The sequence below is a fragment of the Panthera pardus genome, unplaced genomic scaffold (genome assembly GCF_024362965.1).
Source record: "Panthera pardus isolate Hobbes unplaced genomic scaffold, ASM2436296v1 HiC_scaffold_2, whole genome shotgun sequence".
Taxonomy (NCBI): Eukaryota; Metazoa; Chordata; class Mammalia; order Carnivora; family Felidae; genus Panthera; species Panthera pardus.
The window spans coordinates 1,447,394-1,518,467 of NW_026526765.1; positions in this window are offsets into that span (position 1 = coordinate 1,447,394).

A 71,074-nucleotide genomic window follows, 5' to 3' on the forward strand; every position below is an offset into this window, starting at 1 on the left:
CGCAGACTCTCATGGCTGGAGCAGAACCTGCCAGCGGGAACCTCCCCGGGGCTGGTGCAGGCGCACGAACGGGGGCTCCTCCTGGCCGGCCTGGGGCTAGAGCTGGGGCACCCACACCGGTGTGCGTCCTCCCTGCAGGGGCCCCGGCGCGTCTTCACGGCGATGCTCGGAGAAGTGGGCCTCGGGCTCCCGGGGCAGGACGGGAAAGGAGCCTTTCAGAAATCTGCAGGGGCTCTGTGTCCTTCACGAGGTCTGTCCCCGGGAAAGGGGACCGAACCGGGGTCTGACTGACCCGCGGGAAGGGAAACACCCAGTCCCCGGGCATCCTGTCCCGCTGAGGGGACCCCACGTGGTGAAGGCTGCAGCGGGGGCCTCAGGCTCCTGGGAACCGGGCATCCCACCCACCTGCCCCGCCTGCCGCCCCAGCAGGGCCCCCGCGAGCCCCCTGGCACAGCCCGGACCTCACTCAAGGGGGTGAGCATCCTCACCCCTTGCTGGTGTGGCGACGTTCCAAATATCCGACCTCGGGCTTTGCTTGTGAATTCGTTTCTCGCAAATAGTAGTATTTAGTAATTTAATCAGACGACTGTCGGAGGTGTTAACGTGTTTTCCACCTTACACGCCTTTCTCGCATTGAGCCCTGGATTAGATACAGTACAGGTTACTTCCGTTTCTGTAGGGACCGTCAGGAGCCGCTGCTGTAAAACTGCTGTTTGTACTTTACCCTCGTCCTGGGAAACGCGCTGCCCATTTCCCATAAATGGCTAAAATAGGTAAGACTGTTTACCTGCCTGCCGGAAGGAACACACAGTAACTACTCGGTGGTTGACAAGTCGCTTTAGCATCCCTTACGTGGTCGCTACGCGCGCACCACGTGATTTAACAGAGCTTGGGTATGTGAGCGCCACGTGTTCACGAGCGTAGGTACACGAGCACCACGTGACTTAACGGCGTTTAGGCGTGTGAGCGCCACGTGTTCAAGGATCGTGGGTGCGCGCGCGCCACGGGACTCAACGGCGGGTGAGCACACGTGCACCGCGTGTTCACCGAAGCCGCCCCCGCCCGGCCTGGGCTCCCCGGGGGCCCTGCCGACGGCGCTGCCCGCGCGCGGGGCTTCGGCTTTGCTTGGTGAGAGGCGCGTCCGGCCGGAAGTTGCAGGGGGCGGGTGACCGGGTGCGTCCCCAGCCCGGAATCCACCGTGGGAGGGCTTAGGGTGACGCGAGCCGACGGACACTCGAGCTGGGCCCACGAGTTACTCTACTTACTGATGTAAAGCAACAGACGGACCGGGGGCAGCGCGGGCGGGGGGCCGGACCTCTGGCCGTGGGCCTGGCGCCGGCCGAGCTCCGGCCAGTCTGGGGCCGGGCTCTGTCGGCTGACGGAGGACCCAGCTCCCACGTGGGGCCCGGGGCTTCCCCTCTCCGGGCGCCTGCGGTCTCGCCTTCCTGTTCCCGCGCCCGGACTTCCCCTCGGGGTTCTTACTGTCTTAAGCAGATTTGGGGCTCCAGATGGGCCACGTTTCCCAGGATGACGGCCAAGTACATTCAGTGACTCGTGTGGTCACTACAGTTTGAGGACAACATGTGCGAGAAGACCTTCCCTGGCCCCTGCCCAGGACTTCTTAATTCCGGCGTGCCCAGCTGCCAGGTGCGGCCACCCCCAGGCGCCTTCCCCGTGACCCGCGTCGGCCTCTGTCCCGGGCCCTGAGCAAGGGTGAGATTTCTTGAATCCCCTGCACGTGAAATCTCAAGTAGCCCCTTCTCACTTTTCTGCTTCCTGGATCTGTTACTGATGCGGGTGGTTGGTGTCTACACCTGAAATCCCAGACCGGTCTGCTCCTCCTCCTTCCGTCCCCCCCTCCATCCCATCCTTGGTCAAGGTGCCAACGTCAGCTGATGGGACACCATCCACCGGGTTGGTGGCTGTTTTGTATTCGTTGCCAGAGGCTCCTAGTTTGCCTTCTCTGGTTTTACTTGAGGATTTTATTCAATTCTGTCTTCCCTCTTGGTGTATTGATTAAACTCCCAACATGCAGAGGTTTCCCTAAAGTTGACAGTCGATGTCCAAGCCCACCTGCCATTACCACTGCCCCGTGGGTGGCAGTGCAGGGACCTGCCTCGGGGTGGAGAATGCCAGCTCTTTCTGCCTCCCCGTGACACTGCTGTCCCTCACGTCCCCTCTCCCTCTGTTGGAATCACCCAGCACACGTCCCCTTATTCCTGCTTGGACTCTGAACCCTTGTGCAGACCCTGACCTCTATCATTCCTTCTCCCTGAACAGCTTGTTTTGTTTCTTGAATTTCCTGGGAGCATCCTTCACAAATTCTCTCGTTGTTTGTTTGCCCGGGAAGGTCTTTCTTTTCCCTCCCTTTTGAAGGTGAGTATCACTGGTTATAGAAATCTGTGTTGGTGGGATTTTTTTTTTCTTCTAACAGGTTAACAATGTCATCCACTTAACATCTCTCTCCTGCTGCAGCGACTCCGGGTGAGATGTCTCCGTGACCCTCGTTCTTCTCTGGCTGTTTTCTTGTCCCCGTAAAGGCTCCTTTCAAGGTTTCCTCTGTGATTTTGTTTTTCTGCAGTTGGTGGGTGCTGTGCTCAGTGCGTCGTGGGCACTGAGCTTCTTGGATCTGGCTGTCATCACTCCATTACTCCAAATACTCACTGTGATCGCCACCCCCCCACCCCCCATCTTCTCTCTCTAGCAACTGCAGCTATAGATGTTACGCCCTTTGAGAATTTCCCTCCGTTCCGCTCCGCTCCTTCCCCCTTTCTTCTGTCGCTTTGCGTTCGTTCACCTTGGAACTTTCTGTTGCCCTGTCTTCAAGCTCACTGTGTTTTCAGACTGTGTTTTCTCCGGCCCTCTGGCATGTCTTGTAATCTTTTGCTTAAAGCCAGACCTGTCGTCTCCAGTCGGAGGGAAATAGGCCTTTGCCGGCGTGGCTGGGGGCTGGTCTCTGCCTAAGGTGTCTCTAGCCTTGTCCCTCCTGACGTGGCTTGGCTGAGGGCTCCTGCCAAAGAGAGCGTCTGGGTCTGCAGCATGTTCGGCTGTGAGCCACGCTTGTGGTCCCCCTGGAGCCGTGTTGGCTTGGGCTGAGGCGTGGGGGTGGGGCACGTCCTTCAGTGGTCGGGGCGTCAGGGATGTCACCTTCAGAGAAGTTTTCTCTCCTACAGCTTCTTCTCCACTGGCTGAGACCAGAAGACTCGAGGGGGCCAGAGTCCAGGAGCACCCTCCCCCGGGATCTGGGACGCTGCTCTTGGGAAAGGTGGATACGTGTCACGTTTCCCAAATGTGACAGATGTCTTCCCTTTGTCACAGAGAACTTTCTGGACATATTTCACAGCCCAGTTCTTCTCTCCCACTGCAGAGCCACAAGGGCATCTTCCTCAGACCTTTGTGAGGAGATCTCAGGGCTCCTGGAAATAAAGCCCCCCCTCCCCCAGCTCCCAGAAGCCCAGCGGGGCACCGCCCACCAGTTCCTGCCAGTTTACGGCTCCAGCGGCTTCTCCGGGCAGACCCACCCTGCCCACCCTGGCCTCCCAGACTTGCCGTCCCTCAAGATTTCAGGGTGCTGGCTCGCCCTGCATGCTGGGCTCCCGGGTGAGTCTGAGAAAAGCAGTTGTTTTCAAGTTGTCCCATTTTTTCTTGTTGTAAGGGCAGGAGTGGAGTCTGCCACACTCTTTAAATGTCAGCGCTAAGTCTGGAGTCCCCGCCACCGGGGGAGGGGCGGTGCTGTGCCATCCCAGATACGCTACTAAATATTCGTATAGAACTAATAAATATTCATGCCAGGACATAGAATAACGTTTTCTTTCACCAGGAAAGAAGGAGATTCCGCGTGTTGTGACTCATCACTCTTAAAAGTATCTCTGGTTAGTGTTTGATTCTGAGACCCATCTGGGAGGTGAGGCCAGCCTCCTTCGATGCCTCCCACCTCAGCCCATGGGACGGACTGGCCACAGGCCCCCCGAGGGCGGTCCTTGGAGCCGATCGCTGGCTGTAGATCCAGCCTCCAGCCGGTGGGGCTTGCTCCTGGCCCCAGAGCAGGCGCCGGCTTCCTGCGTCCTGAGGAGGTGACCCCGTGGGCCAAGTGCTGCCCAGCCAGCAGCTGGGCCAAGGGCACCCTCAACAGTTGCTGGAAAACGGCTCTGGTTTCCGACCGCCACCAGTGTCCAGATGGGCAGCAGCCAGGGGTCCCCACTGTGGCCTTGACTCCCCGGGTCTCCGTGGGGCGTTCAGAGTGGCCAGCCTGGGCAGAACTCCCCCACCCCCGCCCTGGACACGCCTGTGAACAACAGTTTCTGGAAAATTCTGGCTGCATTCAGACTCTGACTACCTGAGGGTGTCACCCCCACACCAGTTCTGGAGGTGTCTTTCTTGTTGAAATGAGATCACTTTACACACAGAGAGACTCGCATTTTCAGGGAATGCCTGAACCTAGCCTGCGTGACCGCAGCCAAGGCTTCCAGGCAGGAGGTCAAGCAAACAAAGTTTAGATGCCACTGAAAATATCCCCACGCTCTGTTTTCTAGAAACATGGCTCCAAGACAGCCACGGGGCATCCATGTATGTGTGTGAACTTACAGAAAAATGGTTGATTTCTCCTTAAATACTTAACAAACGCGTCATGATATACATGGAAGTAACTGAGGGGTCTCAAGGGTGCAACCAAGTTTCTAAGATGTTCTATTATCTAAGTTAATATTCTGAAAATCAAGTCTCTTGTTTTAGAAAAATGGAAGTAAATAATCAACAAAAGCAAAACATGCCCCTAACGGGTGCGGCCAACAGTGTGCGAAACTCGTGCTCAGGAAGATCTCGTTTGCCCAGCGCTCCGCCCACGGCAGCTGAGCCTTGAGCAGGGAGAAGCGGGCACGTGGGGCAGGGTCCCCGAGGGGGGGCTTGTGGAGTCCGTCAGCGTGGGGAATAAACCGGGCTGGGAGCAGCCCAGGAACTCAGCGTGGGGCCCGTCCCCTTGGGAGCCGGAAGCCGGGTCGGTGTCCCCTCTGGGCTTTGTCCTGCGTCTTCTCTCCCGACCCCGCACCTGCTGTCGCCACCACCCTGATGTCTGCCAAGCCTGGACTGGCATCTGCCTCTCTCCAAGGATGCCGTTCCGTGAATTGAGTTTCTGGGGCCACCGGTGCAGGCAGAGTCCCAGTCAGCGATGATGGCTCAGCCCTGGGTGTCGGGACGGGGGGCGTGAGGGGCCCGGGGCTGACAGAATCCCGCGTGCTCTCCTCTGGTTGCAGGAAACTAACTCTCGATGTCTGTGCCTTGCTTTCTTCTAAACTTAGAATTACTGTTGATGAACTCACTGTAAATAAACCTTGGCAATGTGTGCAATAATTAGTGAAAAATAAATGTGTACTTAAGTATTAATAAAATAAATATTTAGCAGGTTATTTGGGATCTTTGCTGTATCCTCAAACGTTTAATAAATAATGAGAGGTTTATTAAAACTTGCGACTATGACTCAGTGGAAGGATTTTCACAACGCAACTTGCTTCCTAAAATCAGAGAAGAAAGGATTTGTTTTCTGTCAAGGGGTGGGCCAAACAGCGGAACGGAAGCTGGGGACAGACGTCCTTGACACAGTCTGGGGCAGAATGACAAAGCCGCTAAGACCTCACTTCCAGGCCAGTCTTGCTGCCTGCTATCTGAAGGCTTTCTAGCTATTACTAGCTGAGGATTCAGAACAGGGAACTATGGCCCCGTAAGATCACTGGGTCAGATACGAGGACCTGACTCCAAGTGGACTTCTCTCCACTTCGAGAAGAATCTGCTCCCAGAACAACAACCCCCTCCTCCCCCCGCCCCCAGCCCAGGGAGCCGATGCTGCCGCAGAACAGGTGGGATCCAGGAGACCCGCGAGAAACCCCACAGAGGGGCCCTGGGATGCCATCTCTCTGCCTGCACATGGAAAACAGAAAATCAGTGTGATCGCGGCTCCCCATGCCCCCAGCCAGAGGGCCTCACCCCTCCTAGCCTCACCCCCTCCATGTCCGAGTCAGCCCTGGGCCCCGGCCCTGTGTGGACGCAGCCTGTCACAGAGTCTGGGAGAGGTCATTGTAGGGATCCGGACTCGACAGTTTGGGGAGTGTCCCCAAGGTCAATGCTAGATCCCCGGTCAGATGAGCCTCTGAGCATCACCACTAACAGTTTCGGCCGTTTTCCAGCGTGTGGTCCTTCTGGAAGCCACAGTCTTTACGGGACGGACCTGCCAGCCCCACCACCAAGCCCCGCCTTAGCCTGAGCCCCTGCACCTGCCTGTGGCTCTCCATCTGTACAGTGAGCCAGGGTAACCCCTTCTTTCCTTCCAGGACAGTGGAAAGAAGTAGGTGCTGGAAAGTGAGTCCCTCAAGCTCTGAGAGGCTAAAGGAGCCATGGCCACGCTCTTCTGCCCAGAAAGAGGTGTCCGTGTGAGCTCTGCCTCCTCCTCTGCCCCTTCGCAAACCCCAGACGCCAGGCACACAGGACACACGGGACATACACCTATTTTTTAAAAAAAAATTTAATGTTTATTTTTGAGAGAGACGTAGACAGAATGCAAGTAAGTTGGGGCAGAGAGAGAGGGAGGCACAGAATCTGAAGCAGGCTCCAGGCTCCGAGCTGTCAGCACAAAGCCCGACACGGGGCTCGAACTCACGAGCTGTGAGATCATGACCTGAGCCGAAGTTGGACGCTCAACCGACTGAGCCACCAGGCGCCCCAGGACACATGCTTATTTGAACACTGTGTAAGTCATAGTAATCAATCCCCAGATGCCACCATACTGGACAACGACATGCACCCCCACACACACGTCCCTCCCGGACACGCGTGCACACGTCCCTGCTAGAGTTCACTTATACAAGAGCAAATTCTGTTCTGTTGGTGTTTCTGCATCTGCATTCTTTTTGCCATGAAAGTTTCCTATCGATTTAAGACCCGATGAAGTGGGAGGAAAAAAGTCGGAAAGGGCTCATTGGGGCTCGCTGAGTGCAGTAGCTGTATTTGAGGAAAGCCTTCTGTGGCGTAGTTTCAAGTGTCATCAATCTCAAAACGTGGGTTCCACGGGCATATACAATTGTTATTTTTTATTTGGGGGGAATCTTCGAGGCAACACGTGTTAGCGGCACCCGTGTGAAAACCTTCAGACCGGACGTTGGCGAAGGAGACCCCCGCTTTCTTCTTTTTCTGTCTAAACGCAATAAGCAAGAAGACCGAGAGGGCACGAGGAGTGGCCTCCGCGGCCGTCACCTTCAGCGCCCCGCTCACCTAGAGAGCGCCTCTACCCATAATGCACTAAGTGGATGATTAAACAGGAATGGGGGCTTAACGGAGGGTAAGCGTGGGGTCCCCCGAGCCTGGCGGAGCACTGAACCGTGCATCTACAGCTGTCTCCACACAAGCCCGACATTCTTTATTTATTTGTTATGAAATATTTATGGGTGTTATGAAAGGTTTAAAATAATGAGTCTGTCCCTCTCTCCCCCTGTCTCTGCCTTTTGCTCAGCACACTGTTCTCCAATGCATAAATAATTCCGGGCCCCGGACAGTGGGCGGCACATTTTTGCGTTCTATCTGCTGTATCACATTTTTTCTGCCTGAGAGAAAATATCATTCCTAGTAATTTTCTACACTTATACAATCGGCGTTGACAGTAAATAATTGATGTATGAATTTAGGACTAAACTCCAACACAATATGACTTTATGTCAAGGGTTACTCCCAGCAGATTTTGAGCTAAATCATCTTGCAAAATGGGTTCTTTCAGTGGGAGAAAAAAAGCTTTTTGAAATTATTTTAATGGAAAACTGGGACCTTGGCGCGGCTCTCCTTTTGATGAGGTCTTGCTTTGCATGGTTGGTAATAAAACCAAGCAATCTACCCATTATGAGATTGGAAATGTTTCATCTGTGATCACAAATGGATTTTTTTTAAGACTGACACAAGCTGTTTTTATTCGGTTCATCCTTTTTTCTCTTTTTTTCTTCGTGTGTGTGTGTGTGTGTGTGTGTCTGCGTGTGATTGCATTTGCGTGTGGTAGGCTGCCCTCTGCTTTTCATCCCAGAATCTTCCATAGAAAGTACAATTACGATTTAAATTACAAGCTGGATATATTTGCAACTTAAAGATATATTACTAGCAGAAAGGCCTCAGATAAAGCACTACACATTCCCTCCCATCACTGCAATTAAAATCCTTTTCATCATGAAAAGAAAACAGTTACCCCAGACCAGGAGGGGGGAGAGCAGACACAGGAGAGAGAAACCTTTCATGAGATGGTCTGCGGAGAAACACGTTATATCTTTACAGCTTCGGTTGAAGGCCAGGAAGAAGATCAAAGAAAACAAAGAAGGTGAAAGACCCAGAGTGAAATTCGCTATTTGTTTCACTGCACTGGGGGGGGGGGGGGGGCGATCTGCAACCATCAAACATCTGTATGTAATTTCATTTTTGCGGAGGCAAAGATACAGACACTGGAGTTTAAAGCAAGGCCCTCTCGGCTTTGAGTAGCTCTGACCTTTGTAATTATTCTCTCTCGTAGTTGCAATTGTGGAAGATTTCGTTTATTTACTTTTGGATCCATTGTTCCTTTTCAGAAGTTCAGATCTTTCGTACGATAAATTTCACTAAATTTATAATATAAACTAAGAAATATGATAAAATCCAAAACTTCCTGGAAAAGAAATCCTATGTCACAGCAAGAGCAGCCTGAAACGTGAAAAGTTGAAATGCCCGCTTCGGTCCAGGCCACCCTTCTGTCCTCATCCACGTTTCCCCCCGCGATCCTCACTTCAGGGAAATCTACGGCTGTCGCTTCATTCCATAGGTGGCACTCACGTCTCTATGCACGAAGTAATGAAGAAATTCCAGGCCAAAACTTGGTTTGTGAAAGTCCTTGCTCTCACAGAAGGGTATTTATCTCAGAAGAACGTAACAGATTTCTTTAAAAATAAATTTTAGATAGATTTCTGAACTAGGTTTATTCGATGTCTACCCTTATTTGTATGTGGTGATGAGGAATTTCAGGAACACTAAGAAGCAGGCTTTATGAACACATGCTCTAGCCAAACTGTCAGGTGTACGTGTGCATGCACATGAGTGTGCCTGCTGGGTGTGTGGGTGCATGTGTGTATGTGTGTGCAGGTGTACATGTGCCTCTGCGTGCATGTTTGCATGTGTGTGTGTGTGCGCGCACAGGTCTGCATATATGTGTGTATGAGCATGTCCTGCTGTGGGCTTGTACACGTATGCGTATATACACATACGCGTGTGTGCCTGTGTGCATGCATGTGTACGTGTGTGCATGTGTTTGCACGTGTGTGTATGTGCACGTGTGCCTGTGTCGCGTGTTTGCACATACATGCATGTGTTGTGCGCCAGGTGTGCATGTTTGCACACGTATGTGTATATGTGCACACATATGCATGCGTTCCCATGTGCATGCATGCATGTTTGTGCGCGTGTGTGCACATGTGTGCCTCTGTGTGTTTGCACGCGTATGCACACGTGCGTGTGTGCACGTGTGTCGGTAAGGAATATTATTAGGGTTGTGAGTGCTGGAGTCCCTGGTTGTAAAGATGCTGGGGGTCGCAATTCCTGTAACGGTTTCCTTGTCAGCCTAGAAAACAGGATCTGAATCTTGGAACTCAGTAACCCTTAGAGACGATCTTGTCCAAAGGCTTCACTTCATACCTGGAGAAACCCATGGAGTTCAAGCCGCGGGCCCTTGATCACTGGCTGTGACACAGCAGGACACAGGTGACATCTGCGGTGTCGGAGTCCAGGTTGTGGCGTGAAGCCATCAGGGGTTCTTCCCAAAGAGTCCAGCTCAGGGATTTGTCCCAGGAAAGCCAGGGGTCAGGTGGAATCGTAGGCTCCAGCATTGGCCCACCTTGCTCCCGGGGCCCGAGCCGGGGCCGGAGCACTGACCCCTCCCTCCCCCCCAGAGGTCCGACTGTCCTTCCGAGGCCCCTCGGAGCAGGAGGGGGTCTCTGCAGACCCGGGGCCACAGCACCACACTGCTCACGTCAAAGCAACGGCAGAGGGACTGAAAGGCATTTTGCTTGACCCTGTGGGAAAGCCAGGGTGCCAGGCAGAAGGTGCCAGAAGCCACGCATCTGTCCCTGCCGCTGAGGTGAGCATCTCCTTGGGGAAAAGACTGTTTCCCGAGGTTTGGCCCCTGGTGCCACCAGTGAGGAGCTTCCATTCCAGGGCTAAAGGCCCCAGCCCCCCCGCCTCCCATGCTCTCCAGAGCTGGCAGACACCCTGTGACCCCAGCACGCCCTGACAAGTGACGCCTAAACACTCGGGAGTCACGGTGTTTGGAGGGGTGACGCTCGTGAGCTCGACAGAACAACATGGCAAGGGTCTCCCCAGAGAGCGGCAGGCATGATGAGACCCACGGCTGTCCAGGCCCCGAGCCCGTGTCCCCAACCCCGCCACGGGCTGGAGCCCGTGTCCCCACCCCCTGCTATGGGCTGGCTTGGCCTGAGTAGGAGGGTGGCACCTTCCTGGGCCCTGTTTTTGGGCTAAAAGTGATGGCTTCACTTTAGCAGGACAAACTCACACCCTCCTCTAGACGGCTCCGCTCCGAGCACAGAAGATATTAGCCAGCCTGGACGTGTCACCCGGACCTGCTGAACCCTCGAGGGCTCACTCCCAGCATCCTTTGCTCCAGTGCTCCTGGACGCCCCGGTGCCTTCCAGAAGCACGGCCTCAATGAAACGGAGAGAGCCAGGGGGTGGCTTTCCGGCCCGCTGGGTGCAGGGCAGGTACCAGGTGAGCCAACCTGTACACCCTTTTCCCTGGGCCCCGGCTGACCGCGGCCTCCTGGGAACCCTGGTCGCCCCTCCTCGAGCAGCAGCCTGGGGCTGTGCCGGGGCCCGAGTGCATTTCCTTCCCGTTTACCTGGGACACACACAGGGGCCACTGGACAAAGTGCTGGTGCTGCTGGTGTGCGTGGGCGTGTCTGTGAGTGTATGTGTGTGTGCGTGTGCGTCTGTGAGTGTACAGCTGTAGGCGTCTGTGTGCACGTGTGTGTATACACATGGGAGTGTACATGAGTATGTGTGTGTGTGTATACGTGATTGTGTATGTTTTGTGTGTGTGAGTACACGTGTGCAGGCCGTGTGTGACTGTGCATGTGCGTCTGTGTGCACGTGTGTATACACGTGGGAGTGTGCATGAGTAAGCGTGTGGGTGTGTGTGTATACGTGATTGTGTATGTTTTGTGTGTGTGAGCACACGTGTGCAGGCCGCGTGTGACTGTGCGTGTGTGTCTGTGTGCACGTGTGTGTATACACGTGGGAGTGTGCACGAGTAAGCGTGTGGGTGTGTGTGCACGGCTGCAGACGTGGGCCAGGAGGCTGCAGGGCTCGGGGCACCTCTCCGTCCCCCAAGTCCTCCGAGCGCCCCGTCCCCGGATGGACCCCTGCGGGGCGGAGGGCGTGGCCGGCCCCGTGCGTGCTCTCGGGGCTCCCGTCACCCTGATGAAGGCTGGAGAGAGCCGTTTGCTGAGGCCGCAGTCCCACAGCTATCTGTGTTTTGGTTTTCTCCGCGATCACCAGCAGAAAAGCCGCGTAGGGGGCACCCGGGTGCTGTCCCATCCGGGAGTCGGTTCCACCTTCGGGACACGCTGGGCCGGAGCCAGGCAGGCCGGCGGCCGAGGCCCACGGGTGGCCCACCTCCCAGTACTCTCAGCAAGGCAGCCCCCGCAGCCTGCCTGAGCCCGCACGCAAGGCCCGGTCTACACCTGCTTTTATCGTGTGCACCTGCTCGGGCCTCCACAGGGACCCCTCGCCCTCTCTGCTTCTGGACCCCGTCCCTCTCCACCCCCTCATTTCCCCGGTAGAGCTGGTGGCTATCTAATGGAGTATGCGTTGGCTAGTCTAACCTCTCCTTGCCGCCCACCGGCCCCGGAGAGCTGCAGCCCCCCGAGGCTTCCTGTGCTCTCCGCCCCACGTGCACAGGGTCAGCCTGTGTCTGACCCCGCGGGGGGCCCGGCTGAACGCCCAGCTGAAGGAAGTGGCTCCTGGGCACCGGCCCACGGGGCACGGGGGCACCGCCCGGTCTCCACCCGCCTCCCACGCCCAGCTCCCAGAAGGACAACGGAGGCAGGGACGCCCGTGGGGCTGCACACCGGGGCTCAGGGGACCACCAGTGACATCGGGCGGCACCCGGAGAACCCAGAGGTGGCCTCGAAGCTGGGAGAGTCACTCGGTCCTCAGGGCCGGACTGTTTCCCCTGCCCAGGCGTGCCCCCGGTGGACTCACACCGCAGGACCTCTCCACGCCCGAGACTCCGCGCTGACCCCACGCTCGGTCCTCAGACAGAGAGGCAGGATGAACAGGGTCTGGTTCTGGAATCCCAGGCTCACAAGTGGCTTTGCAGAAAGACCTCCGTCAAGGTCACCGTGGGGAAGTTTGGGCGAACGCTCATTTCTCAGGCAGCCTCACCCTGGCATGGGACTATGTGTGCTCTCTCTCTCTGAGGCTCGGGAGACACGGCGCTCCGTGGAAGTCTAGTCTTTGGAACTTTCCTGGAGGCGACACGGTGCTCGCTCACCGTTGCCAATGTCACGCCTTTGTTTCCGCTCAGATGCACGTGGAGATGAGCTTGACAGGAGGCCTGAAGCCGAGCCACCGGGCCACTCCTCCCCTTCCGCGGGGAGCGGGCTTTCCGAGGGAAGCGCGGAGCCTGCTTGGGTCCCCGGGCAAGCCGGGAGCCCGGGTGTGAATGTCTGCGACACGGGCAGGTGGCCCGGTGGCCAGGTCGCGTCTGCGCGCCGCCCCCCAGAAGCCTCGACGGAGGAACTACGCGGACCAGCCAGAGCCTCAGAGGTCGCCGAATGACTCTCAACCGGTCTCCTTAGGAGTTGATTTTGCTGCCGCGCAGACGGAATGCTACGGAGCTCGGCACGGAGGGATTCCCTCCGAGGGAAAAGGAACCAGCAAGCAGCACGGCCCCCGAGGGTTCAAGCGACAAATCTCCCCTCCTGCTCCCGCAGGCTAACGCGCTGGTGACGCAGCAGCGAGCCGGGAGAGGCCTCAGAGCGACCCCGACCCACCGGGGGCTGGGCGGTCTCGCGGCCGACCCCGGGCAACACATGCAGCCTCACGAGCGGATCCAACACCCGCACACGCACCAGACCGCCGGGCGTGGCCACCGCCGAGCGGTACCAAAGCGAGGCCGCTGCTTTGAATTCTTCGGAGAACCAACTCAAACAGAAAATGCAATTGAAACTTTGTAAATAGAGCGGCGGAGGCGCTCCCTCTGGCGCCTGTGCGCGTATCCTTGATGTTTGCTTAACAAATTAGCCAGCAGCCGCCGCACAGGTGAGATGTCCTGCACGTTCGCGCCTCTGCAGCGAGAGACTGTCAGCCGTCACCTCCCTGAGCCGGACCTCTGCTCGGGCCGTACTCTGCGTCGTTCAGAGTGAGCCGGGGTCCCCAGGGGACACCCTTGCCCGAGGGCCCTGCAGTCGTGGCCACGGGGGCCCAGCTCTCCCGCAAGCGCCTTCCCTTCTCGGGCTGGTTTCCGGGGAGCAGCGGGGCCCACGCGGGCTGCCGGGCGCTGAGCTTGCAGAGGTCACCGCTGATTGAAGAGACAAGGTCGATCGGGGTCCTGGCGCTCAGGGGTGGAGAGGACGCTCGGGCCACGTGGCGGCCAGAGCCCCGGGGACCGTCGGGGGGTGTTGGCCTTTGGCCGTCAGTTGAGAGGAGGGCCCGGAGCCGCCGACGGCCGTGTGGGCTCGTCCTCCCGCAGAGAGACTGCCGCCACTCGCGGGCCACGCCGCTGCCGCTCGTGCACACCGAGCAGGAAAGGCGTGAGGGCGTGTGCACGGGAGTGTAGACGTGTGAGCGTGCGGCCCTGTCTGCCAGCGGCGGGTTGCTGACAGAGGTTCAGTCTCAGCCCTGGCGGCTTTTCCGGAGCCCCAGGGACCCTCAAGACGGTCACTGAGAAGAGCAGAAAGGAAGCCACTTCCCCGCTCACCCACACCCCTGCCAGGGTGTGTGTGGCCGGGAAGTTCCCCCGTCCCTGCTCAAACCGTGGGCTTTCCTGACGAAGACCAGCTGAGGCCAGCTTGCACTTGAGAGCGGGCAGCCGAGCTGCGCAGGCGATCGTGGGGTCGGCCGCGAGTGTGAAGCAGGAACGACAGTGGAAAAAAGCAGAAAAAGAAAATCCAAATATCTTCTTGGGCTCTGCCAGGCAGAGAGTAGGTGCTCAGCAAAACTTCGCTCCTTCCCCTCTCCCTCCCTCCCTCCAGGACCGGTTCTTTCCCCTTGTTTCCCTGCCGTGCCAGGGGCAGCGACTCTGAGGCCGGTAGGGAAGCCTCAGGTACCCACGAACCGGGGAAAGTTCCCACAAAGGTGACGGGAGAAGGGCGTGTCCTGGCTGGTCGCGTGTCTGAGTGAGGCTTCCTGTAGGGCCTTCCCCTGGCCCAAGTCAGAGGACACGCAAGAAGGCGGCGAGGGGTCGGCAAGAGCTCGGGGGGCCCCACAGCGGCGGCGGGCAGCGGGTCAGGAGACGGCGTTTCCCGGCCCCCTTCTGGAACACGTTTCCAGCACCCCTTTGACAACGCTGCTTTAAAGAGGGGTGAGCACAGATAAAATGGAAAAACCTTTAGAATATTCTCGGCTGGATTTTCTCTTCTAACGCTTATTTCTAAATGAACACAATCTACTCCAGAACTCTTTAATGTAATAAAAATATAGCTCAGGGTCAGGTATGAAATTAATGACACAAATTCAAAGTATTAATGCTCAGTGGGATGAATCGACTTCAATGAAGAAATAATCAGACTCTGTAACCAGAGCCAAATGGAAAAAGATAGCGTTGGAACAATTCCGACAGCAACCTGTTACGAAAGAAATTATGAAAACATGTATAAAATATTTATTTTTAATAAGAGGAATGTCCTATTTCTTAAAACTGAAATGAGATTAGACTCTTAACTTATCATCAAAGCATAGCAACGATTGTGAATGCCACGTCGTCGTGTGGACGGAAATGCTAATTTTATTATCTTAATTTGTACAGCTAGGTTTCTTGTCTATTTTATTCTTTTTAAAGTTAAATGAGCAGCAGTAAGAAAGCTTTGGGGTTTCATTTATAAGAGGTGAAATGGTACCAAATGTCTGACTGGGACATGTGACGGGTCCAATAATGATGGGGCCAGAGCAATTTCCGTCATCACAAGACCTTTGCAAGGACAGACCAGTGGAGGTAAGGAAGGAAGACGTGACAGGGACAGCTGTCACAATGTGAGATCGCTCTGTGGACATCCTAGTCCATATGCCACTTGGCAGGTGACAGCCTCCAGGCAGACGAGACTGGCCACTGCACTACCCCGGAGGTGGTTCATTTGGAGACAGATAGAAGCTGGCATCGTTGTTTGTGAAGTCCTATCCTCAGGCAGGACGTTGGGCACACAGTGGGCACAGACAGGGGAGCTGCAGAGGCCGTTCGCACGTCCCTGTCGTGCACGACGAGGCGGGAGCTGAGCGACTCGGCCCCCTGGCCTCGGTAATGCAGCCGGGCCGTTGGGGCCACCGCGGAAGCACGTGGCCAGTGGTCGGAGACGTGCCAAGGGGACCATGTTCAGAGTCATTTACCGCAGAAGAGTCTGTCCGCCACAGGATCTCCAAAGGAACCTGAATAGAAGTGATTAGAAGTGAGGAGGGGTCATCAAAATATGCTCGCTAGGTAAATGGAATAAGGAATTTTTTTTTTAAGTGTATTTATTTATTTGAGAGACCGAGAGCACGGGCGAGCAGGGGAGGGGCAGAAAGAGAGGGAGAGAGAATCCCAAGCAGGCTCCGTGCTGTCAGCGTAGATCCTGACACGGGGCTCAAACCCACAAACCGTGAGGTCACGACTCGAGCTGAAATCAAGAGTTGGATGCTCAACAGACTGGGCCCCTTTAAAGCCTCATTTTGAGGATTTTCAAAGGAATTGCAAAAGGGAGAATGATACACTGCTGAGTAAAAAAAGGCAAAATGAAAACCGTATGTCCAATATATCTGTATATACTATAGACGCTTTTCTGTGTGGACACAATGCACACAAATACGCAAGCACACGTATTTTATGTGAGCATAAGTGTGAACACACACACCTCACGCCCTCAAATGGCTCGTAGGAAGAGTAAACAGGAACAGTTCACCTGCGACTGATTTACTTTTATGTTTCTCCTTCTGCCTTTTCCGAGTGAAAATTTCTACGACGAATTTAGGTTCATTCCGTAATTTGAAAAATGGTTGATCTTCGTGCATGTTAAGAAATGTCACAGGATCGCAGAGTGAAGGGGCCATCTCAGCCCCTCTGGGCTCTGCCAGGATTTTCATTTTTGAAAAGTTCGCAAATTTAATAGATAAAAATGTTATTTCCTGGCTGCTTAGTTTTCATTGACTTGATTCCTTATGAAACTGAGATATCTCTGCTCTCTTGACCGGCTCTCCCTGTGCCGTCTGCACACGACTTGACCCTCTCTTCTGCGGATGTCTAGTGTTTTGTCTTACTAATTTGTAAGAGATTTTTTATCGTATCTGTTTCAATATTTTCTCAGTGTGTCTGCCTCCGGGCATTATGTTTTAAGTGTGCAGACGGGTTAGCTTTTTATATGGTCAGATGTATCAGTATTTGTGTATTTCCTAAAAATCTTATATATTTGGAACGTCTTTCTGCATCGAGAGATCGGTGACCCCATTTCTTTCTGGTACTGATTGTGCTTGTCTTTTGTTAGGGTGAGCTTAAACTATCTTGCTACTACAATTACTAATGCCCCACTTATTTGTAAGGTCTAATCATCATGTGTTAAATTCACGTCCTGGTAGGGGTATCTGTTTTCTTCATTTGTGTATTTTGGCATCAAGGCCAACTTTAATAATAACCATAATGTTAAAGCATGTTTTACAATCTTCTAGACTGAAAAACTTTCTTTCTTTACTAAAATAAAATAAAATAAAGTAAAATAAAATAAGAGAGAGAGAAACAGAGAGACAGAGACAGAGAGAGAGAGAGACAGAGAAGGGGGGAGGGAGAGGAGAAGGAGAAGGAGAACCAGAGAGGGAAAGCTATTTGTGGTTACTTTGTTATTTCACATGCATTTTTTGGAAATTTTGTCACATTTACTTCCAACATGGTTCCCATGTCAATTTGTTAAGTTAATGCGACATATTTTCAGTTTTTTCTTTGACCCCATTTCTTCTGTATCCCTCCATTTATAAAGTACTTTTCTTCACATGGCTCCTACTAACTTCTTGATATATACATAGCTTTAGATAAATTGGATTATCGTCTCCCCATCACATATTCTAAATGACCGCTTCCGTTTGACATGAGAGCCATTGTTCGGGTCCCATTGTATACACACCTCCACCAGTGCTGTGCTGGCCCACAACTCTATTACTGTCGGCTGACTCTTCCTCAGGGGTCACACGGACAGAGTCACGAGGTCAGCCAATGAATGTCATTTGACTCTCTGCCTTTTGGTCTATTTGCCTGTCATTTCTGATTCGTAGTCATTGTCATTCTTAGTCATAATGTATTTATTTATATGTGAGGGAGGCATCTGCCCTTTCTTGGATTTTAGTGGAGATTCTCGGGAGTTTTGGGGTTAAAAATGTTGATTGTTGGGTTGAGCCAAACAGTCCTCATTGGAATAAATACATACTCTTTAATAGAGTTTTTAAATTAAGGACACGAACTAATTGAATATTGTTAATTAATATGAACATATTACTGTGTATAATAATAATAGTGCATATTATTATTATACATACTATATGAAGATGTTAATGAGTTTGATGGTAATGAATTTAAACATCAGTTTACAAAACTCTATGGCTTTCTAATACTTAACCTATGAGTGTGATTTCATATATGAAGAGATTTATTGCTATTTAAGTCTTCTTATTTTTTTGATAAATCACTTTTGATTCAGTAGGTTTATAGAATTTGATTTATTAGCGTTTTATGCAGTGGTGTGTTGGTAAAATATCAAGCTCCAAAAAATTGTATGCATAGATATACACACGTAAGTTTTTAAATATATTTTAGTGATATAAATGATGTGCAGGACATAATCAACAAATAATAATAAAGTGTGCGATTCTCTCTGCTGTAAATGCCATCAGCTGATTCCTGGAAGGTTCTTCTGGATTTGCTAAACTCTCGACTGTAGCCCTCGTGCGGCCGCCCCTCACCCTGGGTCTCAGCATGAACGGGATGGGTGTGGGTTGCCGTTCTGTAGGGACCTCACTGTTCTGCCCGTGATGTGGGCAACTTTTTCGCAGAATCAGGTAATAGTTTTCGTGGACAGGAACACTGGAAGAATCTTTCCACTGTGCTGTGGTAGTCACAATAAAAACGCTGGCCCCCCGGGGGTGCCGTGTCCTGAGAAGCACTGTCCGTGTGCCCTTACATTCCTTGTCACTTTCCCATCAGCTTGTTGCTGAGAGCGGCGGGTGACGTTGTCCTTAAGTACGGACGGGGTGCGGCACCGAAAAAGTCGCACCGAACGGTCAGCGCCTCGGCTTTCCACCTCTGAAACAGAAGATTTTGTGCCATGCGGGTGAAGCCAAAGGTCGCTGAAGAAATAGGCAGGAAACCCAGAGACAGAGCCGCGAGCCGGGTCAGGGGCCGGCCGGCCGCCGTCCCCGTGCCGGTGGTGGGACTCTCGCAGGGAGCCTTCTCCGAAAACCCAGCCTGCGTGAGCCACCGGCCCGGGTCGGGGGCCCAGGGCCGGCCCTCTGCGGGCAGGGCGGGGACGTGGGTCCGGCGCGGGGACGGGCCGCCGCCGTCTCACTGGCCCGCACGACAGACCGGGGTCCACGGGAGAGCGTCCGGTGTCCTGAACTCGGAGAAGCTGGTCGGATCCGCACTCTCGGGGCAAACGGAAGAAGGATCTGAAATAATTATTTGAGTAATTCACGATTACCGGGTTTTGCATGACTAACTCCCATGATTGCTTTCAAGGAGCGTTTGCAGGAACTTATTTCATAAATATATTTATATGTGTCGATGACGCCCGACAGTGGTTTTACTTAGAAAGTAGAGACATCGAGTCACAGTGTGGCAGCTCCACCCTCCCTCACCGGGAGGGGCCCTCAGGCATCACGGCATCCCGGGCAGCGGCAGCGGTGAGAGAGGGAGGAGAAGGGAGGGGAGGGGAGGGGAGTGGAGGGGAGGGGAGGGGAAGGGAGGGGAGAGGACGGGAAGGGAGGGGAGGGGAGGTGAGGGGAGGGGAGGGGAGGGGAAGGGAGGGGAGGGGAGGGGAAGGGAGGGGAGGGGAGGGGAGGAGAGGGTAGGGGAAGGGAGGGGAGGAGAAGGGAGGAGAGGGGAGGAGAGGGGAAAAGAAGGGAGGAGAGGGGAGGGGAGGGGAGGGGAAGGGATGGGAGGGGAGGGGAGGGGAGGGGAAGGGATAGGAGGGGAGGGGAGGGGAGGGGAGGGGAAGGGATAGGAGGGGAGGGGAGGGGAGGAGAGGGGAGGGGAGGGGAGGGGAGGAGAGGGGAGGAGAGGGGAGGAGAAGGGAGGAGAAGGGAGGAGAAGGGAGGAGAGGGGAGGAGAGGGGAGGAGAGGGGAGGAGAAGGGAGGAGAGGGGAGGAGAAGAGAGGAGAGGGGAGGAGAGGGGAGGAGCGGGGAGGAGAGGGGAGGAGAGGGGAGGAGAGGGGAGGAGAAGGGAGGAGGGGGAGGAGAGGGGAGGAGCGGGGAGGAGAGGGGAGGAGAGGGGAGGAGAGGGGAGGAGAGGGGAGGAGAAGGGAGGAGGGGGAGGAGAAGGGAGGAGAAGGGAGGAGAGGGGAGGAGAAGAGAGGAGAAGGGAGGAGAAGAGAGGAGAGGGGAGGAGAAGGGAGGAGAGGGGAGGAGAGGGGAGAAGGGAGGAGAGGGGAGGAGAGGGAAGGAGAGGGGAGGAGAAGGGAGGAGAAGAGAGGAGAGGGGAGGAGAAGGGAGGAGAGGGGAGGAGGGGGAGGAGAAGGGAGGAGAAGGGAGGAGAGGGGAGGAGAAGAGAGGAGAAGGGAGGAGAAGAGAGGAGAGGGGAGGAGAAGGGAGGAGAGGGGAGGAGAGGGGAGAAGGGAGGAGAGGGGAGGAGAGGGAAGGAGAGGGGAGGAGAAGGGAGGAGAAGAGAGGAGAGGGGAGGAGAAGGGAGGAGAGGGGAGGAGAGGGGAGGAGAGGGGAGGAGAGGGGAGGAGAGGGGAGGAGAAGGGAGGAGAGGGGAGGAGAGGGGAGGAGAGGGGAGGAGAGGGGAGGAGAGGGGAGGAGAGGGGAGGAGAGGGGAGGAGTCTCCCTCCCTCACCCAACAGGTGGCCAAGAGAGGCTTCCTCGTCTCTAGGCTAATAGTTGCCTTTCGGTCAGGACGGGCCATGCTGAAGTAGACCGAGGGGTGGAGAGACTCACCCCAGCCCCCACCGGGCTGCGAGCCAGCCTCGGCCTCTTGGCCAGGGGATGGGGGGGGGCCGCTAGAGACAAAGCCTGAGACACCCGCGTTTACCGGGACCGACATCTCCAGGGCGGGGGGAGACTCTGAGAGCGCGTGTAGGGCTCCAGCTGGGGACGCTCCACCCAGAGTCCCCAAACACTTCTCTGCCCTGTAAAGGCTCTGAGCAGTCCTGCAGAACGGCAAGCCATTTACACTGATTCACTCAGCGTCCGAATCGATTGAACAAATTGACGTCTTTCTTCCTTAAAACACCCGTGAAAAACCAAGAGGTTCAAACATTAATGCTCTTCTTCGCATAACGTGCATAAAAACAAATCCTTTCCCTGTCTCCACAGACTGACCCTGTAGGTCAAAGTCAAGTGGAAATAGTTGAACGTTTGGCTTGGCTTGATCAGCAGTCTCTTGTTCTTACGAAATAAGATTGCTCCAACAGAATTAGAATCACCACCAAATCGTATGCTGTGAAGTCTGAAAATTTCTCTCCCAACCTCCTGCTCCGATTAGTGTCTTAAGTTTGATGTGCTCAGCCCCTCAAGACTCTAAGCTTCTGACACCGGCCGATTGGTGACCCAGGCTTGGAGCCATGTAGCAGCCACACAGGCGGGAGCAGGCTGTCCCAGGGGTGGGCTGGAGACGGGGGGGGGCGGTCCTCGAAGGCCTTCCGACCGGGGAAGCGAGTGTCGCTTCTCATACCTGCGTGCTGGAGCACAGTGGCGCGGGGGGCGGGCGGTCCCGTGCCCGGCCCGGGGTCCCCAGGGGCCCGCGCCCGCCCTCCGCCTGCCCCGTGCCCCGCTTCAATGGCATCCTCCTCTTCTGCTCTCTTCCTCCTCTGCTTGCTTTTTGGTCTCTTAAAAAATAATGTTTGCACAGCTTTCTCTTTAACTAAGGAAGCGCGAGGCCAGTGGCTTCCCTCCGACCCCCGGTGTGGCGCTTCTGTGGAAGGCCTCCTGCGCAGAGAGGGGCCAGACACCCTCGCCGGCCGGGCCCGGCTGCCAATCTATAATGTTCCTGGCCATGATTAATCTGATAAATAATAAATATATCAATCTAGTCTTTTAGACAAGGACAAATTCTTACCAGCAGGGAGGCACGAGGCCTCTTTTACAGCTGCCTGTAGTGCTGGGATTAATTATTTAATGCTTAATTCTTCGGGAAATGAGAAAGTTTTGATTAATGCTGTCCAGCGTCGTTCCTTGCTTGTTTGATATGTGTCAGATAATCTGTCCTTGGCAGCCACTCTGAAGAAGCCAGAGGCTGCTGTCACGGGGATCAGACACCGAATTCTAGAGATTAATTGAAGAGAAGGTATAGACAAAAGCCGCATAAGTGCCTGCCTGAGAGCACCTTTCGGGGGCCGCGTTCGGCTGCGTCCGGGGGTGACGGGCGCCCTGGTCCTTCCGTCACGCCGCCTCCAACGCCACGAGTACGTTCGCTTCCCACTTGATTTCTTTTTCCAGCTCCCTCTTGAGTTTATCTAAACACGTGGTCGTGGGCGTTTGACGGGCCGCGCGGCCCCCGGTGAACAGGAAGGGGCGGGGGGACGGCCACGGTCTGTGTTTGTTTGTGATTCTGAGGCCTGCGCTTTCAGGGGATGGGGCTCAAGACGCCTGACGCGGTGTTTGCACCCAGGGCCAAAGCACGCTCTCCCTGGTCCCGGTTTACCGTCGCCAACAGCTTTCTCGTCTTTTGTCATCCTGTCTACAAATTCTCATTTCCCAGAGCTCAGAATCAAAGACAAGACGAGACGGTATAATTAAGCTCACTGCTTACACCTGATGGACCTCGGTTCTGAACACTCACCCTGCACCTGTAGTCACTGCCCTGCCTGCTTCCGTCTGAGATCAGCACCTACAGAACATGCCTGTCCACACGGCAGGGAGGAGCCCGTTGAGCACCAAGACGGGCGTCCAGGATTCTCGGTGCGGACCGGGCCCCCTCACGCCCCGTGGCTGCACCCCTGCCGGTCAGCTCGCCAAGGCAGGTTTTCCTCGTTCTGTTTTGTTTACGGAACTACCAGCGACACACTGTCTGACGAGTTTCAGGTGCGCGGCCTAGAGGTTGGGGTCTCCACCCCCTGCACACAGGTGCCCGTGGTACGTCTGGTCACCACCCACCACAGAGCTGGTGCCATAGACTGGCCACGGTCCTCACGCTGTATTTTCATCCCTGTGACTTACTTATTTCTTTAATTAAAAAAAAATTTTATTGTGTCTTTATTTTTGAGAGAAAGAGAGAGTCAGAGCATGAGCGGGGGAGGGGCAGAGAGAGGGGGAGACACAGAATCCGAAGCAGGCTCCAGGCCCTGAGCTGTCAGCGCAGAGCCCCACGCGGGGCTCGAACCCACAAACTGCGAGATCGTGACCTGAGCCGAAGTGGGTCCCTTAACTGACTGAGCCCCCCAGACGCCCCTCCCTGTGACTTATTTATTTTGTAACTGGAAGTGTGTGCCTCTTAACCCCCCTCCTCTAGACCACCCTTCCCCCACCTCCCTCCTGTTGGGGGCCCACTAGTTTATTCTACATTTATGGGTCTGTTTCGGTTTTGTTTCATTTGTTCATCTGCTTTGTTTTTTTTGGATTTCATGTATACGTGAAATACGGGGTATTTGTCTTTCCCTGACTTATTTCATTTGGCACAACACCCCCTGGGTCCATCTGCGTCGTTGGGAATGGTGAGATCCCTTCCTTCTCTTGACGGAGCAGCCCCAGCCCCTGACGGGGGTCCAAGGTGGCTCTATCTCTAAGCCCTTCACCAAGGACCCCCCACCACAGTCACCTCCCTCGATAGCCCTCTGCCTGGTCCTGGGCCTGCGGCCCCGACTTCCCAGGCACCTGTGGCCTAGAGCGGGCCGGCAGCGAGCCTGGGCCCCTCAGCGCCCGGCAGACCAGGTGCAGGGACGATACAGAACAGGGAGCCCGGCCCTCGCGAGCCCGCCTGGGCTGGGACCCCCAGGCTGTGCTCCCTGAAAAGTGGGCAGCTGGCCCTGGCTGGTGAGGGCAAACTGGACTTGGGATCCCGACAAACTCACGCATCGCTTAGCTGGCCCCCGAGCACTTTCACAAGGACAGTCTGTGGCCTGTAATCCTCCGGTGTCCAGCCCGGGTTTGCAGTGAGAGTCATGCCTGGGAAATCTGGCACCGGGAGAAGGGCTGGGCGGAAGGTGGCCCGACAAGGCTCATCCGAACCCGCGTGCTGACAGGGAACTTTACAGCCCGAGGAGCTTAGGGAGAATCGCGCGGGAAGTACGGGGAAAACCACAAAAAGAGGACATTTTGTGTGTTTTGCACGGTGGTTCACGCCTAACGTGAGGAAGGGAAGCTCTTTTGAGCCACTGCCAGCCCACGTGTGCCCCACATGAGCGTGTGATACTGGGGACACGAGGGGCGGGGGGGCTGAGCCGGGAGACCCGCCCCCCCCCCACCGAGACCCCCGCCTAGCACACCCCCAGTTCACGAACGCCCCTTGCACGGTCTTCTCTCCCCTGGGCACCGGGGACAACTTGCCACGTCACCGATGAAGAGCTTTGGCTCGGGGAAGGTCTGGGGATTTCCCGAGTTCCAGGAGGGGCGGGCGAGCTGGCACCCATGGCGGCTGTGACTTGAACACCCGGCCCCAGGCTGCTCTTTGAACGGCACCTGCGGCCGGGATGGACGGGCGGCCCTCCTCCCCAGGGGCGTGCACACCAGCCTGTTGGGAGGGGGGTCCTGAGGGCGGTGCGTGCTGTGGGGGTGGTGGGGAGTCCTGAAGGCGGTGCACTGGGTGGGGTGGGGGTCCTGAGGCTGGTGCGAGGGGTCTTGAGGCCAGTGCGTGGGGGCAGGTCACGCGGACCGGGGACGACACCCATCCCTCCCCCCGGTCCCGATGGTGAAGAGTGGGAGCTTCAGGGACTTGGGGTCACCCAGCCCCCGATCCCGGCGGGCTCCTGGGCTGAGCTTGCGGCCCTGCCCCTTGGGTGTGGAGAGCGAGGCCAGTCTCGCCTATAAGGACAGACGGACGGTTTCAGAGCTGAGGAAGGGGCCTCCCGTCACCCCATGAGACCCCGAGCGTCCAGGGGTTCATCCAGGTGGCTCCTCCCACCCTCCTCTGCGCGTGAGTGTGCAAGAGATTGTGCAGAGGTGGTCGGGGCGCTGCCCGCACAGTATCTCCGTGTTTAGAACATGGTCATCGCCATTGTGTTCACTTGGTCTCTGCCGTGGGGGCCCCTGCCCTCGGGCGTCAGAACACTCCCTTGGGTGTGAGCACGTGTGGGGGACACGACCCCGCAGCGGCGGGACAGAGCCCGGGCCCGGGGGGGACCCCTGCCCAGCCCCGAGGCCCCTTCAAAGGGGGATTTGTTTAGGGAGTTTGTATTTTCTGCAGCTTTCTTCTTGAACCTATTTGCATTTTAAATAATTAAAACATTAAAACTGAAAAATTTATAAATGAGAGCTGCTAAGAGGAATCCCGCCTGGCAGACAATAGAGAAGAAATTATTACCCCGCGAGGTCTGCCTTAATGCTCTGTCTGTCACTGTCCCCGAGGCGCCTCCCTGCGCGCCCGGGACCCGAGCGGCCCTCGGTGCACCCGCAGGCACGCGCGGTCACACACGCACACGCACAGCACAGACGCACGTGTCTCGGCAGCAAACCCACACAGGCGGAGCCCGGGCTCCCGCCCGCCTGGTTCCCTCCTGCACACGCACGCCTGCCGTGGCCTCTCCACACTCTGCCACTTAAGGACACTGTTTGGCAGGACTTTGACCTCATCATGGAACTAACCCGAACGGAATGTCATCAGGCCTCAGTAACGTGGGCCCCCCACCCCCGTTTACTTCTGCGCTGAAAGTTCACTCGGACGAAGGGGAGGGTGGCCGGGTGGTTCAGTCGCCGGAGTGACAGGTGCTTGGTCCAGCGCGGCTTTGCCTGGTTGTAACAAGCGTCGGGACATCAAGAGCCACAGAAGCCGGGTTGGCCGCGTCATCAATCACCGTGCTGACAGCCGCCTTCAGTTTGTTTGTTCCTCTCTGCATAATAAGTGATTGGATCAGGTTTAATTAGATATTGGGTAATCAATCATTGCCAACAAGGCAACTCAGCTTGGGATCGAGATGCTGTGAGGGGAAAGGAAAAACACAAAACCCAGCAAATCTCATCTCGTGTGCATAAATACACCCGCGCGAGAGCACTCGCCGTGGCGTGTGACCGAGGAGAGGTGTGCAGAGAATGATTCACATCTGGGCTGCCGTTCCCAGACAGCGCCTGGGTGACATTTTACTTTCGCTGCATAATTACTTTTCAATATAATATAATATGCAGACCTGAGGGAGGAAGGAAAAGCAATTAAATTATGCACCGGCCCTTCCTCCTGCCACCGTCCCCAGAAGTGACCAGATGCTGTGTTCGGTGCAGAACCACTTAGGGTCGGGGTCTGACACCAGGTAGGGGACGGTGCCTGCTCGGGGCTCAGTGTGGGAGCCTCAGAAGTCCCCAGCCTGGCGTCTGTCATCGACTCTAAGGCTCTCAGGTGATTGCTTCCCGCTCTGATGTCAGTAACTGGGGGTCCCCCACAGCTCAATAGGTCCATGGAGATCACTGACCTGGACGGCGGGTGACTTATTTATTTACTTTGAGGACTACATTGAACCTCATGGGTAGAAATAACAGGGAACATCATTGCTTTCAGTATTGGAATGTCAAAGGTTATGTCAATTCTCAGATGAATCTCATTAGACACAAAGCCACTGGGTCCATTATGAAAATGGGGACTCCGAGTGTTCATTGAGGGTCAGCAGGCAGACCCCTGTGGTCCTGGCGGAGCACATTGCCAATTTCACCTCCAGTAACTTCTTTGTGTTGCACAATGGAAACAACCCACCCTGATTCTGATTCTGGTTTCTTCCACACAAGGGGAACGGATGTCTCGAGCTCGGGAAGAGCAGACCCCTGGCGTCCTTTGAGGGAAGGGGCGGGGAAATGGTTCCCTCTTCCTTCCTGTTCTCTCCGCACTGCTGGCAGCATTCTCCGCTCACTACAAGGCACCCATCCGGTCACCTGGACGAAGGAACAGGTGTGGGAATGTCATAGGTAAACCAGCAATTCTGTTTTTTGGCGGAAGTTTCTAAGTGGGTGAGTACATGGACAGATGGTGGGTGGGTAGGTGTATGTATGGATGAATGAACGGTGGGTGGATGGATGGATGGGTGGGTGGATGGATGGGTGGGTGGGTGGATTTATAGATGGGTACCTGGGTGTGTGAGTGGGTGGGTGCATGGATGGTGTATGGATGGTGGGTGGATGACTGGATGGATGAATGGGCAGACTGATAGCTGGTGGATGAGTGCGTGCATGGAAGGATGGGCTAGTGTGTAGAGGAATCCATAGATGGTTGAACGGCTAGTTGGGTGGGACAGTGAATGAGTGGTGGATGCGTGGGTACATGGAAGGACAGGGGGGTTGACAGATGGACGGGCAGATGGGTGTGTGGATGAGTAGGTGGGTGGATGGTTAGGTGAGTGGATGGGTGGGTGGATGGATGGACAGGAAGGTGGGTAGGTGAGTGGGTGGATGGGTAGGTGGGTGGACGGTTAGGTGAGTGGATGGATGGGTGGATGGATGGACGGGCAGATGGGTAGGTGAGTAGTGGATGGGTGGATGGGTGGGTGGGTAGTTAGGTGAGTGGGTAGGTGGGTAGATGGTTACGTGAGCGGATGGGTCGGTGGATGGATGGATGGGCGGATGGGTAGGTGAGTGGGTAGGTGGGTGGGTGGGTCCTGCTCATCTGGTGGCACTCACTTCCGTGTCCTTGCATAAGACATCGTTAGCCCTGGACGGATGCTTCAGCTACGAAGGAGCCAAGACCAATGGGGATGTCAGGGAGGGCGAGGGGCATTGCCCACCCATGCCGATGAGTTTTTTCCTCACTTAGAGAAAAGGGAGAAACAGACCCCCTCAGATTAATTAAGTTATTAAAATATAATTTTAGAATAATATCTGGGTTAGATTCAGATTCTGTTGTATGGAAAAAAGAAGACTGATATGTTTTATGAGACAATTGATAAACTAAACAGCAGTAAATGACCCTGCTGTATACACTACAGAGTCTAAAACCATGGGAGCCAAGAGCTCTCCAAGGGCAGGTGGGCCTGCTCACTTGTGTTGGAGTTCATGGTGTGTGCCCTCTCCCGTGACACCTCTCCCCGCCTCCTGCTCCCTGGCAGTGACCATGGTGCCTCTGTTTGCCTCTCCTCCAGGGCCAGGGAAAGACCCCAGGCCCCTGCAACATATTCATAAGGTGCCCTGGGCTCTTGTCTCTGAGCAGACACGTTCTTCCCTGATGGAAAAGAGGCGACGTGAAAAGTCAACATTTTTGGGGGGACGTGTGTTGGGTATCGTGGTGAGGGTAGACCCCTCCTGTGTGCGGAGCAGGGGTGCATGAGGAATGTGGGAGGGGTGTGGGGGTGTGTATGGGGGCCTGTGCAGTGTGGGTGGGGTATGGGGCATGTGGGGTACACGTGGGTTGGGCGTGGGGGCGGGTGTGACGGGTGTGGGGCGCCCAGGGCACACGTGGCCTGGCTGTGCTCCCGAGGGGTGCTGGGCTGTGTGGGGTCGTGGCCAGCAGGGCCTGGTGGGACTCGTCTCCTAAACTGGGGATGGGGCCCAGGGCTGGCTGGGGTTAAGAGCAGAGCTGGCAAGGACGGAGTGGCCGTCCGCCCCTCCCCGGGTGCGTCGGGAGCGGGCGCGCCCGCTGGACGGGGCTGGTGGCCATGCGGTGGGTGGAAAGTGTGCTCTGTGCAAACCCCTGTCCGTGGCCTGGCGTGCTCCCTCCCTGGGCCGGTCTCTTCTGGACGCCCCTGGGCATTGGAAGGACGGAAACAGCCCTAAGGACGGTGTCTGCCCACTTGCTCCCGGCCCTGGATTTATTTGTCTTTTGTGTCCTTCTGAGCCATGTGGGTGAAGGACCTTCCCGCGTCATCAAAGCTCATTTCCCCGAATCCTGGGGTAGCCACCTGCCCCTCTGTGGTTCCAAGGGCTCACAGGCCCTTTTCCCCCCTGCAGTGACCACAAAGGAGGGCAGGGCTGGGGACACCTCACCGTTCCACAGCGGACGACGCGACCCCGGTGTGTGTGCCCAGCTTCCACGATCCCTGACACGCTCAGCGTTTTCCTTCTTTTGCTTTTGTGTTTAACTGGAAGAGACAGAGCGGAAACAAAGTGTGTGGGCAGGGAGGAAGGGTGGGCTTCCCGTCCCACCTTGACCTTGGGGAGGGAGGCACGAGTCCAAGGTCCCCCCAAAGCCACCCGTCCTCTGCAGTCACCTTGTTTATGCCAGGACAGGGCCCTGCACGATGAGAAAATGTCCCACGTGTTAAGGGAAGGCACCCTGAACCGGGGTCGGTGCACAGACTGGAGGCAGGTTAAGAAGGTGTGCAGTTGAGGACAAAGGGCCAGGACGGAGCAGAGCTGCCCTCGGACCTGCCTGGCCTGCGCCTCGAGGGCTCAGGGTCCCTGGCACCCACGCCTGAGTCTCCTCCGTGTAGGCCCGGGACAGTTAGGAGACCACTGCTCCGGTGGGCTTCGGGAGGGCTGGGGACGGCCCAGGGTCCCCCTCGGCAGGAGACGGTGGCCGGAGGGCCTGTCCGGCAGGAGGCTTCTGTCCAAGGCAGACTCGGAAGAGCTGGGGGGACCCTGGGTGAGGTCAGAGGGGTTGGGGTGCGACCTACGTGTCAGCCATCAGGAAGCCACGCAGTCTCCCGTGAGCAGCGGCCCCTGAGACCAGGCTGGAGCTCAGCACGTCCATGCAGGCAGGGGCAGCAGGGGCAGAAGCAGGGGCCCTGGGCTCCGGACGCAGGCAGGTGGCCACAGAGCCAGAGCGGGGACCCGTCTGGGGCTCCAAGAACCAGCGGGGCCCAGGCAGCCCGAGAGCACGCGTGAGTCTCAGCCGGCAGGTGCCGGTGCCCCGTGAGCCCACCCCGTAGGGCCCGGCCCAGAGAGGGATGGAATCGTCCGCCACCCCACGGCCCGAAAGGCACAGTGCGAAGCTCCCGGCCCTCGCCACCCCCGTCAGATGTCCGCAAAGAGGGCACCCCTTCCCCCTTGGGCCTGGCCCGCCACGGGCCCCACTCCCCTGGGGAGGCAGGTCCGTGGAACCTGGAGGACGGGGCTGGGGCTTTCCGGCCGAAGGGGGGCATCCGCAGATAGGAGAGGGGTGCGAACGCCGGGTTACTTCAGAGCGGCTTGACCAAGACACAGGAATGGCGGGTGCCCCCGGCGGCTGCTGGGGGAGCCCCTCTGCGCCCCCACCTGTCTGCGCTTTTCACTCCCCGTTGATTTTCTCGGTTGAGGGTGGAAAAGAAAACACTTTCCTGTTTCAGACTCGGGGACTCGGGGACACCTGTGCCTGCGTCGCCCCTCCTCTCCTCTCCGTCCACACCTCCGCTCCGGAGTCTCCCACGCCGTGTCTGCGGTGCACCCGGGCTGAGGGAGGGCTCGCTGGCCGGCGGGGAGGGGGCCCCGCGGCCCCGCGATGTTTATTCACGTCAGGCCGGGGTGCGGCGCGGCCCTGGGCCTCCGAGAGCCGTGCACCCGTGCGGCCCCAGCTCCGGAGTTTCCGATCAGGGTTTTAAAAGCCTAATCTGAACGCTCTAAGACGTCTGTCCTGGCCTCTTTGTGAGTTGGGGGCAGGTGCCCGCGTGTCTGGGGCGGCTGCGGGTCAGTGCCACGGAGGAAGGGTGACTTCGACGCCCTCGGACCCACACACCTGGGTCAGAATCTGAGGCATGTACAAATGGGTCTGCGGCCGGCCTGGAACACGAGTCCTCAGACTGGGAATGCCGCCTCCTCGCCAGTGACAAGTGGAGAGGAGGGGGACCTTTCGGCCGGCCGGCTGTCCTCCGCAGAGGCGGGGGCTGGGGAGGGCGGGGAGCAGGCCCCTTCTCTGCCCCAGACCCTCAGCCGGTGTCCGGGGGGGCCCGCAAGTCCAGAATAGATGCCAGCCTGTGTTTGATCAGGGGTAAAATCCGCAGAGGCGACAACATCGTGCTCTGCCTGCCGTCCAGGGACAGTCATTAAAAATGAAGCAGGGCTCAGAGAGGCCCAGAAGGCCCCGTGTCCTCTGCAGATACAAGAGGGACACACGTTCCAGACATGTCACGAGCAATATCCATTGTGTTTACTCCTCAGACCCGCTGAGGGGCCTCCTGCCAGAGCTGAGGACCCCGGGCCAGGCCACCCCGGGGCCTTGTATCCGTGGGGGCCGGGGGACTTGGGGCGAGGGTTCAGGAAGGACCTCTCTCTCTGCTCGTGGAGGGGAAGGGTCCACACTGCGGGAGCCGTGCTGTGAGCACCGCCCCCCCCCCCGCCCCGCCGACAGAAATCCTAGACTCGTACGTACGGTGTGGCTGGGAGTTCAGCGTCATGGGTTTCTCCTTTAATAACAGATCGAGGCGAGCAGCTTGGGCCCGCCAGACAAAGCCTCTCTGCACACGGCGTCCACTGTCAGAACGAGGGGCGTCCGGCCGGCAGAGCGCACTCAGGGAGCACCCTTCCAAGGAGCCGCCCCTGCCCGGCCCCCACCTGCAACCTCGAACCTTCGGTGCGGCTCAGCTCGCAGGAAGAGCAGCTCCGAGGGGCCACTGAGCCCTGGCGACTTCGGCTGTGGGTCCCTGAGCCTCCGACCCGCCCTCTCTGCTGGCCTTCTCTGCGCTTGTCCCAGAGAGGAGGCCCCATGTGTTTTACGGACTCCTCGAGTCACTTTTCCCAAATAGGGAGACTGGTCTCCAGACCATCCAAGTGCTGCGGGGGAGAACTCCTCCCCCTCCTCCCGGTCTCCCCCTCCTTCCTCCTCTCGCCCTCTTCCTGTCCTCCTCCTCCCCCTCCTCCCCCTCCCCCCTCCCCCTCCCCCCTCTTCCTGGTCCTCTCCCTCTCCTCCCCCTCCTCCTGGTCTCCCCCTCCTTCCTCCTCTAGCCCTCCTCCTCCCCCTCCCCCTCCTCCTCCCCCTCCTCCTCCCCCTCTCCCCTCCTCCTGGTCTCCCCCTCCTTCCTCCTCTTGCCCTTGTCCTGTCCTCCTCCTCCCCCTCATCCCCCTCCCCTCCTCTTCCTGGTCCTCTCCCTCTCCTCCCCCTCCTCCTGGTCTCCCCCTCCTTCCTCCTCTAGCTCTCCTCCTCCTCCTCCCCTTCCCCCTCTTCCTCCTCCTCCCCCTCCCCCTCCCCCCTCCTCCTGGTTTCCCCCTCCTTCCTCCTCTCCCCTTCCTCCTGTCCTCCTCCTCCCCCTCCTCCCCCTCCTCCTCCCCCTTCCCCTTCCTCCTGGTCTCCCCCTCCTTCCTCCTCTAGCCCTCCTCCTCCCCCTCCTCTTCCCCCTCCTCCTCCCCCCTCTCCCTCCTCCTCCCCCTCCCCCTCCCCCCTCCTCCTGGTCTCCCCCTTCTTCCTCTTCTCCCCTTCCTCCTGTCCTCCTCCTCCTCCCCCTCCTCCCCCTCCCCCTCCCCCCCTCCTCCTGGTCTCCCCCTTCTTCCTCTTCTCCCCTTCCTCCTGTCCTCCTCCTCCTCCCCCTCCTCCCCCCTCCCCCTCCTCCTCCCCCTCCCCCTCCTCCTCCCCCTCCCCCTCCTCCTCCCCCTCCCCCCTCTTCCTGGTCCTCTCCCTCTCCTTCCCCTCCTGCCTCTCCCCCCCTTTCCTCCCTCCCTCCTTCCTCCCCAGCCCCTTCCTCCCCTTCCCCCACTTCCTTCCCTTCCCTGCAACTCCCCCCCTACCCTTGAGTGTGCAAGAGCAAGAAACGCAGGAGGAAGAGTGCTCCCCGAAGCTTCTGACTTTGCACGCGCACACCGCCCTTTCCAGAGAGCTCTTCCAGGAGAGCTGGACCCCACATTGGACCCCCCTCCCCCCAAGGCTTGCTGCCTGAGGAGCAAGGGGACAACAGGTACCTGAGACTCGCACCTGGGCCTCTCCCCAAAAGGCTGGCCGAGCTCACACCTGCGCCCAGCCCCTTCCTCTCTCTGTGTGTGCTCCCGCCCCGTCTGAAAGCACGAGCACCTTCTCCGATCACCCTTGAGTTCGCCGTGGAGCCGTGATTTTCTTCCAGATATTGGCTCCCGGCAGGCTGGAGCTGGGCCACTGGGGTGCTGGGCAGGAGGAAGGCAGAGCCCTGTTGTTGCCCTGTCCCTCCTCCTCCGTCCTGGAGGGCAGCCTGCGGGGGTGGTACTTGGTTGGCCTGGACGCCCCAGTCACATCCCCTGACACTTCCCCAGAGCTAGTGGAGTCCTGGGCCACTGAGAAACGTGCCCGCGGAGTCTCGGCGTGTCTCTGGGGTGTGAGCTCCCCACTGTAACCCTGGGGGTCTCGCCCTGGGTGTGGGCAGGGGCTTCGAGCCTGTGGCCTCTACGTTCCGCATCCCCTTTCTGGCCACACGCACCCCGACTCGTTTCGAGCACAGGGGCTGTGGCTCCCACACCAGGGTCACCAGCCCTGGGCAAGATGCCCTCCCGGAGTCAGGCCTGCCTGGGTCAGAAGCCCCCCTGTCCCTGGTGAGGCTAGCAGCCCGGCTGCTGGCGGGAGCCCACCGGAGAACAGTGAGGGAGAGTGGGAGACAGCAGGGGATAGTGGGGGGTCAGCAGATAGTGGAGGACAAGTGGGGGACAGCGGGGGACAGCGGAGGAACAGCAGGGGACAGGGACATTGGGGGATAGTGGGGGACAATGGAGGACAGTGGGGGGACAGCAAGGGATGGGGGCAGGGACAGAGGGGGACAGTGGGGGACACTGGGGGACAGCAGGGGACAGCACTCTACCATGTCCTGCTAGCCTCTCCTTCACCGTTAAATACATGCAGACGGGCTTCTGCCAAGGCATCAGTGAGGACGTGAGCAGGAACACTCATGAAGAGCTTACGGGGGGGGGTGGCAGGGGTCACTGTTCATGGTTTCCCTAGGGGAGTCACCACACCACCTTGCTGCCCGCAGGTAGCTGCTAGCTATTCATTCATTCATTCATTCACTTATTATTTTTATTTTATTTTTGAGAGACAGGGAGACTGAGCATGAGCGGGGGAGGGACACAGACAGAGAAGGAGACCCAGACTCAGAAGCAGGTTCCAGGCTCTGAGCTGTCAGCGCAGAGCCTGACGCGGGGCTCGAACTCATGGACCGCGAGCCCAAGACCTGGCCGAAGTCGGACGCTTAACCATCTAAACCAGCCAGGCGCCCCCGTAGCTGTTCTTTAAACGGCGGCAAATATTCCCGTGGTCCTCAGGATGTCTCTACATGAAAATGCCACGGGGTGGGTTTTACCTTCAGGGCGGGAAGCCCCCAGCGCTGCCTGCGTGAACACGCTGCGTGTGGAGATTACGGAATAACGTCCTTAGAATGTCCAGCCAAAGAGTTAGCGAGTGAAAGAACTTACACACCGTTCTTTGGGGAGAAAGGCCCTCAAAACATTTTACCAACCAGAAGCAGCTGCGTTTCTGCGGTAACGTTCACTGCTCGCCTCTCGTGCACGACCTTCTCCGGGTCACGCCAGTGGGACCTGTCTGCAGTCACGGCTTTGTCTGCTCGCTGCTCCCAGGGCCACCCCGCCAGCTGACCTAGAATACTACTGTGCCAGCCACGGTGTGCACTCCACAAAGTGATAGGCACACTTTGAACTTCCCAAACCTACAGGGATGGCCGGAAAAAACGGAGTCAAATAACCCCCAGAAAGGAGGTGGCGGGACCAGCAAAGGCTCCCACCGCACGTGCAAAAAGGGGTGCAGGTCAGCACAGCCTCTGACTGGCACACTAGAGGCGCAAGCCGGTCCTGCCAGAGCCAGGGACGGCCACCTCCGGATGCTCAAGCCCTCCTCCTGCCGCCCTGACTTGTCTGGGGCACGTGGGGCAGGCAGCTGTGGGGCGCTCCCCGACCAGGGTCCCTTCCTTTCCCTTCCCCAGCCCTTCCTGCTCTCCTCTGTCTTCCCCCTTCCTTTCCTCCCCTCCCTTCCTCCTCCCGTCCCCTCCTCTCCCCTCTTCTCTTCTATCTTTCTTTCCTTCCCTTCCCCCCTCCTCTCCTGCCCTCCTCTACCTCCCCTTCCCCCTCCCCTCCCCTTCCTCCTCCCCACCTCTCCTCTTCCCTCCCTTTCCCTGCCCTTCCCTGTCTTACCCTCTCCTCCCCAGACCTTCTCTACTCTTTTCTCCCCCCTCCACCTTCACCCCCCTCCCCCAGGCTTTCCTGTGTGCTCTCCTTACTCTTTGCCACAATGGCAGAGCCGAGGATCTGATTCTGGAACTTTCCCTGCTCCCTCCAGGTGCACCTCCCTCCCTTTCACCCCACCCTCTGCCCCTGTCTGGCTGTGCCCCTCCTCTTTCCCTTAACTCCTCATCAAACGGGGTCAAAGAGTCCGCTATTAGAGAAGTCCACGGCAGCCGATCTTCCCAAAGCAGGTGATAGTTCTCATTTATTATCAAAAAACAGGTAGACCAATAGGTCAAGACTTTAGCCAAGTTGTTTCTGTGCAGGGGCTTTGCTGTCCTTATGTGTGAGTGGTCTGCATTAGAGTGTGCCTCCCCAGATACCTCTGACAGAGGCCCCTGTGCCCCGGACGGGGTGCACCGGGACCCAGGGGGGCACCTTCCTTCTCCGTTGCACCACGAAGCCCTCCCTCACCAAGGCAAGGAAAGTCTCACACATGGGGGTGTTTGTCTCCCGTTGGGTGCCTTTGATGCCTTCATTTCGGGGAGCTCCAAAGCAGGCTGGTGTCACAACACAGTAGATAGAAGCCGGAACCAGCAGCCCATCCTACCCCCGAGTCCGGACGTGCCCCTGCAGCCCCCTGGAGTCCCGTCCCCCACGAGCCCGAGAAGCAGCCAAAAGCTTTGCTGAAGCCCCTTGGGTTGGCCAACAAGGGGCAGGTGGTCCCTGTGCTGCTCATTTTAATTTGAGAAGTGTAGGTGAGCCCTTCTCCACCTTTAAACTCCCTTCGAAGAACGGACCACCGTGATTATACGTTAAATATGGTTCAAATCTGCAGGGAACCGTGACTCAATAAGCGTGAAAAAATTAATGAAAAGCTTAATTATTATAATAATACCATTAAAATCTAATAAAGAAAGGAAAAAAGTTGATTTCATTTTATTTTAGCTCGGGCATCTAATATCTTTTTCTCCCCCCTTTAGCAGAAACATAATTAATTTAGACGTGGATTTTTCCGAAAAGCTAAATTATAGGCTTTGGCACTTCAAAATATCCAAAGAGGAACAGAAGCATGAAATACAAAATACAGCACACGGAGCGACAGAGGAGGAGTGCAGGGCCAGCCTAGAGAATTCGTCCGGGAGGCTGCCATTTTCAGGAGGCCCAATCTTTTCGCCGCTTTCAATTACTTACGAATCTTCCGGCTGTTCTGACTCCTGCGTTGGCCTCCAGAGCCACAAAGCGTGTGGGTATTTTAAGGCTCAGGGTATTAATTCAATTAACAGTAATGCAGAAGCCCTTGGAAGCTCCATGTGGTGCAAAGCCTCTGCCTGCTGCCTGCTCGTGGCCGCATACCCAAACGTGCAAGAAAGCCCGTCACCCAAGGGTCCAAGGCCAACATTCCCGACTTCGTTTTCCAATATATTTCTATGTTCATAAATGTTTCCGGTGGACACGGGAGTGACTTCATTGGAAACCGGTTTCTTTTCGTAATAATTCTCTTCTGCCACTAATTCCTTTTGCAGACCGTGTCTGCCCACTCCTGTGCCCACTTTTCCTTAATTGAAGGCTGCATGAGTGTTTATTCAACAAACGTTTATTGAACACATACTATAAGCCAGACCCCATATTAGACACTGAGAAGTCAAATTTAAATGAGGGTCAGATTGGTTAAAAGCTAATTAATTCAGCTAAATTGCTGTCATGTGAATGACAGCGACCAAAAGATGCTTGTCGATCCTGTGACTCATGGTCAAGGTCCACCAGGGTTTATTTATTCTGGTTTGAGCAGAGCAATAACGTATCACTAAATGCTGTCAGTTCTAGGCTTAATTGTTGGTGAATGTTTCTCCATGGCCCATTGTAGGTTCCATGGCCACATCCCCTGCTGGGTCAGGCTGCAGGGGGCGTCCCATCCTGTGCCACCCCATTGCCCCCAAATGCCAGAACTTGGCGCGGAGGCCTGAGGCGGGGACCCACCAGCCTGGCCGAGTCCCGCTGACCCCAGGGAACCTGGTTTGCCTGGGTCTGGGTGGGTTTTAGAGCGGAAAGCCAGGCCCCCAGGACGGCTGACTGGCCTCTCAGAGGAGGCGCTGTTGGTCCAGGGATGCAGTCACCACCGGGCTCCCTGGAGGGGGACGCTGTGTGTGCCTTGGGCAGTGGCAGGAGGCAAGGCCTGGACCCCTCTGGTCAAGAAAGGCGCGTGCAAAGTGAAACCTACACACGTTTTTCACAGATATGGAGGCAAGAGTAATGGTTGTCAGGCCCACAGCCACAGGAGCAACCCCGACCCCGTCCTGGTCCTGCCCCCGGGCACCCCCTCCGGAGGAACATCCCTGAGCCTGCAGAAGAAATCCCCACAGGTCTCCCTGCGCTCTTTTCATCACGTCCCGGGCTTCCCCAATTCCTGCGCTTTTAGCCCAAAGAAAGGAGAGGCTGGCCGCTGGGCTGCCAGCTTCATCCTGGACTTCTTTTTGAACGGAGCCCTTAATGCTACAAAATAACCTTCCTGTGACCCAAGGCAAACAGGGCCACTGCGTCCTGTGTTCGTGATAACTTCCCAACCAGTTCTCAAACCTGGCTGCTCGTGAACGTAAGAATCCGGAATAATCCGGAGAGCGCGTTGTAAGGACCATGCTGGCAAAGCCCCAGGTCCTGGCCAGGACGGCTGCCTGAGGCTAGCTGGGGTTTGCTACAAGGACTCTGGCGGCCAGGGTTGAGAACCGCATCCTAACAAAAGTCGCCACGTCTCTAAATGGCTTCTATCAAAAAAGAGAGAGAGAGAGAGAGAAGAGGAAAGACGTGTTCTGGCATGCCCACGTTCTGCATCCCTTGGTTCTGGTGATGCTGCGCTTTGTGAAGCTTCTCTGTACTCCTCGGATCCCAGCCTTTAAACCAACGTGGCTGTAAAAAATGCCCAGGTGTCGAAACTGATGAGTATGTGTGCTCACCTGTGTCTACCTTGGGTTCGGAAGGACCGGCTCTAACACATTGCGGCAATGACTTGGGGAAAAGGTGGTGGGAAAACCAAGGCATGTCTAGATTTTGGCAAATGAGTCGCACATTCGGGTCTGGACGAGGGCTCCGGGGGCACTTTGCCAAGCCCCTTCCCCCACGTTTCTGAAGCCACGTGCATCTGAAGGGAAACGTGGGCCATATGTCCGGGATTCATCCACACAGAAGTCATCGGCACATTTTGTAAGAAGTATCTGGTGCTCAGAAAGCCTTCTCAACTAGTTTCCACGTCTTTAGCTTTTGCAAAAGGAGGTTGTAGGTGAAAAGACAGCGATAGACAATCGTCAGAAGTGTGCATGGTTTGTGCAAAGACAGAGGCACCCAGTTCCTGAAGGAGCCGGACGAAGCGGGAGGGATTCCCCACCAAAGAGAGAAATTCCAGACACAGGCCCTCAGCCTATTTTACCCCCACCATGTGCTGGGAGATGACTTTGTTAGATACCTTTAGGAGAAAGATTCATTCGTGCTATGGAGAGAGAGACAGAAGACACCCTCGTACTTTCTGCTTCTTTTGAAACAGGTCGTCCTATATAAGATCAAAATTAGAGTGTGGTGAACCTTCCGTCCAGCGTCCACACTGAGATCCCAGGAGGAGGAACACCACAAAGCAAGGACCAGCTTTTGCTGTAGCTTGAGTGGGGCATCTGCTCACCTGGGGCTTGGCCAAGGTCAGGTCCCAGCCTGGGATTTGCCTTTGTCCTTTTCACGGGGACACAGCCCTCTGTTTTCCATGAATCTTGTACCCGTTGGCTTCTGCCGGTCATTCCAAAGGCTCAAAGTCAGCCGACCTTCCGGTGTGTGAACCCCAAGTAACCGCGGGTCCACACTGCAGGCCCGGTGCAGAGATGCACGGACACACTCCGGATGCAGACTCTCGGACTCCTGAGTCTTGGGGGTGCGGGCCCTGTTCTGCAGGTGTCGGTGCTCCTGGTCCAGAATGCGGACCCCAGGCTGCGGGGTCCGCGCTCACAGGAGGCTGGTGCAAAGGGCCGGGGCCTGGTCTCTAGGTCATGGAGGTAGCTCAGCTGGGGGAGAGCCGGCCAGGGGCGTGAGCGAATGCCCATCTTGAGTGTTATTCTTCGGGGACGCACTGCTGCCCTGGAAGGCGGGGAAGAATGGTGTGTGCGTGTTTCTCTCCTGTGTTCGATGTTCACTAACACGAACTTAATGAGTTCTGACAAAGAATCCAGGTAAATGAAGGGGGTGGTGATGGTCATGTCATCCTCGTGAACAGAAAAGGACAGAAGCCCATCTCAGGGCTGAAGAAACGGCTTCACCCCAGCGCTCCAGGAAGTACCCGAAACCAGCCTCGCTCCACTCGGGTCACCGTCAGGGACCTGCTCCAGGCGGCTACAGCTGGGAGGTGAGCGAGGGGATTGAGTAAAACCACCCGGGGTTGCAGACGGAGCCCTGACACCAGGTAAACCAGAAGGAACAAACAGCGGGCCATCTGGCAAAGGCTCTTGGAGAACCAGTTTCTAAGTCCGCTGGCCAGGAGGCCACCACTTGCTCGGAGAGAAGCAAATTTGGGGACAACCTGCCCACTTAGCCCCAGTGAGCCACCTTGACCCCATGGGGCCGGCAGCCGTCGTCGGTGACCCCAGTTCTCGACCCCCTGAGCGGTGCCGGTTATAACAGGGGCAGAGGAGCGTGTGGGACTCCTTTTCCAGCGATGTAGCACAGCCCTGCCGAGCCCACCCAGAGCCCTCTCTTCCCCCGCACCCCCGGGGGGGGACCCCAGAGCCCGGGACCGCGCCAAGGTCTCCACACCTGCAGGCCAGCGCTCTGTGTCTTTACACGACAGAGACAGGAGGCCACCGCCCGCCCGCCTCAGTGGCCGCGTGTTCCCCATCGACCCCACAGACACCCCTCAATTCTCAGAGCGAACTGCGTTTGGTCGGGAGCCTGTGAAGTTTCAAAGCTCCGTGTCTCGTTTTCACAGCTGCCTGGGCTCTGCCCGGTTCCCGAAGTCAAAAGAGCAGATGTACCAGTTTAACAAGGACCAGGGCCAAGCATTTTGGGGGGAAACTAGAAATGTCACATTAGCCGAACATCACAGGAAGACACAAAGTGGCGGAACATTGGTTTCCCGATGAGCTGAGGTCCCGGCGAGAGGCGCTGGCCCCGGCTGGCAACAAAGTGTCATTCCAGCCCTCGAGTGCACCACCCCGCAAGCGTCAGTGGGGGAAGGGGTGATGTGCCACTTTTGCACTAGCGAGCCAGGCCTGAAAGACGGGCCAACTGGACACGGCTTCGGGTCTCCAGGGATGCTGCCCACTGCCAGGGAGAAAAGCTGACGCTTCTAGAAGGTCTCCCGTCCACAGCGAGACGGCCTCTGGGAGTCCTGCTCTCAGTTCAGCCACCAGCATCAAAACCCTGGGGACCGTTTTGAAATGCAGGGTCCTGGCCGCCCCCCAGGAATCCTAAACTATAATTTGCGGGGGCGGGGGGGCAGGGTTGGTAAGTTCAGGGCAATTATTTTCAAGGATCCAAATTTTGAGAATTCCTAATGCACATGGGAACGGACTAGCTGAAGCCTTTCCACCTCACTGGAACGTGCAAAAATATGTTTCGTTCGAGAGTAAGACACCCAACTGAATCTCCAGCCCACGCCTGTGGTTTGGTGCTTTTCCGCAGAGAACCTTTCGAATTAGGGGGCCTGGGTCCGTTCATGGCCGTCTCTGTAATGGCCGTAATGACCATGAAATGTTGAAATCGCTCAGAACAGCACCCCAGCTTTCTCAGCAACCCTTGCCTTCTGAGGTCTGTGCCAACTGGAACCGAGGTGTCACTTAGCATCGCTCTGATGCTGGTCATCGTTGGCTGAGGATTAAAACGTGTGCCGAGTGTTGAGCCGGTTACAGCGAGAGGTTAGATTTAGCTCGATTTCGCAGAGGGCGGCCGCATCTGGGTGGAAGGCGTTGGTGAGAATACTGAAGCGAACGGGGACAGGGTCCCCCCGGAGCCACGGAGCCGCAGCGTGCAAACTCCGGGCACTCCGTTCTCCCCAAGGGCTCATCTCCCCACTCGGAGTGGCCAGCCTGCCAACACCTGGCTGTGCTCACGGGGGTCTCGTGAGACACTCGGAGAAGGCTACGTGCGTGTGTCCACAGATGTGCCGGGTGCAGCCAACCCAACAGCCGGCCGTGCAGGTCCTCGCGGGCTCCTAACACGCCGCCTGCACCTGCCGGCTCACCGTACTCTAGAACCAACCCAGAGGTGCTGCCGGGACTCTGGGGATGACGCGGGGCTTGCCTCCAGCCCCGTGTGTGTGCGTGCGTGTGTCTTCAGTGCCATCGCACACAGCTCGACTAGTCACTGCACACACGTGGGTGCAGCTGCTAAGTTCCCGCCCCCGTGTGGGGGCTGAAGAGATCAATGCGACCTCAAACAAGCGAACCAGCAAGCAGTGTGACCCTTACGCTCAAGCACCCCAGTCTAGATGGGGCCCAGGGAGGCAGGGCGACTCGAAGTGCTCGGGGGAACCAGGCACGGGGGGGTCCCGGAGAGCAGACCTGTGCCCCCCACCCCCCCAGTCACTTTTCAGCGCGAGAAAAGAGGCAACGTGCCCGCAGCCTGCAGCACCTGGAATGTGTTTCCGGATACGACCAAGTGCAAGCAAGCAAAACTTTTCCTCTCCATTTGTAGACATATGTCCCGGCGAGACCGCCCCACCGTGTACAGGGTGTCGGGGCCCCAACACTGGGTGAGGACTTGGCTTGCGGGAGCCAGAGCTGCGGTCCCGGGAGGGCCTGGCGCCGCTCGGAGGACAGAATGCAGGGCGGCCCCTGCACGGCTTCTTCCAGCACCCTAACGTGAGAGCAGTGCTCCTGGGCAGGGAGCACAGCCCGTCCATGAGGCAACCGATGTCCCCAGTACCCGCTGGAGCCGGTGAAAACCACACGGGAACTGGGTCCTTCCCGCCCCCCCTCCACACTGTCTGTCCCCTCGGGCACTGCCCCTTCCGGCCGCCTCCCTCCTCCTGCTCCTTCCTGCCCCCTCCCTTTTCATGCTCCTTCCTCCCTCCTTCCTCCTCCTGCTCCTTCCTGCCCCCTCCCTTTTCATGCTCCTTCCTCCCTCCTTCCTCCGCATGCTCCTTCCAGCCAGCCTCCTCCCTCCTTGTGCTCCTTCCTGCCTCCTCCTTCCTCGCACCCCAAACATGAACAAAGAAGGAGCAGGTCTCCTGCCTCACCCCTACCTATGTCCACCGGTCTTAAGTTCTCCCGCCGTTGGGAGCTCCCGACAACGGCGTGGCCGGTCTTCCAGACCCAGTCTTGGATGTCCTTATCTGCTCAGCATCCTTCCAGGTGAACGGGACATTTTTTGAAGACAACATCAATACAAAAAGTAACTGAGTCGAGAATGGGGACTAATTGTATGGTGCTCACAGCACTTTTGGCTTAAGAAGCTTGTATTTATTTCATATTCCGATTAAAATAAACACATAATACTTTCCATATGCCTTGTTGCACGCGTCTCCTTGATGTATATGGATATAAATTTATGGACCCATGTATGCAGACACATACTCTCTATGCACATAGGTATTTATATACCTGTAAACATTTCTATAAAGATATATACATAGATTTATATACTATATATATAAAATAAAAGTGTGAATACTTACTCAATTCTACATTCTTTCAAAGTCAGGAAACCACTCAAACTTTAATGTGGTTCTTTTTAAATTACTTTGATGATTTGGTGATAGAGATTCAGAAGCGGTAAGAAAGCGAAGAGCGATGTCACCTACTCCGGTTTCCCCCACAGTGATATCTGGCGAGACCGTAGTTCCCTGTCACGGCGAGGAGCCTGAGGCGGACAGTTGAGAGCCAGAGCAACTCCGGCAGCGGGAGGGCCCGCGTCGTTTCCCTCCCCCGCCACTCCCCCCACCTTAGTCCCTGGCAACCACTAACTCATTCTCCCTTTTTGCATCACTGAACATTTCAAGAATGCTTCATACCTGAAACCATGCAGTACGTAATCTTGAGAACTATATTTTTTGCTAGGGGAACCCTCTGAAGACTCATCCAGATGGCTGTGTGTTATCAGGACCGCATGCCTTTCCACTGCTGAGTCGTATCCCACAGTGTGGAGTTGCCAGTTTGTTCAACCATTTACTCGCTGAAGGACATGAACCTGTTTCTAGTTCCGGGCATTATGCTGAAAGCTCCCGGGAACGGAAGTTTTTCTTTCTCTGAGATAATTATCCAGTAGTACAAGTGCTCAGTCAAATGGTATTTGCGTGCTTTGTCCTTTAAGAAACAACAAAACCCGGGCGCCTGGGTGGCTCAGTTGGTTAAGCATCCGACTTTGGCTCAGGTCATGATCTCACGGTTCATGGATTCGACTCTGCATCGGGCTCTGTGCTGACAGCTCGGAGCCTGGAGCCTGCTTCCGATTCTGTGTCTCCCTCTCTCTGCCCCTCCCTGGCTCATGCTCTCTCTCTCTCTCTCTCTCTCTCTCTCTCTCTCAAATAAACTTAAAAACAAAGTCGGGGGAGGGGGTGCCCGGGAGGCTCAGTCAGTTAAACATCTGACTTCAGCTCAGGTCATGATCTATCTCACTGCTCATGAGTTTGAGTCCTGCATCGGGCTCTGTACTGATAGCTCAGAGCCTGGAGCCTGCTTCGGATTCTGTGTCTCCCTCTCTCTCTCTGCTCCTTCACCACTTATGCTCTGTCTCTCTCTCAAAAATAAACATTAAAAAAAAGAAAGAAACAACAAAGCAGTCTTCAGAATGACTACACCCTTTACATTCTCACCAGCAATATATGAGGGACCTAGCTTTTCTGCATCCTTGCCAGCACTTGGTGGTGTCGGTATTTTTTTAATTTTAGCATTTCTGATAGGTGTGCAATGATGTCTCATTATGATTGCAGTTTGCATCTGCCCAATTGGTAATGATGTTGAATCTAATTTTAGGTGTTCATTTTTGATCTGTATACCTTCCTTGGTGAAATGTTTGTTCATGTCTTTTTCCCATTTTCTACTCGGATTACTATTTTTTTTCAACATTAAGTGGTGAGAGCTCTTTATACAATTCAGATACTTAGTTTTGGCGGCTACCACATTTGCACATAAATTCTCCCAGCCTGTCTTTTCATTCAGTTAAGGGAGTTTTTTTCACAGAGTTAAGGTTTTTAATTTTGATAAAGTCTTATTTACCAATTTTACCTTTTATGAATCATGTTTTAGGATGTATTTGCTTAGCCATAGATTCTAAAGATTTTCTGCTGTTTTTTTTCCCTAAAGTTGTAAAATTTAACATTTTATATTCAAGTCTGATATATTTTGATTTAATTTTCATATCAAGTTTGAGGTTTAGGTCAGGGTTAGTCCTTCTGCCTACAGATGTCCAGTTGTACCTAGCATCATTTGTCGAAAGACTTGCCTTTGTACATTGGATTACTTTTGTGCTTTTATCAAAAATAAGTTGTGCATATCAGTGTGGGTCAGTTTCTAGGTTTTCTATTTTGTTCCATTAATCTATGGGACTGCCCATCCACCAATATACCCAGTCTGGGTTAATGGAGCTCTAAGAAGTCTGGAAATCAGTTGGACTGGTTCCTCCAAATTTCTCCTTTTTCATTAAAAAAGAAAAAAAACCCTCTTCTTGTTCCTTTTTTTTCCATATAATTTTTGAACACTATTCTCTACATCTACAAAAACCTTGCTAGGTCTCTGATAGATATTGCATTAAACCATCCTTTTACCTGAAAGCTGCCTCCTTTGTTGTGTCTGAACTGAGTTTCTTGTACTCAGCATAGACTTGACTCAGTTTTCTTTTTTCTAAATCCACTCTGCTAATCTCTGCCTTTTAACTGATATATTTAGATCATCTACATTTAATGTGTTTGTTATTGTGTTAGGGATTCATGCTGCCATTTTATTCTCTCTGTTTTTCACTTTTCTCTTTCTTTTTTCTGCTTTCCTATGGATTACTTAAACATTATTTTAGGGGCACCTGGGTGGCTCAGTCAGTTAAGTGTCTTACTTCAGCTCAGGTCATGATCTCCAGGTTTGTGGGTTTAAGCCCCACATTGGGCTCTTGGCTGATAGTTCGGAGCCTGAAGCCTGCTTCTGATTCTGTGTCTCCCTCTCTCTCTGCCCCTTCTCTGCTCACACCCTGTCTCTCTCTCTCACAAAAATAAACATCAAAAAATTTTTTAGAATTCAGTTTTGCTGTATATACAGTGTTTTTAGTGAATCTCTTTGTTTAGCCTTTATTGTCGGTGTTTTAGGTGTTACATCACACATACATAATCTATCAGCATCTATTTTGTTTAGAAATTTTTTTTAACATTTGTTTATTTTTGAGAGACAGAGCATGAGCAGGGACAGGACAGAGAGGGAGATACAGAATCTGAAGCAGACTCCGGCCTCTGAGCTGTCAGCACAGAGCCCAGCATTGGGCTTGAACTCACGAACTGCTAGATCATGACCTGAGCTGAAGTTGGACGCTTAACCAACTGAGCCACCCAGGCACCCCAGATTGCAATCTATTTGTGACATTCCATCAATTCAAGTGAAGCGTGGAAACTTACCTCTTTCTATGCCACTTTACCCTCCTTGTCTGTAATATAATTGTTTTAAGTATCCCCTCTACATATATCTAGAATAAAATCAGGCAGCATTAAAAGTTTTGTTTAATCCTCAAAAATAATTGGGAAAACTCAAGAGGAGAAGAAAATGTATTTGTCCATACTTTTACTCTTTCTGATCCTTCTTTGTTTCTGACATTCTAAGAGTCTTTCTTTTGTCATTTTCTTTCTGTTTAAAATGATATCTTTAGCCATTCTTCCAGAGCACATCAGCTGGCAGAACTTTTTTTTTTTTTTTAATTTTTCTTTCATCTGAGAGGATCTTGATACACCCTTCATTCCTCAAGGACTTACTCAAGTGGTTGGGATTATGGAGCTATAGCTGCTTCCTTACAGTGACCAGAGGAGGTCATAGCACCCATGCCAGCCTCCACACTTCCCGCCCAGAAGTCTGTTATCATCCAGATCATTCTTTTCCTGTAGGGAGGGTGTTGTTTCCATCTCTTCTCTTTCAGAGCTTTCCACGGCCTTACTTTCCAGAAGGTTGGCAATGATGTGTTTTGGGTAAATCGGGAGGATTTTACCCGGCTGGCCGTTTTACTCTGAAGCAGTGTTGCTCAGCTTCTTGCGAATTTAGGGTTATGCTTTTGCCGTGTTTGGGAAACATCCAGCCATTATCTCCGAGCATGCTTTCCGGTTGCCTGTGTGACTGCAGTGGAGTGGTGTATTCCCCCGTGTCCCTCGGGCCCCGACAGTCTGGTGACGATTCCATTTTCTCTCCGTGGTTGAAAGTGAGTCATTCCCAGCATTCCATCTTCAAGCTGGCTAACTTGATGGCTAACCAAACCCTCCATGTTGGTTTCAAGTATAGACAGTGATTTTTTTTTCATTAAAGTCGTTTTACGTTTAGTTCTAAGATTTCCATCTGGTCTTTCTTATATTTTCTCTTTTTATTTTTCTGAGAGTTTCCATTTTCTTCTTCTTTTTTTAATGTTTAATTTTGAGAGAGAGAGAGAGAGAGACAGAGCACCTGCAGGGGAGGGGCAGAGAGAGAGGGAGACAAAATCCGAAGCAGGCTCCAGGCTCTGAGCTGTCGGCACAGAGCCCGACGTGGGGCTCGAACCCACAAACTGCGAGATCATGACCTGAGTCTAAGTCGGACGCTTAACCGACTGAGCCACCCAGGCGCCCTCCCCCCAATTTTGTTTTTTATTTCGATAGTGTTCATATTGTTCACGGAAGCACTTTGATCATGGCTGTTTTGAAATCTTATCAAGTGATGCCATTTCTTCCTCACCTCAGCACTGGCATCTACTAATCACTCCTTTCCCATTCAGTTTAAGATCTTCCTGGTGTGTGGTGTGATGAGTGATTTAAAAAAAATTATTTATTTACCTCTAGAGAGAGACAGAGAGAGAGTGAGAGCAGGGGAAGGGCAGAGAGAGGGAAAGAGAGAGAATCCCAAGCAGACTCCACTCTCAGTGCAGAGCCTGACAGGGGGCTCGATCCCATGAACAGTGAGATCACGACCTAAGCCAAAACCAAGGGTCGTATGCTCAAGCCGAAATTAAGAGCTACCCAGGTGCCCCAGATGAGTGATTTTTAACTAAAACCTCTACATTTTCGTATCATGTTAGGAGACTGCGGACCTTATGCACACCACTGACTTAGCTTTCTCTGGCACCAGTGCAGCAGGGAACGGTGAGGAGAGAGCCCAGTGTCCTCACTGATGTTTAAAGGGGGTCCTCAGTACTGCCAGGTGGGATGGGCATTCTGGCTCCCATGTGGCTTCCAGTGCCATCATGTTGGGGTGGCCTGCTGGGCAGGGACAAAACTCCCAAACCTCCACTAGGCATCCCCTGACACCACCCCAGTAGAAAGGGGAGGCACACACCCTGATTACCACCGACAGCCATGGGAATCTCTCTGCCCCCCTGCTCAGCTTTCTCTGCCGATGCCTGGCAGGGGTATTGGGGTTCTCATCACAGCCTCATAGGGTGGAAATGCAGACTCCCCACTTGGCCCTGGCTGGTGTGCATCCAGTAGGGCTGGTGTGCGTCCAGTGGGACCACAGTCTTACATGGTACTGGGCTTGGGTAGAGAGGCTACTGTGTAAAGTGGACTGTCCTGCCGAGCTGCTCTTTTCCTCATCCCTTGACCAGAGGGAGAAGACTTTTGTTGGACTTTTTTTGCCCCTGTGGGTATTCCTGTGCTGCTGGCTCCTTCAGCTCTGAGTCTGGGGTATATGAGGCAGAACGAAATCCAGAGAACTCCCCACCATGGCATCGCACCCCAGGCCTCTCTCCTCTCTCCACCTTTCGGATTCTTTGTGTATTTGTTTCATATATAAAGCCCAGAGATTTCAGTGACAAGAAAAGGGAAAATTACATGCATTCCCAGAAGAAGATCTGAAATCATTCATTTTTCTCCAAAAGAATTTCTTTTATGATTCTTGGGGGTATCAGCATCTTAAAAACTAGTTTGTACCTCCTATTTAAAAGGATATTGATTGACTATGCCACTTTTGTGACATGATGGCCCAGTCCAGAATAAAAACGTTCCTTATTTTAACATCCCAAATCTCTTAAAGCCACATAGTGTTAGATGGTGATTTTTCATCATTTGTCAAAAATTTCTATAGTACCCAAAATATCATTTAACATCAAATGCATACTACTCTTCTTTCTTTTGTATTTTAAATTCTTCTCCTCCTCCTCCCAACACTTCTTGTCCTCCTCCTCCTCCTCCTTCTTTTATATCCCACCCAAACTAGTGGGCCCTAACTGATGCTATGTAGCTGGGAGCTGGACAGCCGTCCATGAATCACGTGCCAGAATCTGGCACAAGGCTGGTCCTTCCTCACTGAGGCTGCGTTGTGAGCCCAGAAGGTGAAAAGTGACTCTCTCAAAAATAAATAAACATTAAAAAATTTAAAAAGGGGGTGCCTGGACAGCTCAGTTGGTTAAACATCTGACTTCGGCTCAGGTCATGATCTTGTGGTCCTTGGTTTGAGCCCCACGTCGGGCTCTGTGCTGATAGCTTGGAGCCTGGAGCTGCTTCGGATTCTGTGTCTCCTTCTCTCTCTCTCTGCCCTCTTCCACTCATGCTCTGTCTTTCTTTCAAAAACAAACAAACATTTACAAAAATGAAAAAACCAGAAGGTGACAAGCGAGGGCATTTTCGTGCCTGCCGTGTGTCACCTGCAGAACATTGTACATAACTAAGCCAGAGGCCCTGAGGACGGTCTAGAAGATGACCACCCCAAACATTCCGTGGACTCCAGGGGCCAGGGTGGATAGCCAGTGGGCCTCGAACACCTGAGGTTACGACCATTATGAAATGACAAATCCATATGTGCAAAGTTGTGAACATACCCCCAAATGCCTTAATCGGGACCCAAAATTATACTTTGTGTCTCTGTTCACTACTTGTCTCCATCCGTGGAAGTTCTGTGGAAACCGGACCTCCTTTGTCACACTCGTGGCTTTGTCCACAGCACCTGGAACCAGGTAAGTGCTCCATTCATTGGGAAAAATGAATTCTTTACCTTCAAGATCAAGGCATTCTGCATCAATGCGTTTTCCTTTAGGAAAACGTTCGTGAATCTGAACAGCACTCAGACCTGACAGTGCCTACCTTCCTGCAAACACCTTCTCTCAGTGACACTTCCAATCACTTGTGACCCCACAGCAGGACCTAACAAGCTTTCACAAACAGATCTGAGATGTAAGTGAAGATATGGGCCACCAAAGCCCCAAGTTCAAAAGTTTTCCAGAAGCAAATTCCAATTACACCCAGAAATGTACTCTAAAAGGAGATAACAATCCATATATGAAAATTGGAAATTTATTTCCATAGCTGAGACCCATATATTTCTTAGAATCGTTTCCACGCCCACCATGTTGGAGATGTGGGTACGGGTTGAGGTCCTTCCTGTGCATTGGTCCGAAGCAAGACCAAGCAGCTCAGGAATGCGATACTGGCCCCAAGCAAGTTGAAAAGCTGGAGTCAGTGTGTAGGTCACCCCGACTTGAACATCTTAGGGACAGAATAGATCCAGGTAATTACAAAATAACTAAATATAAAAGGCGATTTCCCATTCCAAGAGTTAGTTAATGTTGGACAAAGGTTATCAACATAGAATGTGAAGTTTCTGAAATTCCAAAATTAAATAAAGAGATGGCCCCAATTCCAAGAATTATTCAGGGCTGGGTGATCAGCCGGATATGGTTTTTTAAAGAGTTTTGTGTTCGCAGATCGTATGGGAACCCATGACTCCTGCTGACGTGGTGGGTGGGGCGATTGTAGGAACCAGAGAGTTTGCTGGCCATTCTCCCTTCCTCTCCTCCTTGGCCAGAGTGAATGTTTGGTAATTTGCAAAATAAATAGCACAACATTTCTGAGTACTCAATTCTGTGCTGACAGATATACAAATGTGGAGAGCATTAGGGAGGCATCCAGCATTTTCAATAATGCATGCTATCCATCACTTAATTATTTTGAGAACATCTGTTGAAGAAAAAGATGCTCCAGAGGGGAATTAAAAAGTCAGATGCATCAGTCGCTGTGTTAGCCTCCTTTCAGTCTCTGTAGAGGACCCAGAGACCAGAGGGGCGCCGAGTAGGACAGAGAAGAAGCCAGCCTTAGCATCGCCCATGATGCCCCAGATCCATGAGCCCTGTTGGAGACCACACACGGGATGTGTCGAAAGAGGTCAGCACTGTGGCCAACGTGTGTGCCCACAGCTGGCTTTAACCACAGCGGCATCGTTCCCGGAGGGGCCAGGGCCGTCCAGCGATACACACGGACTTGTGCAGTGTAGGGGCACAGGAGTGCACCATCGGTGTAAAATAGGCACAGTAGGTGACCATCCGAGAAGCTCAGAGGAAGAGGGAGGTGACTTAGGAATAAGTGTTATGACCTCCTGCAGCTGTGTAGAGCTGGTTCTATGGGGTTTTCCGAGGTGAGGGCCGCCCAAATGTTCCGTGGCAGTAGCTAAGCATCAGGGAAACGGGAAAATGGGGCTGACCACCTCATTTGAAAACCGAGACCATTGTAAACTATGCCAAAGGATGCCCGTGCCAGCGTGTGTGTGTTGGCGAGTCAGGCTCCCGTGCCAGCGTCTTCAGAAGCCTTCACAAAGGGAGACGGTCGTCCAGATACGAATGCGTGCTCTTCTCTCTCTGGGTCTGTTGATTGATCATCCAGAAATCTTCCTAACTCACCCTCGCGTTCAGCGCTTGAATTCATCCTGCGTGGAACATACAAACAAAAGGCTCAGGTCACTCCTATCCAAGCCCCGGCTGCAGGTCAGAATGTGCTCGCGGTCCAGGCACACGGACCCCTTGTGTGAGACAGAGGACAAGGATGGGCCCCGCCTCCAGGTCTCCTGGGTCCTGCTCCCAGGTGGGCTGGGACTGCTGCCCGTCTAACCCTCTTCTGCTTGCCGTCCAGCCGAAAAGTTTCTTCTCAGATTCTTTTCAACGCCGCCTTTCCGGGGTGACAGATAAAGAAATAAACAAGCAAGATGGGGAGACAGACGGGGCGCAGGGAGAGGATGAACGAGGCCGGTGCTGAGCTGTGCGGACAGCACCGTGAGGGCACTGGCCGTGTCCTTGTGACAGCCGGGGACTTGAGCGCAATGCTTGGTCTCAGCATTTTCCCTGACCGCAGACACACCCCCTCACCAGCGGGCCTGCCTGTGCCCCCGCCACACCTTCCCCCCGTGGATCACACCTACGTCCAGCGGGCGGAACCGGTGTCATCGGGTTTTTTCCTTAGTGCCTCAGACAGTTCAGCCCCCTCCCCTTGGTAACTTACTCAAATATCAAACATCTCCTAACGCGGGCCCCTCCCTTTGTTTTGTATTTAGTTGAAATGTCTTATGCTTTGGTTTGCTTTTATTTTTTTAGGATTCAAGGAAAGAAATGTAGGTTTTAAAGTTATTTGGAGGCAATGAGACTTATTTTTTAAAAAGCCCATCCTTCTATTTCATCGTTTCCTATCTTAAAAACTAGTATTTAGTGTGGATCGTCCGAGGATCTGCCACAATAACAAATTTACCCACGTTAGAAAATCGGTACCCCAGAAAATAGTCGTTGCTCACTTACAGACCTCATTCACACCAACGGTCGCTTAAACCTTGAGGCAATAAACAGACTGTGAGTAAATAAATACTATAACATTGAAATTGGTTAAAAAGTGGCTTTAGGAAGAATTTGGTTTTCTGTTTTCTGTGTCTTTGAAGTTCTAGTCTGGGGAACGAAAAGCTGGTGGGTGGGCCCTGCTGGGTTTGGGCACCTTCCCCGCACCAAACCTAAACCACACGCTGGGGCAGAAGGCCCAGTGGCTGTGGGGAAACACCACGTTCCCTGCCCCTCGGGGCTCCCGTAGGGGAATGATCATCCAGATGGACACCGTCCGTTCGTCTTCTCTAAGGATGTCTTAAATGGATAGATTATTTGCGGTTGGCGGGGCGGGGGGCAGAGAAGACATCAGTTAGAGCAATTAGAAATTAATTGGGACTTTGAAAACTCAAGGTTACAAAACTCTCGGACATCTGGGCTGATTTCTTCATATTCTAATGTAAAGGGGAAAATGTGTGTGCATGGTTGTGTGTGTAATATATTTACGTACAAACAAAAGAGAATTCAGGACTTACGAGGTGCATTGGGAGACCACAGGGTGCCACGTATCACTGGCGAATTAATATTTAACGTGATGAGCTTATTTGATACACGTGTAAAAACGTTCACTAAACATCCATATAAAGATTGGGGTCGTTTTCATGTGTTTGGAAATTAACTTGTTATTTTAATAATCAAGTCCATGAAAAGTAATTCTAATTCTTGACACTGTCAAAGGAAGGGCACGTACTTCCCTTTAGAGTCTGCGTGTGAAGTGTCAGAGGTGGCGTCAGTCACGTGAAGCTTGTGACGAGGGCCCGTGTGTCGGGCATGACAGGGAGCAGACCTCGTCCGGGTGCCCGTTAGGGGACGGTGACTGAGCTGTCGCCGTCACTGCGCACGGAGCAGAGCCTGTCTACGGGGGGAGCCAGAGACTACAGAAGGATGATGCGGACCTCGGCGGCCACGCTGTCCCTGCTCCGGGCCGGCAGAGCAGGGCCCCCTGAGGCCAGCAGCATGCATCCAGGTGACCCTGATGTGGACACCCCCGCAGACCTGGGGACCGCACGCTGAGAAAAGGAGAGCGCAAGGGACAAATCCCAGAGAAAAATCAGAGAGAGACAGTGAGGAGTTTCCGACAGGAAATTAAGACACACAGACCTTCTCTGAAGGGACCTAAAGACAGACGAGCGTGCCTAGTGTGAGAAGGAGGTTGGATGCTCTCTTGGCCTCAGTCCTTGGACGCATCACAAGTGCTGGCTTTCAGGGGTCCCCTCGGAGATGTGTGTGCACGGGTGTGTGTGCACCTGTGCGTGTGCCCTGTGTGCTCGACTGTGCACACGTGTATGCACTATGCATGTGCACATATGTTTGTGCACGTGTGTGCGTCTACACGCACGTGTGTGTGTGTGTGTGTGTGTGTGGTTGCTGGGCAGCCTCATCCTAATCAGGGAGGGAGAACCAGTGTGGAAATCAGAAGTGAAACAGGAGAGTCGATGTCCACAGCGGAGCAAGACTGTCCCATGTCTGTCCGGAGCCTCCATGCATAGACAGCTTATTTGGTCAGGACACAATGGAAAAGTGACACAATGAATTTAAGCACACGTGCCTTTTGTTTTCCAGTGTGAACCAGCGTTTTCAGCCCACCAGGTCTCTTCGCACAGATGCACTTACGTCTCTCTTTCTCGGAGCTCTCAAAAAATTGAGGACAAACTCAGCATGAACTTATGAGGGTGACCAAGAGGGGAAGGTGGGAGGTGGGGCTGACCTGGCTGGCTGGGGGGCGTGAGAGCAGAGCCGGGGAAGGGAGGCTGGCTGGCCCTACCAACTGCAGAAGAACCAGGGCCACCAGGAAGATGCGATCTCAGGCTGAGGTGCAGAGAGCATGGTAGGAGTCTTTGAACCTCACAAAGAGAAGAGGCACAGATGCCCTCCCTGCACAGAAGCGCCTGCCCTGTCCCCGAACACACACGCCGGCAGAAAACAGGAGGCCACACGCTGGAGGGGTCGCCTGGAAGGGCTGTGGTCCCTCTCCCTGGGACACTGGCAGCACTGAGGATGCGGTCAGGGGTCTCTCAGAGAACAAGAGACATCCCAGGCCCTTCTCCAGGCTCCAAGCTGGCCGAGTTCGGGGCCCTCTTCTCTGGGAAACTGACCAACCCGGCCGGGGAACCCTGAGTTCTTCGTGGTTCTCAAACTGACTTGCTTGCAGTTAGAACAGCAACTTAGAGACACCCATGAATGCAGTTATGTCAAAGTATCCCCGTGTTTCAAATGTGAAAGGCTTCAAAACTGTTTTCAAGCATTCGGTCTTAGTAAAGGATCCCTCGTTCGCTCTTTCCTCCTGAAGCTGCTGGCCTTGTGTTTCCGACAGGAGGCTGCAATGGGGATCCAGAGCACGCCGTGTGACCAGGAGAGAGTAGGGGACGTCCCCGGTGTGGTGGGCGATAAGGAGAACTCCCCAGGGAGATACCTGGCCTTGGGGCATGACCCCTCCAGTCCGGGGCGGTGGGACACAGACGGCTCCTCCTTAAACAGGACTGTCCATAGCCTGATGTGTCCCCGCACCGAGAAGATCTTGAGAGCTCCAAATGAAGTCTGGGCGCAAATGAGGCACAGGTAGAAGAAAAATATGAAAACCAAAAGTCTGTACAAAGAAAGAAAACCACAGACTACTTTGTGTCGTTGTGAACATGTGTTCATGTGCTGGGTTGGGGGACAGGACCGCTAAGTCCTTGTCTTGCACAGTAGAAAATCAACAGTTTCTAATAATAAAGAATCAGAAAGCAGTGATATAAATGCATTATTTAACAATATAAAGTTAGGGGCCACTGGGGGGGGCTCAGTCGGTTAAGGGCCCAACTCTTGATTTTGGCTCAGGTCATGATCTCACGATTTGTGAAATCAAGCCCCACGCCGGGCTCTATGCTGACAGCTCTCTTTGTCTCTGTCTCTAAACAAACAAACAAACAAACAAACATTAAAATATCTATGTAAAGCTAAATGCTAGGGGAAATACCTGAAAGAATCAAGAGCTGATTCTCTTACCCAATGGAGCAGGAGTTGGAGGTCGAGGTAGAGGAGGATGTTTGCAAAGTTCACCTTGCAGTGCGATCTGACATCTGAGACCATGCGTGCATTAATCTGATTTTGAGTCAGCAGCAGATGGGCCCTGGTGGGGTGGCGAGTGGCTGGGTGCTGGTCCCCCATTCTGTCTCCACACCCATACACAGAAGCATGGTCATCCTCATGGCAGGTAGCCCTGGTATCTGCTTTCTAATTGTGGTGCCCTAGCTGCTACCACGATGAACTAATGACTGATGTCTTCTAACTGCCTAGACTCCTGGGTGGATGGAAAACATTGTCCATCATTCATCCAACGATCCCCCCTGGTGCTTTGTCAGAAAGATACAGCAGAGGAGTGAATTAAATGTGTTGCCCAAGAGAAGGGAAGGAGCTCTACGGATGGAGTCAGTGGTTTTCAGTTTTCGGGGTTCGTATGAGTGTAAAAGCTCATGGACAGCAAAGAAACCGCAGAGCTGCTGTCCCAGTCACCTTCGTGTGCCCAGCTTGCAAAGAATCCCGGAGACACCCGCTTTCTATGTACGATGAACAGCTGGGACCATGGGCGCTCTGTGCCTTCCAGTCAGCTGTGTGCAGGGTTTCCTAGAGCCGTTTGTGATACCCGAGTGTGCCATCATAGTAAGCAAGCTTCCCAGGCACTATTCAAAAGAGAAAGAATGAATCTGACTCAAAAGTGAGTTGTTGTTTCTCTGAAGCCAAAGTTCAATGCTATCAGGGAAGGTGAATAGATTTCACACGTTCTTCATCCTCGTTGAAGAAAGCGAAACGAGAGACAGTCCAGGAACTTTGGGTTTGGTGCGCCGGAAAGATACGACGAAGGGTGAACGGTCACCACCAAGAGGAGCCCCCAGGCCAGTTGCTCAACACTGTCCAGATAACTCAAGTTGAAGCATGACAGGTGAATCAGGGCAAATGCATAATACGGACACAAAGACTCTAAAGGCGTTCTCTGCTTATCTTGAGGGAGAAGCTGTTGAGTCAGCTGGCCCTTGTTATCTTTGTCCCTTGATGAAACACTTATTTTTGCAAAAACTCTTACTGAAAGGAAATTAGATGTTTTGTTGTGGTGGAAAAAAATGAAAGTGTTCCTAAGCTGAAATGCCTTCTCCTCAGAGGGCTGCACATGTTTAATAATGGAGGACAACCAAGAACACCTCGTCTACTCCAGAGACGTTCTTTACTTACCTGACTTCTAAAGAGGGTTTTCCTAAGTTATTTGTTGGAATATGAGAGCAGGAAAATAAAGAACAAAAAAGAGTGCACAGTTAGGGGCGTCAAATCAAACTGTGATGGGATGAATGTAACAGTGATTGACTCCGTATTGGAAAGTTTATTTGAATCGATTGACATGAATTTTGATATAGGAATTTTAATCAGATTAAAACTGAGATCTATAAGGAGTAAACTGAGGGGACTATTCCAAAGATGGTCCTTTGCAAAATATTTTTATCTGGACTATAATTCTGTGTCATTGCATACTGTACTGTAAACATTGATATTTTTAATGGCTTGTTTTAATATATGCCAAGCCATTCTCTTAATGCTTTATATCCATCTTACTGAATCTGTGCAACAACCCCATAAGGCAGATGTTAGAATCCCAATTTTACAGATGAGAATCTGGGAGTGCCTAAGTAACATGACCAGATGATAAACTTTGTAAGCTGTAGGGTTAGGATTCAAATATGAGAACTATTCTTTTAAACCTCCCAGTCTGACTTCAAGATATGAGATAAGTTCCAAATGCCTAGTCAAGATCCCTTCTAAAGAATCCTTTAAAAACAGCTACAAATATTAAGTATACAATGCTTTCCTGAAACTATTCTTGTGTGGTCTCCCTCCTTCTCCCTAAAGACGTCTCCCATAAGCTGGGGAGGTGTATATGATCTGTATGTAGGGGAAACAGAGAAATACATTTTTGAAGTATATTCATTTATTTCCTATCTATCTATCTATCATCATCATCTGTGTATTATCAATATATTATCATCTATTTCTATTTGGGTTGGACTTGGTGTTGGAGATAGAGTGATGGACAAAAGAAACATGTCTTTTCTCTCATGGGGCTTAAATTCTAATAAAAAATGTTAAACACAATTATGAGAATAAAAGGTTGTGTGTGGTTACAGATTATGGTAACATCCATGAGGAAAGTTTGCAGGCTCCTAGAAGAGTGTGCAGCAAGTAGCTGTGTTATTGTCCGGGAAAGAGGTTTCAAAAAAAGGTTTCTCTGTTCTGCATTTATTATGGCTTAGTAGTTATCTTAGCCCATCTGTCCTTCTGCAAATAACTGAAAAAGCTGTATAAAAGTACAAATGACAACAATAACTTCAAAAACAGGGATGGTTAAAGGTTTTGGAAGCTATTAAGACAGCTAGGTTTAGAGGGGCAGAGCCCCCTGAAAAAGGAAGCACAGCATGAAGTGAGACTGGTATTGAGCATGACTTTTCTGTCAAGACATTTGCAGATTCCAGCATGACTTAGGGCTCAGAATCAGGAAAGACTGGTAGATCTCCCCACAATCTCCACAGGCAAAGTTGGGGATCGGTTTTTGCCTTATATATTGCCCCACATGCCTGTTGTTAGTTGCATATATATTTAGAATTGTTAAATTCTCCTGGGATATTGGCCCTTTTATGTTGAGAAAAGGGCCCCTTCGTCTCTAGTGATGCTCTTAGACAGAGTCCCTTTTGTCTGATATTAGCAGAGTCAGCATGGCTTTCTTGTGCTTAAAGGTAACATGTCTTTTTCTTTTCCTAATTTTTTGCTTTAGTCTGTTTATGTCCTAGTATTTAAAGCATATCTCTGATAGAGCATATTTGACTTTGCTTTATTATTCAGTCTGACAATCTTTGCCTTTCTTGAAGTGTTTAGTTCATTTACATTTAATGTAATTATTGGTATGGCCACATATAGGACTGCCATTTTGTAATTTGTTTCTTATTTGTCTCATCTGTCTTTGTCCCTCTGTCCCTTTTTTCCAACCTTCTTTAGTGTCAAGCAGATATTTTTTAGTCTCAGTGGTGGCCGTGAAAAGATAGCCCTCAGGTCTCTAAGTGCAGAGAGTTAGACTGCCTGCTCCAGATGCTGAACATGAGTCCATCACTCTTCTTGTGCCTGGGGCACACTTCTGAAAGCCAGTTCCCAATTGGTGAGTGTAGCCAGCCTACTCCTGCCAGACGAGGGACTTCTCTATTCTGTGACTTTTGTTTGAGGACTCCCAATTGTTCTTGTCACAATTTTATTAGGCTTGCGTTTACAGAATAAGATTTCTACTCATCCTTTCTTCCTTCCCCTTCTCTTCTGCATCATGGTTTGGCAACTCTCCCAGCCCCATATTCCCTTCCAGGCATTTTCTTCCAAAAATCTTTGCAATGTCTAATCGTATCTTGGTGTGTGTTTCTTGGAGGAATCAAACTAATATAATATTATGTTTCAATTCTTTTATTGGCTTCCTGGCTGTATCTCTTTGCATTCATTTTTAGTCATTGCTTTAGAGATTACAATGTGCATCTTAAGCTTAATGCCATCTCAGAGTTAATACTCAGTTACTTTAGGTAAAATGAGGAAGTGACACATAGGGTGATACATGGACAAAGCTGCAATTTAGCCATAGAAAAGAGGGGGAAGAAGAACATTCCGTGGAAATATTACAACGTACACAAATGCCAAATATAGAAAAAAACTTGGAGCAGAATGGACTAGGAGAAGAGGATAAGAGACAAAGCAAAATACTGAAACTAGCATGTAGGGAGTACTTAAACCATGCCCCGAGCCATGCACTGCTCTGTTTCATCTCCATAGGAACTATAAGAGGAAGGGGCGTCTGCTATTTCCGTCTTGCAGATAAAGTCACACAGTGAGGGTGAGAGCCAGGGTTGAAGACCTGGTCCGTTGTAGTCACAAGGGGCTGTCAACCATGGTTCGGGCCTCTGGGGAGCAGGAACCAGATCAGGAACAGTGAGGTAGGGCCTCTTGTTGAGGGCAGCACTACTCTTTGGTTCCTTTGTGACAAGGACCCCAAGTCCATTGGCTGTCCCATCGGCTCTCATCGAGACCTGAAGGCTGAGGCTGGGCAGTGAGGGTGGCTGGAACCCTTCTAGGCTGAGCTTTAGCATAGGGGTTCTAGGGCTCCTACAAGGCCTATATAGCTCACCACAGCCGTTGAGGTTCCACAGAAGCATCCAGAGTCAAAGGCTGATGGTGTAAAGAACATGTGTGTGCTGGCACCCCCTATGCAGCTCTGGTTGCCCTCTGGACCAGCAGAGGTAAGTTCAGCTACCAATTCAGAGACCAGTAGGGGGGTGCAGGTGACATCCCTCAGTTCACCGTGAATCTCAGCACTAACTAGTCGACCCACCAATGGGCCTGACTTATGTGTTTAAAAATAAATAAACTTGGCCTTCAAACAGACAGCAGACTCCGAAGAGACGAGGATGAGTTGTTCCCTAAAGTTGCTGTGGCATCTATCTTTAACTTGGGAATGTGGGTAAGGGGTGCCTGTGAAGCCCTGGTTCACCAAATACAGGGACCTTTGCAGCAGCACCCGATGCGTGCCTTGGTGCAGAGCGCCATCCACTGTGGCTTGCCCAACAGGCTTAGAAAACTACATCAATAACTCAAAAAATGCCACGATTTTTCCTTGAGTTATTTGTTAATATATTCTTACATGTATGTCTTAGTACTACAAGTAAAATCAGAAGTGGTCAGAAGGAAAGGGTATCTGGATATGAAAATGTTGGTTATTTCAGCCGTGAATTAAAAAATCTCATTCCTAGCTCTGCAGCTCAGGGCCATCCCAACTCCTGGGCCCTAGCTAGGGGACACTTGGCCATTTAAAATAACACAGTTTCACCAAAAAGAAAAGAAAATGACAACAGTTGTGAACCATTGCCGTTCACCATTTTTCTGTGTGTGTTACTACGAGGACTCCCTGAACAATGATGAGGACGAGGGGGACGTCCTGCAGACTGGATCGCTGCCCCCCACCGGCCCCAGCGCACTCCCCGCCCCTTCTCTTAGGGGTCGAGCTGTCCGTGTGTCTGTCTCCTGGCAGAAATGACCCCCTTCTTCTGTCTCTCTCGATCAGGGTCCAGCCCAGGCTCTGACATGTGGTGGATGTTGAACACTCGTTGAGTGAGCGGGTGAGTGAATGAATGAATGAATGAGTGACTCCTCCTGCTAGGGAATTTGGAGATGAGTGGGGGCGGGAGACGTCTACTCACATCAGGGCTTTGCAGGTAGAAGGTGCTGAGGGCTCAGGACACAGTGGAGCTGCTTGGAAGTTGTGTGCTTGGCAGAGAGGACCGCGGGGGGCGCTCTGCAGAGGGGGCCGCGCAGGCGGCCGGGGAAGAGTGGGTGGTGCTGAGACGTGCGGAGAGCGAGAAGGGTCTTCTGCCGCTCGGCAAGCGCCAACACAGCCAACCAGAGCCCTCAGCAAGTCCCGGGCAAGGGGACTTCAGTGTGTGTGTGCCTGTGTGGGTGTGTGCACGTGTATGCACATTGTGGTGTGCACGCGTGGGGAGTATATGCACAGTTGTTTGTGTGCGTGTGCACATTGTGTTGTGCATGTGTATGGTATGTGTGCACATGTATTCGTATGTGTGGTGCATGTGCGTGTGCGTGCACACGTGTGGATGTTGGTGGTGGTGCAGGGAGGGAGACAGTGTGACAGGCATGGGGAGAAGGGAGGAGCTCGTCTCACTGACAAGACCTGACCGCGGCCCTCACTCATCTAGTCATTTTCTCAAGAGACTGGAGAAGCGGCACATCCCAGAAGTAAAATCTGGAACCCTGCCTTTGCCCCCTTCCCCTTTCACGAACTCTCCAAAGATCCCAACCAAATGCATCGTGTCCAGCATGAGCCTGAGACGTGAGGACACACAAGCAGAGGGGACGGGACGAACGCGGCCGGGGAGGAGGAAGTGACGTGGCCCCCTCGGGAGGGGCCTCCTCCCAACACGCCTGCTTCACTCGGGACATGGGGTCCGGCCCATCCACAGCAGCAGCCCGTCCTGTGTCTAGTGGCCGTGGTCGCCGCCGTGACAGCTGGGGACACCACCCTCCCTTCATTAGGAAAATAATCACACACGTCTTGGCTAAAACCCAAGCGAGCTGCCCAGAGACAGCTCTTTAATTAGAGCAGGAGCCCCGATTCCAGCAGAGGAGGAGCTACGGATATATTCTTGAGACGCGGCCACCTGCAATCATTAAGGAACATAGAAAATGTCTTGTTGCAAAATTCAGAAGACTGTCGTTGGAACGTTCTGCACAAATAAAAGCGTGTCTTCAGTTACTGACGAGTTTAATCAAGACGTGACTTTGGGCTTTATTTATTTATTTTTAAGTGTTTATTTTTGAGAGAGCCAGAGTGAGAGAGAGAGAGAGAGAGAGAGAGTGCAAGTAGGGGAGGGCAGAGAGACAGAAGGACAGAGAATCCCAGCCCGACGCGGGGCTTGAACTCGCGAACCCCTGAGATCCTGACCTGAGCCAAAGTCGGAGGCTTAACCGACTGAGTTCCCAGGCGTCCCGTGACTTTGCGCTTCAAAGAAATGAATGGTTTGGGCGCTGTATTCGGGTCCTGAAGTCATGGGCCTACTTAATGCCCCCTCGTTCCCACCTCGCCTCAGGAGTCAGTAGTCTCACCTCACGCCTATTTCAGGCGCGGGCACGCCCACGTGCGCATGCCTCTTTTCTAGGTGCGCTTTCAAGCTCCGTCCACGCTCAGCTCTCTGGTGACCCTGCGATCCGCACACGTGTTCCCGTGTCGTCCCTTCCCTGCCGAGCCCTGCCCCCTCTGTCCCGTGTCACCAGGGCCGAAAAGTGTCGACTCATCCCCGGGGGCCGCTCAGAAGGTGGCAGAAGGCACGGGGCTGCGACCGAGCCCGGTAGACGGCGTTCTCGGGCCTGACGGAAGGTGTGAAGGCCCCCAGCTCTCCCCCCGCCGGACCGCACCCCTGTGCCGAGGGCGCTCGACAGGACTGTCAGGAAGCCAGCCGGTGTCTCCTGCCCCGTGTCATACGGGGGGTGGGGGGGGGGGGGGCGGGACACTGCGATTTCTGAGCTCCCCGGGGGTCCAGGAGGGCGGCCGGAGCTCCGTCTGTTAATGTTCTACTCCCCACCTCCCTGAGAAAACAGCGAATGCAAACACTGCCTTCGGCAAAGCAGCGTCACTTTTGCAACAGCCGCCCCACCCCCGCCCGCGCGCCCTCCCACCCTCCCGCCCGCCCGCCCGATTTCTGGAAGCCGGGATGTTCAATAATTCAGGAGGAGCAACAATCAGCATATCTTACAGCATATTCGATGCGCCAACAAACGGGCCGCAGACTGTTTCATTTCAATTAGCCCCTTTGCTGCCGACAAAAGCCGGACGGACACCCCGAGAGCAGGCCGGGCCCACGGCGCTCCCACCAGCGCCGGCTTCTTTATGTCCCGCCCGTGACGGGGCCGCCGCCTTCCCTCCCCGCTTTCTGCACCATTGTCCTCGCCGTCTCATCTTACCTGGGATCCAGCGACTCTCCCCAGCCCGGGACGGAGGGCTCAGCTCCCTTTCCAGGCCTCTTCTGATCTCCCCGGCTAATTGGCTCAGGCGTAAACCGAGCCAGCGGGGCCGTGGCTTTGAAGTGGCAGCCGTGTGCCGCGCTCCAGCCACCTCCCCGTCTGTGTGTCAAATACCAGCCGGCCGGGCCTGCAGCTCGGGCCGCGAACGGCACGCGAGTGATCCCGGTGTGTGTCACAAGGCCCGGGCCCGCCCCCGAACCTCACGGCAAGCCTGTGATTAACCCCGCAGGCCGGGCCCCCGGATGCAGCGTGACCCGGTCCTGAGAAGGGGGTGTCTCTGCCAGAGCGCGGGTGGCATGGGGGGAAGCCAGCTCTTCCCTTTACACACAGAGCCATCCCACGCTTTGATCAATAATGCTGTTTCGCTTGAAAGGGGGCTCATTTTGTAAAGTGCAGGGGAGGCCCCCCCGCGCCTGCTTGCCCAGCGCACACAGTCACGGAAAGGTCAGCCCGCAGCTCGGGGACACGCTGCTTTGTCTGAGGCCACCGCGTCTTGCCCTCTGGAAGGGCGCGCCCGCCCCGGGCCCGCGCCTCGGTCAGCGTTCGGTCATCACTGGCCGCGCTGGAAGGGAACCGAAGCGACGCGTTGCCGCTGCCTCTTGGTGCCCACGCTCCCTTCGTTTTTAGTATCCAAACCTGTTGTGTGAGAACAACGCACGCAACGGCGTCCTTTCCAGAGGCGCCCGGCCGCCAGAAGACTCCGCAGAAGCTGCTCCCCCTCAGCCTCCCGTCTGGGGGCGCAGGACGCACGAAGTTAGGTAAGCGGGCACGGGCCCCCGGGGCTCCGCGCCAGACCCCGCCAGCATCCGGGGCCCGGAAGGGACGTGCGGTCAGGACATCGGATGGGCCTGCCAACCTGCTCGGGCCGCCCTGACGAGGCACCGGGGGCGGGCGGCTTGGCCAGGTTTTATCCTCTCGCGGATCTGGAGGCCAGACGTCCTCCGGAGGTGTCTGCGGGGCGGCTTCTCCCACGGCTCCTCTCCTGGGCCAGGCCCTCACGTGGCCAGCCCTAGACACGTCTGTGTCCTGCTCGCCTCTCTGTGTAAGGACCCCAGGCCTATTGCATTAGGACGGCCCCTGACAGCCTCTTTGACCTCAATCGCCTCTTTAAAGACCGTCTCTTCAAACACAGTCACGTTCTGAGGTCGTGGGGGTTCAGGACTTCAGAACGTGCCTTTCGGGGGACACGGTTCAGCTGCTGACAGCGGGCAAGTGTGAGAAGCAGTGAGCTGGACGTACAGCTCGAAGCTGCGATGTGGCGGTTGGTGCCGTGTGCAAACAGGGGCAGGACCGGCGCAGAGAGAGGACCAGAGGCCTGGGTCCGTGACCTGCCCAAGGGGGAGGGGACCGGCGTGCCCCCCGAGCCCCCGAGACGCTGGTGTTTCAGAGAAAGAGGCGGTTCTCAGTCACAGGGGTCTCTCTCCTCCGACCTGCCCCCCCCCCCCCGGACCCCTCCTGATGTCCCCAGTGAAATTTTAATTACACTTTTACAAGTAAGTGACACCTATCCCTGCAGTCTTCAGTGCTTCGGAAGGTCAAGCTTTCAACTGCTCTGACGTCGCGGGTTCTCCGGCAGCTGGGGTCTTGGTCTGTGCTGTTACCGCGTCCCCATGCTCCTTAAAGGTGCACCGTCAACAAAACAACAGGTCTAGCCTGATGCGCAGCACTCGCCAGTTTGGGAGGTGCGAATACTCCCGCACAGCAAATTTCTCACTATCTGGGGACGTCTTCGAGCGTCTGCACACAAAAGACGCCAGTAGCCTAAAGGCCTGGGTGGTGGGAAAATGTAATCAAGTAGTTAGGAGATGGTCGGTTTTGAAAGTTTACTCTCAATATTTGGAATATCATCCCCTTAGCTATACATTGGTATCATTTAATCTTTTTTACTGATTTATTTTTTTAATGTTTATTTATGTTTTGAGAGAGAGATTGAGAATGAGCATGAGCAGGGGAGGGGCAGAGAGAGAGGGAGACCCAGAATCCAAAGCAGGCTCCAGGCTCCGAGCTGTCGGCACAGAGCCGGACGTGGGGCTCGAACTCACGAACCCGAGCCGAAGTAGGATGCTTAACTGCCCCGGGTGCCTTGATATCATCTAACCTTTAAGAATGGCTGTTTTAACAACCAGTTCACCAAATGTCTGGAAGCTGGACCTTGGGCTGTGTGAGTCTCATGCTTCAGTTGACAGGTGCTGCCCCCACATCTGCCCCGCTCCCTCCCCATCCCCCACACTGCACCTGCCGTGCCCTTCCTTGCACTCAGTCCCCCGCGTTTCATAAATGTTGTGGTCTGTGAGGCAGGACAGGGTTTTCAGCCTCTAGCCCCAAGGGCCCGGCACATAGTAGGTCTGCAAAGCACCGCCGTTCAGGTGACAATGCTTCTCACAATCCGGGGACAGGCACCGGTCAGTTTGCAGGTAGAAAAGTGTCTGGAGAAGGATGACTGGGTCAGCCCACAGTCTAAGAGAAGGGGCCAGTGTTCTCAGAGGCAGAGGCCCTGGGCAGGCCCTGGGGAGGCTTCCAGGCCACACTGCCCTGGGGCCCTTGCTGGAAGCTACTGTCCATTATTGAAGACCTGTTTCCAGGAGAGAAGCATTTCCTGGAATATCGTAGGAACTGAAGAAATTACTGTATCTCCAAACATAAACTATGTGAGAGTTCCAAGAATCAGGGTCTATACGATAAAAGTCACTATAAAATAATACTAAAAATAAAAATAAAATAAAATGATAATATAAACATAACTACACTATAAACAATAGTAATAATAATAATAATCATGTAAAAAGCCGGCTGGGTCTGAAGGTGAATGAAGGACCAAATGGGGGTCCCTGTGTTCTTTGTCTTCCTCACAGGGGATCCATTCGTTTTTGTCTCCAAAATGACAGATTCTCAATTCTGCGAGGGGGCAGTAAGTGACCCGATTATGTGATGGAAAACTCTAGAAAAAATGTATTCCGGCAAATTGTCTCACCAGGTGTGCGGTCAGAGGACAAGATCGCGCGTTCAGGATCTGCTGACGAGCGGACATCAGGCCCTCGTTAGCCGCGAGACCAGCAATCAGCAGTGGCTCGGGTCCTAGCCCACAGGTCCTCTCCTGCCGCATCGGGATGCCCGCTGGGTGTGTGCAACACAACGTGCCAGGCACGGGCCCGTCTTCTGGGCTGGAACCCGCAGGTGGGGCCGGAGATTTGCACGAGCCTCAAGTTCCAGGTGGGGCTGCTTCGGCGGGTGCGGGACCCGTCTGGACAGCGCCGCTGGGGCCCGTGCTGCCCGAGTCAGGGCCACACTTTATACGCATCACCCCAGTCCATTTGTTGATTTCCACGCATAAAGTTAAGATATTCGCCGGTAAACTCTGTGTGTGATATTACATACGCTTCATACTTAAAACCAAATAGTCGAGGTTTAGAAGTTTCTAGACACCTAGGATAGGTGTGGATTCCCCTAACTCCGCGCAAGATACAATTCATTCTGCAGAAAGCACGCTTCCTGCTTAACTATTTCTGAGAGCGAAATGTTACACTTGTGCTGGGAAAGTATTTTGAGAATTCTCTTTAGTAAGATAAAACTGTTGAAGAAGGAGGCGTCCATCTAGCTTAATTTTTATAATTGTCCTCTGGAGCTCTTATTAAAAATTATGTAACTCTGATACAAATAAAATAAATAATGACTCACTTGGATATGAAGAAAAAAAATTGTGTCCCTCCTCGAGGGATGCGTTTTAAGTGTAGTTCAAGCTCCTCTGGTGGCTGCGACCCATGCATTCTCCCTCTGCTCGCATAAAGCCCTTTTACTTGGTCATTTGAATACAGAACTCATTTAAATTCTTGAAGCCACATCCTGAGCCTGCAAACTTTCCGGGGATGCTTTGAAGAATCACACCTTACGCACTCTTGACATTTCCAGGGAAACTGTGGACCCTGGTCTCTGCAAAATGGTATAACTGTCTGGCCCTTGGTTTTTAATTATTACTGAGGGAGGAAGCGTGGGGAGGGAGGCACGCCCGTGACGGCCCAGCCTCACCCGGAGCCCAGCTAATTAGCGATCCTCAGCTAAGGGAGCGCTCAGACACGGCGGGGACAGTTTGGGAGAATGCGCCCAGACAAAAACCTTGGGGGACGGGAAGCAGAGGCAGCTCAAATCCCTTCCCATCCAGCCCGGATCTTCGGGTGGTGCAGGAATTAAACAAAGACGTGAGTGCACAGGAGTTCATTGAAATTAAAATGAATCTCACGTTGAAAATTGCATGTAAAAGGTTTGAGGTTTTTCCAGGTAACTGTTAAAATCTGGCGATGGGGTGCCATGCTGGGCTTTCTGCGTCTTCCAGCCCGTCACGTCCTCAGCCCCGAGCAGCGTCTCGGGGGCGCCGGGAAACAGCAGCAGAATCCCAGGTGCGCGGGGACGGCCTTGTCGTGCCCTGCACGTGAGCTCCACAAGTCCGTCCGAACGGCCGCGAGCTCGGGGAGCTTTGACAGAGAGATGCTGAGAGTGTCACAAAATGGCAGGGCGCCCCAGCGTCACACTGGGTCAAGGTCGGCCTCACCTGAACAGCCAGCCCCCGTCGCTCGGGCCCCCCACCTGCTGCCTCAGAAACCAAAGAGAAGCTGAAATCCAGGAGGAGTAGTCACGTGGCCCCAGACACGGAACAGGGCACTTGCCAGAGTGCCGAATCACCACAGTTGTCTGCCCACCTCACAGACAGGGAAACTGAGGCAGAAGAGTCAAGGTGCACTTAAACAGTCAGGTAGTTGAATCAGTCAGAAAACCTGCCAGTCGCCTTCCTGCCTCAAAATGGAAACCATCTGAGAACTTGGCCCCGGAGACACAAGCTCCTGGACACGTGGGGACGGTGCCTCCTGTTTCCCTGGGGCTCATAAGCACAGCCGTGGGGACATCTCATGTACTCCCAGGTCCCTGCCTCTCCAAGATCTGTGGAGCCCTTTGGAGTACCCCCTGCCCCCGCCCCCCGGCACACACAGACACAGTGGAAATCACAGTGCTTACAGGAGTCTGTTTGGGTCACCGGCTCATCTGTTTGTGTTTAGATATGAGCGTTACCATGAGACGCTGTCAGTGACCTGAAGACCAGGGCTGCTCCTTTCATAACCTGGCACAAAGAAGGAGTTCGCCAAGAGTTTGTTAAACACACAAGGGGAGATTTAGAGGTACCTGTACACAAAGCCCACGGCACAGGTGCCAGGCGGGTCGGCGAGCCCCTCTCAGTCGGGGGGCCAGGTGACCTTCCTGGCTTCTGTGCAACAGAACGGCTGTTTGAACGGCGTCCACAGGGGTCTGTTTCTCTGCATACTACCAGGACATCATTATAACGCCACATACGACTCACCTGGCCCGGCTACTCCTGAGGACACCGTTATAATGAGTCTCCCTGTGTGATTTTGCAAGGATTATTTTTTAAGAAGCTTAGAGTTCATTACAGACATTACCCTGCAAATTCTCCAAGCACCCAGGGAAGTATTTTAATGTATTTATTCCTCTTTTCCAAGTCCCAGCCACAGAGGGGAGCTTTGCCTGAGAGGAGAGGTCACCCTTTGCAGACTGGCACACGATTATATTCCCAGTTAATTCAATCCAACGACGATCGGGTGACCCAGGCTGGAAACATGACTTTCCTGGGTATCCCCTTTTTGGTTGGAGTTTCCAAGAATTTCTCACACTTCCCATTTTTATTGCCTCTTCTGTAGGCAGCACATTAGTAATGTTGGATACGATGCTCAGCTGCTTGTAAGCAGCCTAAATACCAGTTGTCTCTACGTCGCGTCAATACGGTAACGTCTGGCTGAACACCTGCTTCCTGGCTGTCTTTTCTCCATCTCTCTCCCTGGCTTCTCCTCTTCCGGTCTCTTCGTGCCATCTCCCCTAGGGTTCCTCTGTCACCACCCTCATCCCCCTGCTTCAGGCTGGTCTACTGGGCCTCAGGCTCGCCACACTCTGAGTCGGTCACCAAGAGTAAGGACCCGCTCAGGAAGAAGCGGCATCCATAGGCCAGACTGAGGTTGAAACTCCAGTCCCGTCTGCACACCCAGTGTGAGCCCACGGCCCCCGCTAGCACACGGATCCTCAGGCAGACCGTGGGGACCATGGCGTTCTGTTCTCTACACGGACCAACACAGTGAACCCTCACCTGCCAGTGACACAGGTACAGAGAGCCTAACTCCTCCGTGAAGAATGTTCCAAAGCCGAAGAACAGGAGTTAAAACCGAAGTGAGTCCAGGCTGACCTAAGGGTCTTTGCTGACTCCAGGAATCAGAAGACATGCACTGTTTTTTGTCCCCGGTTTTCCCAAATGGCCAAGGTCTGGTCTGAGCAGTGGAGTGGAGTAGACCAAGGCTCCGCCTCCAACTGAGCCATCAGTGGAAGGTTGCAGACCTCGGGGGTTCTTAGAGGAACCACGCCATGAAGGCTTAAATGACTAACGATAAGTCTAGAGGTCATCAGTCCAGGGCCACTAGGGTGTCTAGATGATTCCATGGAAGACTTGGACATCACTTCTGTCTACTTGTGCCCGCAAGATAAATCTGTCTCTCTGAGTCAAGGGAATGACAGCTTCCCAGGAGTTTCCATCAGGTAAAATCCTACATGTGTGTCCTCGGCCAGAAGTCTGTTGCATCAACCAATCCTATTTGCAGTGGAGCCTGAACACGTCATTTTCTAGTTATTTGTAAATATACGCCCAGGATCAAATTCTTTAAGTAGGGAAGAAGAGAAAATAAACATGGGATAGGCAACTATTAGTATCTGCCACAGGGACATGAGAATAAAGTCCTAAGTTTTCAACGGAGTCATAAGTCTAGGAGAGAAAATAATGTATTAAAAACATGTGTGAATGGTTGTGTTACTTATTACACAAGATGTATTAAAACACCACATTATACACTTTAAAATCTATACAATTTTATTTTGTTGATAATACCAACAAGAGAGCTGATCTTTTAAATAAAAAATCAAATCATGTAATGTATATTAGTAGAGTAAGGCATAAAAATGACCTGATATCTAATAGATGCAGAAAAAGTATTTCATGGAATCCAACACCACTCACTGTAGAAGCTGTCAGCAGACTCAGAGTAGAGGGGACAAACCTGATGAGAGGCAGCCGTGAAGATTCTACAGCTGACGTCATTCCTAGTTGTGAGCCCAAGCCTTTCCCGCCACGATCAGAAAAAAGCAAAGATGACTATTTCCCCCACCTTTGTGTCAGTAATCCCACTTACTGTAATAAGGCAATCAAAACAAATTAGACGCATACAATTGGAAAGGATGAAATTTGTGTGCTGGGACATTGGTCTCCTCCTCCTTCCCCCCCGCCCGACTGTCACATAGCTGGGCACTGGTCTCCTCCTCTCCCCCCTCCCCCGACTGTCACACAGCTGGGACACTAGTCTCCTCCTCTTCCCTCTCCAACTGTCACACAGCTGGGACACTGGTCTTCTCCTCCCCCCCACCCCCCGACTGTCACACAGCTGGGACACTGGTCCATCACGGCCCCTGGACATGGACTCAGATTGGAACTTTCACCATTGGCCCTCCTGGCTCCCAGGCTTTCAGACTCAGACGAAGGCCATAGCAAGGCTCTCCTGGGTGTCCAGCTCAATCCCTAGTGTGGACTGAGAGACAAGTCCCTGCCGTAAATCTGTCTCCCTATCTCACCTGTTCTCCGGAGCTCTCTGTCGGATACCCCCTGAAATGCCATCAACACCTTGAGTGAACACTGAGGCAGAGAGTGACACACGGTCCTTGAATGTAGGTGTGGCCGCCATCATGGGGCTGTAAACCCTGAGCCGGTGGTTCATTCTTCGGGAGTCCATAGCAAGAAAACACACACACACGGACACACACCTCTGTCCGTCTACACCCTGTGTCCCTGGACGTCTAGTCCCTGGCATGTATCTCACAGTGCATTTGTAGATTTCCCATCACCTTTCCGGCGGTGCGATTCAGTATAAACAGGAGGCAAAGGTGACAAGTTCCCATCGCCAGCGCCGGTGTGAGCAGGTCTCCCCGTGTCACCCACCCCCACAAGGACAAACAAGGAATGTTTGAACGAATTCTGCGAAGTTCAGCGGGGTCATTTCTGCACATGAGACTCAGTGCTGGGCGAGGGTGGCGATGCTGTCCCTAAAGCAAGACTGTGGCAGCAACTTTTGAGGAGCTGAAAACATTTATTTAAATGTTCAAGTTTACTTTGGAGTTAATATCGCTTTTATGACCACCAGCCAGAAATCGACACCAGAGACAGTGCTGGGTGTTTGCCCCCCTCTGCGCTGACAGCTGTTAATTATTTTCTTTTCCATTATTTTCAGAAGCCAACTGGGCCGTTTGGGGATTAAAATCAGCACAGGCTCTTGAAGCAAAGCAGAGACAGAGGGAAGCAGACCTCCCATCTGTGTGTCGGGGACACAGCAACTTGGTTCTGTCTTGACCATTGAGCTACGTGGTCCTTGGGACCCTGGACAGGTGGCCTCCCTCCCCAGCCAGCACTTTGCTTCTTAAAAACAAAAAACAAAAATCAAAAAACAAAAAACAACCCTCTAGTATCAGCTGGTGGAGAGGCGAGGGCCTTCCTGCCCTGGCAGGTCTGTGCGCTGTTCGAGGGACCCTGCATGGTGGGCAAGACTGAAGCAGGGACTTCCCAGCTGGGTCCCTTCGTAGGCTCCAGTGACGTCGGTCACCAGCACCTTGCCTTGGGCTGTGAAGTTGATCTGACAGCCGATCCACTAGGGTTAAAAGGGTGGTGTGACCCGGGATGTCCCCGTTTCCGGGCAGCTGAGGGGTCCTTGGATTATCCATCTGCCCTGGTGGCAACGGGCTTGTTGCCCGCTCCAGTCCACTGGACACCATGACCCTGTCTCCAGGCCCTTCACCACTGGGAATCTCTGTGGAAGCCCCAGAAAAGCAGGGCTGTGTTTCCCTCACCTCTGTGTCACCGTGCAAAGGGACAGACCAGCCTGGTCAGGATGGACTTCCCGGAAGGCTTGGCTGAGCCGAACTGAACCCTCTGCACCGTGAGCCTCTCAGCCCATTCATCCTTCCCCACTCGGTCTGGCCAGGCCCTGGTGGGGGTGATGGGGAGCCGGGGACCACAGGGGCTCTCAGCCTCTGCCTCCAGCCCTTGGACCGTGGTGTCACTTCTCCCATGGGCTCTGCTGACGTCTCCTCGCGTGGCCCTTCATTAGGA